The 60,948-nt window shown below is 28.9% G+C and overlaps 3 protein-coding genes across 5 annotated transcripts; 1 reads left to right on the plus strand and 2 right to left on the minus strand.

Annotated features, from left to right (window-relative positions):
• Positions 1-7,609: 7,609 nt before the first annotated feature.
• Positions 7,610-18,883, plus strand: LOC111291511 (zinc finger protein BRUTUS-like). 3 transcript variants are annotated; one of them, XM_089768078.1, is made up of 15 exons: positions 7,610-8,142; positions 9,670-9,879; positions 11,022-11,149; positions 11,451-11,645; positions 11,736-12,076; positions 12,779-13,007; positions 13,420-13,588; positions 13,692-14,921; positions 15,002-15,173; positions 15,324-15,545; positions 15,622-15,759; positions 17,091-17,325; positions 17,453-17,512; positions 18,075-18,146; positions 18,458-18,883. In XM_089768078.1, exons 4-15 carry the CDS (start codon positions 11,535-11,537, stop codon positions 18,599-18,601), a joined length of 3,123 nt encoding a protein of 1,040 aa, XP_089624204.1. In that variant the 5' UTR covers positions 7,610-8,142; positions 9,670-9,879; positions 11,022-11,149; positions 11,451-11,534; the 3' UTR covers positions 18,602-18,883. The 3 variants fall into 3 exon arrangements, with proteins under 3 accessions (XP_089624204.1, XP_022739087.2, XP_022739092.2); XM_022883352.2 differs by lacking the exon at positions 11,022-11,149; XM_022883357.2 differs by lacking the exons at positions 7,610-8,142; positions 9,670-9,879 and adding an exon at positions 9,948-10,939.
• A 7,446-nt stretch (positions 18,884-26,329) lies between these two features.
• LOC111290730 (uncharacterized) lies at positions 26,330-27,375 on the minus strand. The gene has a single exon (XM_022882176.2). It carries the CDS (start codon positions 27,248-27,250, stop codon positions 26,477-26,479), a length of 774 nt encoding a protein of 257 aa, XP_022737911.2. The 5' UTR covers positions 27,251-27,375; the 3' UTR covers positions 26,330-26,476.
• Positions 27,376-30,730: 3,355 nt separating this feature from the next.
• Positions 30,731-40,672, minus strand: LOC111289712 (AMSH-like ubiquitin thioesterase 1). The gene is made up of 14 exons (XM_022880967.2): positions 40,345-40,672; positions 39,077-39,141; positions 38,892-38,967; positions 38,603-38,755; positions 38,321-38,415; positions 35,887-35,992; positions 35,761-35,807; positions 35,152-35,491; positions 34,891-34,980; positions 34,748-34,810; positions 34,539-34,613; positions 33,018-33,080; positions 31,316-31,368; positions 30,731-31,227 (listed from the first exon to the last, which is right to left on the minus strand). Exons 1-14 carry the CDS (start codon positions 40,456-40,458, stop codon positions 31,053-31,055), a joined length of 1,515 nt encoding a protein of 504 aa, XP_022736702.2. The 5' UTR covers positions 40,459-40,672; the 3' UTR covers positions 30,731-31,052.
• Between the last annotated feature and the right edge of the window lie 20,276 nt (positions 40,673-60,948).

Consider the following 60,948-nt stretch of genomic DNA (forward strand, 5'->3'; position numbering starts at 1 on the left):
TAACTAAATTGTCAATGTAGTAATGATAAAAAAGCATAGTGAAAATAGAGAATTTGCATGAACTTTACTAACCTCAATAGAGCTTGTCCAAATGATAATTTTTTTTTTTATCCAACATAGATCCATTAGTAGATGATAGTGTCAAGCACGGCCTACTCAACTTTATGGACACCTACTCTGGCTATAATTAAATCAAATGCTAAAAAAATGAGGAAAAAATAACATTTATCATTAAAAAAAGCCTATACAATTATAAGGTCATGCCCTTTGGCTTGAAAAATGCTAGAATGACCCACCAAAAACTAATAACCAAGTCTTCAAAGATTAGATCATTTGAAATATGGAAGTATATGTGAACAACATAATTGTGAAAAACAAGAGATCAGATGAGCACTTATAAGATCTAAATGAGATCTTCAATACTCTTAGAAGGTATAACATAAAGCTCAATTGGAGCAAATGTGCCTTTTAAGTCATGTTGGAAAAATTTTTTTATTACATGATCAATAAAAGAGACATAAAGATAAACCCTAAAAAGGTTCAGACTATCTTTGACATGAAAGCATCGACTTCAATAAAAGAAGTGTAGAGGTTAACTAAGAGAATAATCACCTGAGTATATTTATGTCCAGATCATAAGATCGATACCTGTCATTCTTCAAAATCTTCAAGAACATTCCAAAATTTAGATTAACACCTCAGTGTCAAAACATATTTGAAAAGCTCAAAAAGTTCATTTCCTCTTCTTCTACTCTTTTTAAGTCGAGATCTGATGAAGTCTTATATCTGTGTATCTTTATTGTCAACCATACAATTAGTTCAGTACTGGTCAGGGAAGAATAAGGTAAGTAAAGGTTGGTATATTTTGTGAGCAAAGTTTTGACAGAGCCTGAAATAAACTACACTAGGATCGAGAAACTGGCTTATGTAGTTGTCACATTAGCCAAAAAGCTTAGGCCAATATTTCAAGTTCTCACAATCAATGTTCTAACTGACAAGCCACTTAGGCAAATCCTACAAAAACCAGAATTATTAAGAAGATTAAACAAATGGGCAATGAAACTCAGTGAAGTGAATAAGACTTGTATGTACTCCGTAGGTCAGCTTTGAAATCATAAATGCTAGCAAATTTTATTACCGAATGTCTTTGGCTCAGACTGACAAATAGCTTGGGGATATCGATAAGACTAAAAAAGAAAAAATGTGAAAACTTTTCGTTGATGGGTCAACTACTAGCTAAAGAAATAAAGCTAGCCTAATTTTAATCAGCCCAAAAATTTTATAATTTCAATATGTTCTAAAGTTTGGATTCAAAGCTTCGAATAATGAAACTAAATATGAAGCATTGATTGCTGGCTTGAAATTAGCAGCTGAGTTAATGTGAAAAATATTACGGTGTAAAGCAATTCCTAACTTGTGGTTGGCCAGACAAATAGAGAGTTTGGAGCTTAAGAAGAAAGAATAAAAAAATATTTAGACAAGGCATTGACATATTTAGCCACATTCATTAAGGCCTAGGTCAAAAAAATATTTAGGTCAAAAAATACCTTAACTATTTATTGTCTAAAATGGCATCTAGAATAGCAACTGACAACTTAGCTTAATGAACTAAACTTTGATTACTAAATTTATTAAAATTTTTAATTTTTATTAAAAAAATAACTTCATTGAATTTTCATAAATAAATATAAATGAATGAGTTTTATTTCTTTTTTTTTTTTACAAATCAAGAAAATTTTAATTATATATATCAAAATAATGACTTCATGTTACAATTTCCATATTATAAAAAATGCTCATAATATTTCATTAATTTTAATCTTATATACTGAAAGACATGAATCGTATTCACTAGAAGTTAGAAAGAATGAATGATTTCTTCACATCGAAGGCCTACTTATAAAGACTAAATTCGAAGAGAATCATATATTTATTCTCACTATCATTAGGATAAATTAGTCAAAAAAATAATATAAAAAATTATTTTATCATAGTGATAAAACTTTTACATGTTTTTGGATGGGCATTAGGTCACTCTCCATGACAATGATATTATCACCCCAATGATTTAATATCACTATTATATAAGATTTTTAAATTGCTACCAAATAAAATGATGTAATTACTGAATGCATATCACTTTGATTTTTAAACTAGTCACTCTATACTAAACACTTTCTAAAAGAAATTTGTTCTCTTCATAATAAAGCGTTATCTTTTAGATTTTTGGTTTTTGATGTTTTTATTCCTCGAGGATTTAGGCTTCATACTAATTCATATATTCGTATCATGTGAAACACAGTTAATTCATGTATTCATATCGTATTTTACATAAAAATTGTATGTCACAGTAGACATGAAAAACACAAAATATATATTTTTGTTAAAATTCATATATAATTTTTACTAAAATTTTAATTTGTATTATTTTTAGATTATTTTCGTATCGTATCATGTATTATATTTTAAATTTCGAACTCTCATCTAGGTTTGCTTATAATTTCTATGTGTATCAACAATTAATAAGCATTGGTTTTAGAGTAAGTTACTAAGAACCAATTATAGATTTGTGACATTTAAGTGGACATCACTATCATTAAAAAACAAGATATATAAAAGAATCCGTCAAGAGTTATGTGAGAAGAACAAGACTCAATTAACATTAATAGTAATTCCCACTACTTGTTTTTGGTAGATAGCAATCTTGGAGTGCACAGCACTTATTCAGGAGAGGATAAAGTTCTTAATAGTGGGAGAAAAGTGTGAAAAGAAATGGGCATGGTCTACATAAAATAATTAATGAAGCTTAAACATAACCTTTTAAAAGACTAAACATTGCAGCAATGGATAGAGAATCTCCTTTAGAAATGGAGATATTAAAAGTAAAAAGTTTTAGCTCTGAATCTTTAGTTGAACCATTTTATTTTTTATAGAGATAAAAGAAATAATTTAATAGAAAAATGTGTTCGGTACATATGCTCAGCACACGCACCAAAATAATGTAAATGCTGATCTTTACCCATTGATGATCATGTGACAAGAAAAGATTTTATTTAAATAATTTAATGCAATCACAAGTTTTATATGCATATGGTAAATGAGCACATGTATGATGTTAACAAAGGAGACAATTTTATTACGATCACGCTCATAGTTTTACGTACATTATAAAACAAAAATGATTTATAAGTGATCGCTGGGTATTTTTTTATTGTGAAAAGAAAAAAAGAAACATAGAAATATCAAATAAGAAAAGATTCTAAGATTCAATTATATAGAGGAATCACTTGAGTGAAGTTATCAATGGTCTTATAGTTTATTGATAGATTGTTATACTTTTAATTTAGATAATTTCAAATATAATAATAATAATTTTAATAATTAAGATTTAAATTTAGATAATTTCAAATATAATAATAATAATAATTTAAGTCAAGTTTTTAATCAAATTCTCCTCAGGTTTTTGTAAATCAAAATCAATAAATTACTGTAATTGGATTTGTTGAAACAATGTTCAATCATACTAGAGCTATCAAGAGTACCAGCTAATTTTAGACTTCCAACTAATAAAGTTTTTGGCGTGACCTTTATGTCCTTTATCCTGAAGCGGGTCATTCAGCTGAGATTCGATTATAAGGCATTGATTTGTAAATTCATTAAACAAAGAAGGATGATTGTATGAGTCTTTTTGTAACTGTAAAACAAATTGCTTAAAACATAAAAAATGTGGAATTGGAAATGCTAAGAACAACTAGAAATTAAGTACCAGTAAATCAATTGGAATTGAAATCAAATTAGAGTTAAGTTAAAGAAAAGCATAATGAATTGAAGCTCCCCGCCGTATCGAATTTGTGCGAACCTATGGTTAAAATGAAGTAAACTCTTTTTGGTCGAAAACTTTGAGTGTTTACAAAATAACCAAACTAAATATCTAAAGACTGACTACACAAAAGGCCCTCAGAGAGCTTCCATACAAAAATTAATTCAAAAAGGATTGAAGACAATTTGTCAATTTGAGAGAAATCCGAAGTTAATTGGAGCTGAGCTGCTAAATTATGTTGAGAGTCTCTTTCCTGATGGCGACTTCCCTTCTTTACTGTGTTTTTGCAATGGTTGCTCTTCAATTTTTTCAACTGACTCCCTTACCTTTAGCCCAAGCAACTGTTAGTGGAAGTCGTCTGCACAAAATCAACTTCCCTGTCTTCCTTTCTCTGATTTTTTGCTACGTTTTAGGGGTACATTGCTAGTTGCCTGTTCCTCCTGCAACCCAACCTGCGTAGTTCCTTCCTTATTTCCCGGTTGACTTAAATTAGATCCCTATTTAGTGGTTGATTTGGACTAAATCTTGCCACACGTAATCCGTTAATTGGCTCAAAAGCTCCTGAAGATGTAACTAAAATATCCATCTAATTAATTTATCTCTAAACAAAATTTACAATTACCAGGTCACGTGCATTTATTTGATTGGACAACCGATAGTTATCTCTTCTCATCATTAATTTTAATTTTAATTTTTTTATGTCGCTTTTGCCACATTTCTCTTCCTTATCGGCGGGTACATTTACAGTGTAAACAATATGAAAATCAATAAGTTATAAAAATTAATATTTATATAAATTAATAAATTAATGTTTGTTGAACCATGAAAATTATCATAAAGTTTAATAATAATATCTAAGTAAATAAAATATCAAAACTTATTTTAATAAACTTAAATTTTGTGTATTGGCATATATTATTTTGAATTTTTTATTTTACTTAATTAATTATATTTGATGAAAATTAAAGTTCATAAACTTAATTTTAAATATCCATAGAGATGAATTTAATTGATTAAATCTTTTTTTTTTATGAAAAGATTTTAAATTCGAATTCTATTTATATCACTTATTAAACTATTTTATTTTAATTTAAAAAATTAAAAAATTTATTTTTTTTTATTTTTTTCTTACCAAAACAAAAAATAATAATAATAACATAATAATAGAAAGGGAATGTGTTCTACAAATGACAACGTGAGCGTAACTCATGAGGGCGTGAGTGATTAATCCGCGACACACGTCTTCCTTGTGCTCTCTATATGCCACCTTCCTTAGCCCATGCACTTTATTACCTCTCCTTTTCTAATCACTTCGTTCAACCACATGAATATGACATTCACTCCATCGTTTTCCTTTGCCATTTCAAACATCTATATATATATATATATTACGATGGTTAAAAAAATAATAACATTAATTGATTAATTAAACAATCAAAGTTTGAATTAGCAGATATTATACCTTTCAAAAAAAAGTTTTCAATTAAAAATGTGACATTTTTCATTTATTTTTCTCCTTAATCAAACAATATATGTACAAGTGGAGATTACATACATTAGAATCAAAGAACACTATACATAAGGTTAACACTCTTTATGGAATTTTAAAATGTTACAAACGAAACTCAAGCTTAATTAGAATTTAATTGCTAAAACTCAAGTTTTAGGAAAAAATTTAGAATTCTCCTAGCTTAACAATTTTAAGATTATCAAAAGAAACTGTAAGTTTATTTTAATCTCCTATGGTTTTGGTAAATAAATCTTAGTCTTTCGCAATTACCTAAACTTTTTATTTAAAAACATGTATACTTTTTTTTAAATTATACTCATAATTAAATATTATATTTATTTAATTAATTATTATATCATTAAATAATCAATTAATAAATTATAATTTAACTAAATAATCAAATTCATGTATAATAAAATTTGAATCTAAAACTTCAAATTTCAAATTTCAAATTTCAAAATTTACCTCTTTACTACTAAATAAATAAAGGCCTGATTGGCATGCATACCTTCTCAATTTTTAGGAACCAACTATTAACTTGGCACAAATGACAATAACTACGTGAGCCGTCTTGCAAATTTATTCTGAAAAGTCCATTTTATGTTACTTTGTGATTTGTGAGGATGAGAATACTACGTATATCAGTTTCGTCTCCCTCTCTCTCCACATATAGTCAATATTAAACCATTTAAGATCTAATACTACATATTTTCAATGCAAATTGTCAATCCACAACTATAAAATATAACCATGTTTGATTAATTCAAAGTTTCATAATTATCTTTCTTTCCTTTGCCATTTTAATTTCTGAGTGGCATTAAATTTCATTTGAAGAAATTATTAAAAAAAAATTCATACTTTGAGTTTTTTTTTTTTTTTTTTTGTACTTACTTTCTTGAAGTATACATTTATATTTTTAAAATACTAACTTTTGTTGTTTCATGCAATATTACACGTGAATACTTTTTATTTATTTTTAAATAATAATTATATATATTTTGTAAAGATAATTGAAATTTATATACTAACAAAAACTTGCATTAACATGTATGTAAAATTTATATTGAACTAAAAATTTTATTTATAAATTGGATAAATTTTTTTAATCAAGTAAAATCATTTAATGAACAAAAATGACAACTAGAATTCTTATTTATAAACTAGATAATCTTATTAATCAGATAAATTCATTGTCTTTTAAGAAAAATTGAATTCTTATTAATTATAAAATGGATAAATCTTATTAATATTTATTTAATATAAAATATTTTAAATAAAAATTAAAAAAGATAATGAACAAAAATATTTATTTTTGTTGGTTCAAAAAAATTCTAACATCCTATGCTTTCATATTAATTTGTTAATATAAGTAATTTATTAATTTTAGTTATTTCAATTACAATATTCAACTTTATATTTAATATAAAATTATTATTTAAAAATAAATAAAAATATTTATGTTCAATATACGTGATAGCAAAAACTATTATTAAAAAAAGCAATTGAAACTAATACTCCCCTATTCCTTTTTTTTAGATGTCTCAAAATTATGTCATTTTTTTAATATATAAAATTTTTACTTTTTATATTTTAAAACTATATTTTATGATTTTTTTTTACTTTTTGATATAAAAATCATAAAACTTTAATTTTATAAAAAAATTGAATTTTAATATTAAATATATTAAAATTAAAACTTTTTTCTTAATCTTCATAACAATTAATATATAACAAATAATATGGGACAAAATGACTACAAATGATAAGAATTTGCATTTAAATTTTAATTATTTTAACTGAAAAAATTAATAACTTAATAAAATTACAAATTAAAAAAAAATAAAAGAAAACAAAACCAAATAAAAAAAAAAAACTAAACTAAACCAAACCAAACCAAACCGTTTAAATATGCCAATTCAAAGTGAATCTGGACTAATAGTGAAATTAAAATGTTTTGGGAAACTTGATTCCATTCCACCCAGTATCCAACACCTTTACATTTTTGGAAGTAGCTTTCTCTGCTTTTCATTCCTCAGTCCTAGCCTTATCCTCCTCAAGTGGTTTCACAAGAACAAGACAAACTTTTTGGTAACAAAAAATTAAAAAGAAAAAGAAAAACCAATATTGAAGCCTCTAGGTCTCATCATCAGCCTATCCTTACCTGCCACGTGGAAAACTCATGTAACACAACATAAGCCTCATGTAAGCGTCCTGCTGGCAAAATATGCCACGTGGTATCCACCAGAGTATAAAACGCCCCCACATTCCCCCACATTCTTATCACATCCCGGTCATAAACATGTAACACCCAGCCTCAAGCCTTCCCTTCCCTTCCCTTCTTCCTTTTCTCTTCCGTTGAACATCTCTACAAAACGAAACGAAACAAAACAAAACAGATAGTATAATCCAAAGAAGCGAAAAATAAATATAAAGAAAAACGCCAAAAGAGAAGAGAATTAGTACAACGGAGAAGATAAGAAAGAGCAAAAAAGCAGAGGAAAAAGTCAAAGGAGCTGAGAGTTTTGAAATGACGATTCCTTTACCCGAATTGCAGCGTAGAGAGGAGGCGTTGGTTGTGTCGATGAGCACGGTCAAGCCTCCGCTGTTTGGAGGTTTGTCTGAGGAGAGTGAAGAGAAATCTCCGATTTTGATATTCTTGCTTTTCCATAAGGCGGTGCGGAATGAGCTGGATGTGCTTCACCGATTAGCTTTGGCGTTTGCTACGGGAAACAGTGTAGATATTCAATCGCTTTTTCAACGGTACGGTTTTCTCAGATCGATTTATAAGCACCATTCCGTTGCCGAAGATGAGGTACTCCTTTTCTTCTGTTCTTTTTTTTTACTGTTTTCGAATTCTCTGGTTGTTTCGCTGAGAGAGTTCTAAAAATTTGAATAATTTGATTTTCTTTTATTTTTCAATTCTGTGAATTTTGAATAGTGTTTTTAATCCCTCAAATTTTTGTTTGTACGTGCTTAAGTATGTATTTGCACGACTGCCTGTTTGTATGCAGTTCCATATTAAGTTTTTTTCTTTTTAATTTTTCCTTTTTGTTTGCTTAATATTGGATTTTTTTTAATTTGTGATTAATAGATTTTTTTTTTTGGAATTGGAGTGCATTGATGGCATTTCAGTCTTTCTATTTTCTTTTTCTTTTACCAATTCTTTCTTTTTCTTCTTTTCTGACAGTGAAGGTGATGAGTACTACATAACTTTTTCCTCAGACCTTATTGATAGGAATCATGAATTTTTTGTTCTTCTTTTTGCTTTTGGGAATGAGAGAAAGAAAAAGATTATGTCTGATTTATAATCGGCAGTTTTTTATTTATATGAATTTTGACTGTCGGTTGGTTGTTGTATCTGCACACTCATTTATTCTTATTGATCTTTTTTTTTTTTCTATTCTGTATATGTCCCTAACATTTGCTTCTGCTTCACTTCAGAAGATTGTCCTTGTGGATAAATTAATGGAGAAAATTTAATGAAGTGCTATTTCACACTTTGTCTTGGAATGATGCGTAATTCCTTTTTTTTTTTTTTTAAGTTTAACAACTACGTTGAAGAATGTTGAAATTTTATTTTTCAAAAACTAGAAACATGGTTTTGTTGAAATTATGGTGATGTGTTGAAGTATGTGCAAAATGCTCCAATATATGATGATCTGAGTCAAACAGAAGTGAGCTTGTAAATTTTCTTTTTTATTTTGTAAAACAAGTTGCAATTGCCTCTTTTTCTTCTGGAAGGGCAACACATTATGGAAATATTACTCATTTTCCTTCTAAGGGCTTGTCATTTTGGAAGTTAGTGGCAAGCGCTTTTATTTTTTTAAGTTTACTGCATTGCAAAGATGTATTTGGTTGCAGTGATTAATTCATTTGAGTTTCTCCACCAGGATTTATTTTTTTAGATTTTTTTTTTTTTGTATGGACTAATGTTGGCATCATCATTAGATAAGTGTTTATCTATTACTGTCAAAAAGGAATAGTTAATGTCTGCTTTGTGTGAAATTTGATTGTTCCTGACTTCCTGCCTTTGGATTTTTTTTTTTTTTTTGGTGGGGTGACAACTAAAAATTTCTGAACTTGCAACATAATCTTTGAAACTTAAAATTTTGGTAACTGCTCTTTGTGTTTTTGAGAAAAGTGGGTAAGATGCTCTCCTGATATTGTCGGGCAATATGCATGAACGCAATTGTTTAATACCATCAACATTCAATTGTCGGCTGAATTTATAAGGTTTCAATTTTGATTCCTGGCAGCTGTCTTTAGTGACCTATATGTGTTTCCAAACCTTCTTTCTACTATAGCTGAAGGTCTGACAGCATCACGGCTTGAAATGCAGGTTATTTTTCCAGCTCTAGATATACGTGTAAAAAATGTGGCAAAAACGTACTCCCTTGAACACAAGGGTGAAAGTAATCTTTTTGATCATCTATTTGAGCTTTTAAATTCTTATGTGGAAAATGATGAGAACTTCCCGAGGGAGTTAGCTTCTTGTACAGGGGCCCTTCAGACATCAATTAGCCAGCATATGGCCAAAGAAGAAGAGCAGGTACGATCTCATTTAATGTTGCATTCCTATTTCAGAATTTAGGCAATTTATTGAACAAACTCTTTGCTATTGTCTGGGCATTCCAAGTATAACTAAGAAAAAAGATCCAGGTCTTTCTTTCCTGCCTGAAAACTGCTTTTCATTTGCTTCAATTTCATAAAGGTTATGTTGGTGATAGTCATTTTTAACCTACTAGGTTAGCTTCGGTTTATTGGCAGAGTGAATAGAGTGCCCAATATGAAATTTCACATATACTCTCAAGCATTTCATTTATCTTCCATGAACTGGTGCAGTTTTCTTATAAACAATATCATTCCTCTTCTCAATATCTGCATTCTAATTGGTATTTTACTTCATTAATTATCTTTAAGTTTTGTTTTCCATGTTTATTTAGTGATTTTCAAATTATTCACAACTTGAGGCTTGATTTGGCAAATTTATTGAAAGATGATCTTGTTTACGTAAAGAATCCACGTAATACAAAATGTAAATTATTTTACCATTTGTCTCCCTTGTGTACTTGATCTATGTTATATATGTTGTGAGATATCCAATAAGTTTGCACCAGTTGGTTAGGCTGTATTGATTTTATGTGTGCATGAGTTACCAATCCTTTTAGGATCATAGATGGGGACATCTACATGGTAATATATTGGAAAAAAAAAAAAAAGATGGGATCTATGTTACTTGGGCTCGGCTTCAAATTTTGGTTATGGATATGTGTCTGACCAAATGCATTTAACCCTTCATAACTTTTTCCATGTAATTGGAGTATTGCATCCTTGTACATGTATCCTCTTTAAAACGTCTATATGTCTTGCAAGGATATACTAGGAAAAAATGAAGAGCCTGAGCAGGGACATTTGATCACTTTGACAATTAGAAATAATGATCTGCCATAATTTTATGAAGAAATTAAACCTTTTCCTTTGCCTTTCTCATTGTTCTTTGATTGTTGGGAGACAAATGTACAATGTTCAAAATGGAGTTTACAGATGATGGCAGCTGTGCAAGATAGTGTTCACTGAAGACACTGATCTGAAATACCTGCAATACTCTTGTATGTGCAACATAGATAATATGATCTGCAAAGAAGAAATATAAACATCATTGAAATTGATCAGAAACATGGTTGATTTCAGAAAAGGATTCTAGGGATTTGATTGGAATGAGAAAAGAAATAGAAGGACAAAGACAAAATTAAAGAAGATCCATATTCTACTCAAAGAATTATTCAGCCTCATGCCTTTACTGTATCTGTCTTCAATTTGTAAGAAACTTAGTACTTTTGCAGCTGCACTATTGTTTTTGACATGTTAAATTCTCAAGCTTTGCAAACAAGATGTCAATTTGAGATTATAATTAGATAATATTCTTTTTGCTTTATACACATGAATGTTTAAACATATCCAAATCCACGCCAATAGCCATTCCTGTGTTATCTGAAACTAATCCAGTCAACATGACTTAGTGGTCTTCTCTCTTCAAAGCTTTAATCCTTCAATCCAGAAGACAATGTATAGTGGTGCTATATTTTCTGATTACATGGGTATTCTCTTTGACTATGACAGGTTTTTCCCTTGCTCATTGAAAAGTTTTCACTTGAAGAGCAAGCATCTCTAGTCTGGCAGTTTTTATGCAGCATTCCTGTGAATATGATGGCAGAGTTCCTTCCATGGCTTTCGTCCTTTTTTTCACCTGATGAATATCAGGATATGCAAAAGTGCTTAAGCAAAATAGTGCCAGAAGAAAAGCTTCTGCAGCAGGCGAGATCTCTATTGTCATTCAGCCCTTTGATTTATGTTGGACACTTTTGTTGTGTGCTTATAACTGACTACGGCTTGTACTTTTTGAAGGTTATCTTCACCTGGATGGAAAGGAGAAATGGTGGTGAAACATTAGGAAAATGTCATCTAGATTCTACTGATGGCGTAAGTCAGTCATTGGACAGCATAACATGTCCTTGCGAGTTGACCAAGACTGGAAAAAGAAAATATTTGGAGCCTAGCCATAATGTTTCAGAGATGGATGGTACACATCCAATGAATGAAATATTGCTTTGGCATAATGCTATTAAAAGAGAGTTGAATGAGATAGCTGAGGAGGCTAGGAAGATTCAACTTTCTGGGAACTTCAGTAATATATCAGTCTTTAATGAACGATTGCAATTTATTGCTGAGGTTTGCATCTTTCACAGGTATTTCCCTTTTTTTTTTTTTTACTTTTTCTTTCTTTACTTATAAATTCTACCTTCATAATCCACTGAATCTGAATTTCGCTAGTTTTGCCCTTGAGAAGTTTATCACAAGCATCCAACCTTTCGCACCTTGAAAATTATTATTGCATATATTTAATATTTCTTTGTAAATTAATTCATTTATCATTTTGATAAAAATGACATTTTAAATATAAATTTATTATTAAATAATTTCACACATTAGTATTAAAAGATATTAATATTATTAATATAAATTTAAATAAAGATTAATTTTAATGTCAGCTTTATATATATTCCCGGGGCAGGGCAATCACCATTTCCACATAGAAACACTCTTGATAGAGAAACCTGTAAACCATGGCAGAATTCATACTGACACTAATCTATGTTAGCATTTTGAATCGCCAAATTCTGTTTGTCTAGTTTTTCTTTTTCATGATTCAAGAATAAGGGTGGACTAATTAAAAAGAAGGTTTTTGTGTACCCCCTAGTGCTCATTCTGAATTAGGCTGTTAATTGCACAAGACGCTTGCTTATCGATTTTGAAATCTTCATTTGATACAGAGGTGATGTATATATTTTGATGTCATCACCTTCTAATTTTGTCTAGTTTTGCTGCATGCTTGTGTCTTTATATTTTAAGAAGGAAAACTAATAGCTGGATTCGCTACTATTATGCAGCATTGCGGAGGACAAGGTCATATTCCCTGCAGTTGATGGTGAACTGTCTTTCTTCCAGGAGCATGCTGAAGAAGAAAGCCAATTCAATGACTTTAGGTGTTTGATTGAAAGTATTCAAAGTGCAGGAGCAGTTTCTACTTCAGCTACCGAATTTTATTCCAAGTTATGTGAGCATGCAGATCAAATAATGGAAACTATAAGAACGCATTTCCACAATGAGGAAGTTCAGGTGTGCTTTCTTTTTGGGATGTTTGGTAGGTGCTTGGATGTTAGACATGAAGTTTTTGTAATCCTGAACTAACGCAGTTTATATATACTTATGCATAATTACATATACATATATTAGAACATATGTACATAGACTCATTATTTGGGAAAGGGGAGGGGAGAGAGAGAGAGAGAGAGAGAGAGAGAGAGAGAGAGGCGGTTGGGTCCTATGCTAATATGTGAAAGTGGTCGAGGATATTAGAAATGATTTAATACCCTATAATCCATTTTAAATATAGAAGATTGGACTAAGGTTCTATGTTTCCTCTTGCTGTGATTGATTTAAGTCACTTTGTGCATGACTAGAAACATATGCCACTAAATGTGCTCTTTCATTATGTGAATCTCTCTGCTAAGTTCTTATTCATTTCTAGGTTCTTCCTATTGTGAGAAAGAGCTTTAGCTTCAAAAGGCAGCGTGAACTTTTGTATCAAAGCTTGTGTTTGATGCCCTTGAGATTGATTGAGCGTGTCTTGCCATGGCTGGTTGGGTCATTAACCGACAATGAAGCCCGGAATTTCCTGAAAAACATGCAGCTGGCAGGTCTATATATTCATTCCCTATATAGTTATTTGCTTTGTGGATAATACAAATAAAACTTTTTCTGCTCATTCTAGCATTTCTAACTTGTATTTCTTCTATTCAGCTCCAGCAACAGATACTGCTTTGTTGACACTTTTTTCTGGTTGGGCTTGCAAGGGTCGTAACCCAGGCATGTGTTTGTCTCCTAATGGGAATGGTTGCTGTGTTAAAAGGTTCACTGACATTGAAGAAGATTTTGTTCGATCATGCTGTGCATGCACTTCTTCCATTAATGAAACCTGTTTATCAGTTCGTGGAGATGAAGTCAAAAGGCCAGTCAAAAGAAACACCTCTGTTTCATGTAAAAATGGCAATGCCTCTGACCAGTCAGTTGCTGCAGATTCTCATAAGCCACCTTGTAATGAAAGGTCTTGCTGTGTTCCAGGTTTAGGTGTAAATACTAATAATCTTGGGTTGAGTTCTCTTTCAACAGCCAAGTCTCTGAGATCTTTGTCTTTTAGCTCATCTGCTCCATCCCTTAATTCCAGCCTTTTTGTCTGGGAAACAGATAATAACTTGTCCGACATTAAGTCTGCTGCACGACCAATTGATACTATATTCAAATTTCATAAAGCCATCAGCAAAGACTTGGAATATCTGGATGTTGAATCTGGAAAGCTTAGTGACTGTGATGAGACATTCCTTCGGCAGTTTATTGGAAGATTTCATTTATTATGGGGTTTATACAGAGCTCATAGTAATGCTGAGGATGATATTGTTTTCCCAGCATTGGAATCTAAAGAGACACTTCATAATGTCAGTCACTCATATACGCTAGATCATAAGCAAGAGGAAAAATTATTTGAAGATATTAACAGTGTTCTTTCTGAACTTTCACACCTTCATGAAAGCATTTCCAGAAGTCATATTTCAGAAAAATTAACTGGTAGTAGCACTGAACTTTCTGGTTCCTATGATAGTGATTTTCTGAGAAAATATAATGAGCTGGCTACTAAGCTTCAAGGGATGTGCAAATCTGTCAGAGTTACCCTGGATCATCACATTTTCAGGGAAGAAATGGAACTTTGGCCATTATTTGGTCGATATTTCTCTGTGGAGGAGCAGGACAAACTGGTTGGCCGCATAATTGGAACCACAGGTGCAGAAGTGCTTCAGTCAATGCTGCCTTGGGTAACTTCAGCCCTTACTCAGGATGAGCAAAATAAAATGATGGACACATGGAAGCAAGCAACAAAAAACACAATGTTCAATGAGTGGCTTAATGAATGCTGGAAAAAACCTTCAGAATCATCCTTGCAGAATGAAATGGAAGAAACTGGCATTTCACCGAAAGGTATTTGGTAATGATATGCTTTTGATTTTTACTTTGTTGCACGAAACATTTTAATTTATTTCTCCAATATTCTGCTCTAGATAATAATTTTCAAGACAGCTTGGACCAATGCGATCAAATGTTTAAGCCTGGGTGGAAGGATATTTTTCGAATGAATCAAAATGAGCTTGAATCAGAGATCAGGAAGGTTTATCAAGACTCAACTCTTGATCCAAGGAGAAAAGCATATCTTGTTCAAAATCTTTTAACTAGGTTCGTTCCATGATAGTAAATTCCATACTATAATTAGCATTATATTTTGTGTTTCTTATCATCTCTTATTCTCTTTTGGGTTCAATATGATTTCTTTCTTAATTTTTTCCATGGGCCCTTGGTAATCAACTGGTAAATTGTTTGTTTTAGTCGATGGATAGCTGCTCAGCAAAAGTTGCCCCAAGCAGGATCTGGTGAAACTTCTAAGAGTGAAGAAGCTTTGGGATGCTCTCCATCATTTCGAGATCCAGAGAAACAAATATTTGGGTGTGAGCACTACAAAAGAAACTGCAAACTCCGTGCTGCTTGCTGTGGCAAGCTGTTTACCTGCAGGTTTTGCCATGACAAAGTGAGCGATCACTCAATGGATAGGTAAGTTCCTATATATTATTTCTTGCATTTGAGATTGGAGTTCTCCGCATATGATTTTTTTTCTCAACCATTTCAGGAAAGCAACCTTAGAGATGATGTGCATGGGCTGCCTCAAGATTCAGCCCGTTGGGCCAATATGCGTTACACCTTCCTGCAATGGATTTTCAATGTCAAAATATTATTGTAACATATGCAAGTTTTTTGATGATGAAAGGTTTGTGTTCTTCTTGGTAATTTTCATCTTGCAGCAACAACATAACCTCCATCTGAATTTAATTTTAATTTCTCTTTTTTTAAAAAAAATTATATAATGCATTTTTGGATACATAAGATTTTCTGAATATCAGTTCCAAGAACCGGTTTCAAGCCGTCATTTGTGAAGTTTGTATTTTTCTAGTGTATTTCCAAGAAAGCTTCATTTAAATTGTTGTACAACATGTGTATCCTATTTGAAGATATGCAAACTCTTTAACCCCTTGTTGAAGCTCTCAGAAAACCTGACTTATGAGTTTATGACATACCATTACCATACATTCTGATGATCTATAGCCAGCTTGTACTCATTATTGTTAGTGTATGCGTGTGTGTGACTTGGAATATTATGGGAATATTCCATGGGAGATAGTTTAGGAGGGATTAATTGGGAGCATTAATGTGTAATTTATGATTGATTCTCTTTCCTTAGTGTTGTCTATATAATAAAAGGCTAATCTAGGGGATTAGCAAGTTGTTCTCTAAAGCCTCAATTCTAACAATTGTAACAATTCTCAGTTGCTAATAAATGAAAGCCTGGGATTGATGTCAATATGTTCAATGACAGAAATTATAAAAAATACTACAATGGTTGGGACTGTTGTAGTGGCATTACAACCTTAAATAACTTTATATCTTTATAAGTCTTATATTTCAAACTGCTATTTACAACTTTTTTAGAGTTTGTAATTTATAAGCACTCTAAATTTTAGTTTTGCTTTGCTCTATGGTATGCTTTGCATATTTTTTTGGCTATTGTTTACATCCATTTGTGAGGTGGCACTTGCATGTCTTTTTGTGGCTCCTAAAGTACTCCCTCTATCCTTTCTCATTTCCAGATATTGACTTTTATCCATTTTAAAAAGTTAAAATAAGGTACAACTTTATGCGAAACTTAGGTTAAAATGTCTGTTTAGTGGCTCCATTGTTAATAGGTAATGCAAAAGTTTGAAGTTTTAGACATTTCAGTTGGGACAATTCAAATAGGAAAAGTGAAAATAAAAAGATCTTCAACTTACTTTTGATCATCCTTTTCAATTTTGCTTTAAATACTGTGAGATAGCTAAGCTAATATACAATAACAGAGACAACAATGACAAGAAAAATGGTAGGGAAAAAGGATAGGGAAGAAAGAAATTGGTTGGTTGAACTAGAAAAATAAAGTGCAGAAAACATATAGGAAAAAATGGAAGAATAAATCTGTTTATGACTCTTCCTTTTGCCTTATTATTTTGGAAATGCTAAAGACATGGTGCTTACCTTTGCTCTATCCTATTAAATTTTCTGCTTCAGGAATGTATATCATTGTCCATTTTGCAATTTATGCCGTGTTGGGAAGGGACTTGGCATTGATTATTTTCATTGCATGACATGCAACTGTTGCCTCGGGATAAAGTTAGTGAACCACAAGTGCCTGGAGAAAGGTTTAGAAACTAACTGCCCTATCTGTTGTGACTTTTTGTTCACATCAAGTGCAACAGTCAGAGCTCTACCTTGCGGTCATTACATGCATTCAGCTTGTTTTCAGGTTCTTGGCTTTCCTATGCTCATATCTCATTACCCATTTCCAGTTTGTATTTCTGTATGCATAATTAATTCTTTTAAGGAGCATTGGAGAATGGTTCTATGTAAACTCACATCTTCTGTTATGTTAGGCATATACTTGCAGTCATTACACATGTCCAATTTGCAGTAAATCCTTGGGAGATATGGCGGTAAGAGAACTTTCTTGCACCCTAGTTTTCTATTACTTAGAAAAGGTTCTATCTCTTCCTGTTTCTCATATGAGATAGTAATGAGGGATTCAGAAAAACAAGAAAGTGCAATAAGTTACATTTAATAGAAGGCTTAGGAATTTGGCCTTGATTTCTTGTGCAAAGATGTGGAGTCAATATAGTAATAAATGTTCAAAGAAACATTGACGAGAAATATAATTGGGGAATGAGAAGTGACTTCTTTGATCTGTTTTTTTAAATCCACATTTTTAGAGATGATAGTAGGAGATCATGGATTTGAGTGAATCATGCATCTTGAAGTGTTATGTTTTGAGTTCTACTCAGAGCAGTTACCTAAATCTAAAACCTAAAATCCAAATTCCTTGAGTTCCTTTTCTTTCTACTGAAAGGATCCAAACGCAATCCTAGTACTGCTTTGCACTGTTTCACACTGTACAGCTATTCTACGATAAGGGGAATGGTTGTCCTGTTATGATGAACTTCAAGTTTTGTATGTGTGAAGCATAATTATGTCATCATGTTTCGCTGTTAAATCTTTCAGGTTTACTTTGGCATGCTTGACGCATTGTTGGCTACTGAGGAGCTTCCAGAAGAATATAGGGAGCGGTGTCAGGTATATTTGCCTCTTACCTAAACCGACGAATTTTATCTGATTTAGGGGTGGAAGAGGAGCAGGGGTTTGTATCTGATGAATTACTAGTAAAACCTATTTGCAATCATTAATGTGGAAAGGTAATGGAAAAAGTTTAAAGTGAAAGTGGAGGTTTAAGTCTACTTTTCTGCGAACCCTCCCCTTCACCTTATGACATGTGCATTGCTTATAATCGTTTATAATTTAATGAACATAGTTTGGGGAATGGAGTGGATCTTACCAATGTTACATTCATAATTGCTCACATCAAGTGCATATATATGCCAATCCAGGATATTCTCTGCAATGATTGTGATCAAAAGGGCACAGCTCGCTTCCATTGGTTGTATCACAAGTGTGGATATTGTGGATCTTACAACACCCGTGTAATCAAGAGTGAGATGCCAACTTCAGAGTACAATACGAAACATCAATGAGAGGTTTCTCTTCTTTACCAAGATGTATAATGTTAGATTGGAAAAAACTTGTATAGGCAATTCTTTTTTAGCCTTAATAGGTGTCTAGTTCCCTCTACGACTGATATACACAAGCGTCCTTCCCTATGTTTTTCGACTTTTGGGCTCATCAAGAGCATAGAGACGCCTATAGAAGCTAAGGGCATTGAAAAGTTAGAGATGTATAGAATTTTTGCTTCTCTATAACATCTTACAAGTAAATAGAAAATAATACAATCTCATCTGCTTGAACTTTGAGTTAAACCTGAGTGCATATCGTCCTATTTTGCCATGTTTAGAATCAACTTGTGTCATTGATTGACTTCTTTCAACAAAGAAAATACTCTTTGGGCCAGAAAGAAGCAAAAATACCAGAAAAACTTTGTTCATTGTACCATTTTTCTCAACAATTTTCATGATGATAATTTGATCTTTCTTTCCTTGATCAATCTTAGATCAAATCCACTTTTTTAATATGAACAACATGACCTTTAAAAGTAAAACAACAAAAATATGCCAGTGCATTTTGAGTATTTAAATAAATGGTCAGAGTATATACATTTTCTTAAACAAATTGGGTTTGAATCTTTTTCCTCAAATCAAAAATTTATCCCAGCAGCCTCCTTTGGCCATCTATGATGGCATTTTAAGAGAAAAAAATTCGTAAAGTTTTTGAAGTGAAGTTCATAAAATTTTTTATTGTAATTGATTAAATAAAAATTAAATTTAAAATTTAAAATTAATAAATTGAAAAATTTTATTACATAGATTAAGTGTGTAAAAATATTTACATAGATTAAATAAAAAAAAATTTTATAAGCATTTTTAGTAAAATGTAAATATATAATTTTATTGTTGAATAAATATTGATTAAATTTTAATATAAAATATATTTTCAATAATAATTTTTACATATTATGGATCTTTTCATTAAATTTCATCTAGATTTTTTTATTATAATTCTTATTAAATCATTTTTAATAAAAAATTTCATAAACTATACCTGAATTTTCATATAAATTCTTCCTGTATTCTAAAAAGTCAAGCGTTGACTAACTGTGAAAACGTTGTGTACACGGATTCCGTCTTCCTTTTTCTAATGCAATAATTATTGTTACTAAAATTAGATTCGCACGTTGTTATAGGATAATTTTTTATTTTTTAAAAAATTATGTTTTAAATATGAGAGAAGTAAAATTTTTATGCTAAATTTAATGAATGACAACATATAGACAAATATATGTGTATTTATTTTTAATATAAATTATAATTTAATTATATACAAATATAGTTTTTTTATTAAATTAAAACATTAAATAATATATATAAATATAAATTAAATAAATAATAATATATATATTCTTTTATTTATCCCAATGAGGGTAAGGGCAAAGCATAATCCAATTCCAACTTGACCTAGATTGTTCAAAAAAATAAATTTAACCCAATTTTTATTTTTTTTTAAAAATGCACCAATTAGGTCATGGCAAATCAAAAAATTTTGTCATTCCACAAAAAATCAACTTTTTTTGTATAAAATTTATCTAAAAATAAAATTTTAAAAAATGACAAAAAAAATAAAATGAGATGACATGCAATTTTAATAAATTAAAGTATTAAACAATATTTTTAATAAAATATATATAAATATAAAATTAAATAAATAATAAGATATATATTTTATATATACAAAAGTTGAAGCATAATATCTAAAACTTTACTTCGAGCTTGATTTAAAATAAATTCAACCCAATTATATCAAATTAAAAGAAAATGCACCAATTGAATATGAACAATTAAAAATCCATTAGATAAGAGTTATTTTTTTCATCCTTATCTCAATTGATTTTTTTATTACAAAATTTATTAAATAAATGAGTAAAAAGATAAAAAAAAAACTTTAAAAAAATGAAAAAAATGAAAGAAAGATGCCATGTGGATGATAGAACATCTTAAATTCATTTCTAATCCGAACCATTTAGAAAAAAAAAAAAAAAAAAAAAAAAAAACTTGATCTAATCTTAATTAAAATAAAGCACTTATGTTGGATTCATGCAAATCAAAATTAATCAAATACAAATTATTTTATCATCTTTACTTCCATTAACTTTTTTTACAAAATTTATCTAATAAAAATAAAAAAAAATCAACAAATAAAAAAATATAAATATAAATTCAATAAAAAATAAAATAAAAACAAATAAAGAAGAAAAATAGAAAAGGGAGGAAGTGACGGGTGCCACTGGACATCCTTTCCTTCCCTCATTCTCTCCAAAATTAACCATATAGATTAGGGATACCCGCGTGATACTATGAGTCAAAATTTTTTATTTTGTCATTTTTATTTTTTAACAAAATTTATCTAATTAAAAAAGATAAAAGATAAAAAAAAAATGCCAATAAAAGTAACACGTGGATACTTAAATAGACTTACTATTCTCATAAAATATATCTAATGAAAAATAAACAAAAAAAAACAAAAAAATCGTAAAAAGTAAAAAGAATAAAAACAACAAATAATGAAAAATAAAAAATAAAAAGCTTATAGTGGGTGTCATATGAACACTCTCATTGAATTTAAAATATTAATTTCTTAAATTAAAATATCAAATAATAACTTTTTTATATAATACATATATATAATTAAATTAATAATAAAATATAAACTTATATATAAAAACAAAAAAAAAAGAAAAAAAAGCTTACAGTGGGTGCCATATGGGCATTTTTATTGAGTTTAAAATATTAATTTCTTAAATTAAAATATCAAATAATAACTTTATTCACATAATACATATATATAATTAAATTAATAATAAAATATAAATTTATATATATATATAAAAACAAAAAATTGAAAAATAAAAAAAAAAGCATGTAGTGGGTGCCATATAAACTTATATATATATATATATATATATATATATGTGTGTGTGTGTATATATATATACTAAAATTAGGTGGGACAAAATACTTTAAATACAATTCTGTCTTAATCTCGTATTTTATAAAAAAACTTGATTTATCCCAACTTGATCCCTATTTAAAATATTCATCTCCAATATGATTGAAACTAATCGAAACCATCGGATATAAATTATTTTGGCATATCTATTAATTGATACTTTTGTTATAAAAATTATCTTATTAAAAATACAAAAAAGGCAAAAAAAAAAAAAAAACCCCAAATGAGGATACCACTTGGACATCTTCATTAGTCAAATTTTTATAATAGAACTAATTTAATAAAAAGGCATAAAAATAAAAAGAAAAAAATTAAAAATTAAAAAAAGGAAAAAAGAAATAAAAGAAGAAAGTGGTCATTAGGGTATTAGGTGGATATATTAATTAAGTTTAAAATATATTTTTTAAAATTATGATATTAAATAGTAATTTTATTATTAAAAAATAAAAAGAAAAATTAAACAAAAAAGAGAAAAAAAATAAAAATGAGTTCATTGAGGTCCCATGTCAACATTTAAGTTAAGTTTAAAATATTAATATTTTAAATTAAGGTATAAAATAATAATTTTAGAAATATAATACATATATATAATTAAATAGATAATAAAATTATACTTTTATACATAACATGGAATGCCTTGAGTCAAAGCACCCTAAATTAGCTTTTAATCAAACCTTGCTTTTTATTAAAATATCAACCCAACTTGACTCAATACTAATTTTTGCAAAAAGGACTATAGCGAACTGAGATAGGTAAAAACCTTTCAAATATTGATTGTTTGGCCATCTTTATCAACTAGCTCATTTTATTGTAAAGCTAATCTAATTAAAAAAAATAAAAACAAAAAATACAGAAAGAAATAAATAAATAGGGATATTACATGGACACTTTTATAGATATTATTTTCTTATAAAATTTATCTAAACAAAAGGAATAAAAAAATAAAATTACCTTTATCAAATCGAGTCAAATAATAACCTATCGTATATGAATTGCTTTGTTATTCTCACTTATTAGTGCCTTTTTGTTGCAAAATTTATGAAGGAAAAATGAAAGGAAAAAAACAAATTAAATTTTTTTTAAAAAACCAAAATATTAAAATCTATCTTAAAAAAAATAAAATCTAATTTTAAAATTAAAAAAAAGAAAAATTCAAATAAAAAGATTAAGATAAAGATTGAAGAAAGATATGAGAGAAATGGATAAGAGGGGAAAGAGAGGGGAAAGAGAGGGGTACGAGAGGGGAAAAGAAAGATCGATCACTAATCAATTAATCCTAGGTAGATCATGGTTGATCCGTCTTGGAATGAGTAAACCGTTTCTAGTCTGGCATCTAATTTGCCATGTTTGGAGTAGACTAGCCTTGGTTTGCCCTAAGCCGGTTGATCGATGCTAACGACTCCCTTCCCCCTCTTCAAGGTGGACAATTTCATTTTGCAAGCTTTTAGAATTTTTAACTTAATATTTTGGTATTTGAATATTTTTATTTAGTTTATTCCAAATATAAAGTTTAAAATATGATTTAATTTAAATTATTTTATTATTCAAGTAATTCAAATTTTAATAAAATTAAATTCGATCATTTAAAAATTTTAAATTAATAAATTCAATTCAATTAATGAAAATAAAAGATCAAATTATGCTAGAAATCTTATATTCTATCAAAATTTTGAATTTAGTATATGTATTGTAATTCATATAAATTTAATCATCATATTATTTTAATTTGATAATTTTAGTCTAATCATTAACTCCATCAAATTTTTTTTATTAAAAATATTAACATAACCGTTAACTTGATGATATAGGTGTTGATTTTGTTGATGTGCCTTTGACTTTGCTAACAAGGCAACTTGGATAAATGAAATCATTTATCAAATTATGTAAATAGTCAATGTATTCACAAAAAATTTGAACTTTAGTCTCTCTAGTATAATTTATAAGAAATAGTCTCAACATTTACAAGAAATTTAAATTTTAGTACCTTTAGTATAATTTATAAAAATCTCATCCTCATACAAGTTGAATTTCATAATGTTGATCTAAGTTCTAAAAAAAATCATAATTTTTTTAATTTCCTAAAAATCATATTTTAGTTTTTAAAAAAGTAATATTTTGAATTTTTTAAAACTTTTCTATATTTTTAAAACATTAAATTTGATGTTTAAAAATCATAATTTTATTATTTTTAAATAAGGTTTTTTAAAAAATTAATATTTTATTTTTCATAAATTTTCTAGATTATTTTAAAACCATTAAATTTATTTTTTCAATATTTCAAAATTTTTAAATATATTTTTTTAAGTTTTGTATTTTTTTTTCAAATTTTAACATTTTATTTAATTAAAACATTTAATTTTATTAATTTTATCTTTTTTATTTTTTTAATTTTATTTTTAAAAATAGGTTCTAAATTTTAATAATTTTCTACATGCTTTTTGTGTTATTCAAGTGAATAATAAATCAAAATTAGAAACTTTTCGTACTTCATCATTCTTTGTTTTATCTTAAAGTTTTATGCACATCCACCCCATATATATCAAAACAGAACAAATTTTAATAACCCATGACCAATGTCTTCTTTATAATTGATTTATTTTTTCATTTAATACTAAAAATATCTTTAAAAAAATCTTAAAACATTAGAAAATTTCTATAAAAATCCAAAAAATGAAAAAAAATAAATATTTTGATTAAATGAAAATGTTAAAATTTGAAACAACAAAAAACTTTGGAAACAATGAATTTTATTTTAAAATTTAAATATTTAAAAAATAAATTTAATATTTTTAAAAAGTAAAAAATTTTGAAATATTAAATTTTGAAAAAATAAAATTTGATTTTAGAAAAAATAAAAAAATGATTTTAGCAAATATTAAAATATTTTTAAAAATATTAAATTTAATATTTTAAAGTATGAAAAATTCTAAAAAGTTGAAATATTGATTTTTTTAAAATAAAATCTGAATTTTTTCATAAAATATTACTTTTATTTGTAATTAAACCAACATTATTTAATTTATCTTGTATGATGATGAGATTTTTATAAATTATAATATAAGAATTAAAGTTTAAATTTCATGAAATATAGGGATCGTTTGTATAATTTGATAACTGATTTTATTTATCAAAGTTACAATATTAGTAAAGTTAGTGTCACATCAACAAAATTAATACCTACATATCAAGTCAATAGTTATATTAATATTTTTAACGGTAAAAATTTAATAGAGTTAATGATTACATTAAAATTAATAAATCAAAATAGTATGAGAATAAATTTTGTATAAATTATAACATAGAAACTAAATTTTAAAATTTAACAAATTACAAAAATTTTAGCATAATTTGACCAAAATAAAAATAATTTAATTTAATTAATTTGATTTCAAATAATATGATTCAAATTTAATCATATTAATAGAATAAACACCTTTTTTAGCCACTTTTAAAGCATAGGAAAAACATTCACGTGAACTACACTCTTATCATTTGATAATGACATGTATTTCATCTTTAATTGAAAATAAAATTTTCAATTTGTTGGATTTTGATATGAGGTAAAAGTAAAACATGTTTCGATATTTTCTTTTATATAATTCAAAACATTGACATGACAATTTTTTTATTTATTTTGCACTCGTTTTTGTTAATGTGATTTTCAATTACGCAATGAAAGAAAATCTAATCACCTGATTTACTTGTAGTGGTAAAACTGAGGTGGAATTTGAAAAGAAATTTCGATTTTAGTCATAGACCATGGTACTTCTTGTACAATTAAAAAAAAAAAAAATAGCCTTCTCTTACCAAAGAAAATTAATCCCTCGTATCCATATTTGAACAAATTAAAAATTCTAAAATGAAATCTTAAATTCTAATTCGACACAATTGGAATAGCGGTATCAGTTCTCATAAATAATAACATTTTAACTTTTGCTGTTAAAAGCTCTCCAAAACTTATTTTAGAAGGTTACAAAATGTGATTGACTGTTTCATAGATTTTTGCCTAAACATTTGCCTTTTTGCCTCTAAATGCCAATAATGTTCATCAAGCTCCTATTAAAGACATGTAATTCCAAACTAACTGTCAAATTACTATTTCAAATGTCACTCTGATTTCAACAAAAGCTATTCTCCAACATATTTACAATTTATATGTTATTTTCAGCTTCTGAACATAGAAGTAGAGTTTTTCCCAGATAAATAATTCTGTGATTCAACATGATGGAAGAGAAAGAGGGTTGTGCCCCCCAGCAAAGATATCATTACTGTATGGTAAAAAGCCTTTGTTCCTGAATCTTACAATTTGCCAAACAAATGCTTTCGGTGGAAGTTGCAGGCGGGCAAATCGCGGAGAGAAAAAGGGACAGGGGCCAAGGCACCCAACAAAAATGGTCCGTGATTAGATTTTAAGTATAGCTGAATCTAATACAAACAAGATAAACATTTGTTTTTGTTTAAAACCATTTGCATTCGTCTTAATTTCTCTCAAGGGAAAAACAAAACAAATCTTTCATAAAAGATAAACAACCAAATCACCTATTTATCAACATAAAGGCAAGGCTATGGCCAAAAGCTTCTTTTAAATAACCAAAAGAGACAGAGATGAATAGAATCCGACAAACCATGAGAGAATGGTACCTGTTTTTCTGTCTCCTATACTATGCTTGTGACATATTCAAGATGTGCATGAACATACATCCCAAAATCTTTACTCCAACCCTCTCTTTTTTATTTTTAATGATCATAAGATATGTCCTGTAAAACTAAGCTCTCTTTAGATAGATAATCGTCTGATAAAATCTACCAAGTCGTTTCACTCGCATGACTTGGATCAGCAAAGGAATCAACATTATCTCAATAATGATGATAGGAATTTATTGACTGAAAATTCATTTCCTGCTCTTCTTATCTTTCCCATTGCGTAAGAAAGAACCTAAACCGAAGATGTTTGCAGTTCCTTTAGATATGCAAGGAGTTGGCACGTTCAAGACAGGACTAATTCGAACACCATTACCATAAGCATTCCCATGGTTTTTCTTCAAAGGAGGCTTCTGTGGAAACTGATAAGCATTGCAACATGAAGATGATGATGATGATGGTGATGATGACTTTGTCATTGATATGGATGAAAACTTTTGTGAAATATGCTTGTTACTATCCTTTATTGATGAACGTTTAGGATTTAGAACTGAACCAGTTGAATTGCTTCTGGAAAGAAGTGGTAACGAGAAAATTAAGCTCTTTTTAATATCACAGTTGAGACTGCTACTTCTCTTGAAACCCCAAAAAGACTTGGACTGTGGCTTTTCTTCCAAACCAGCCTTCACAGGCATGATCTGCCTCGTGCTCTCTTTCTTCGAATCCTCAGCTGTTGATAATTTAGGACGGGGAGGAAATGAAACAAAAGCAGGGACTTCACATTTTTGGACTTGTCGCTTCTCATGATGCCGGACCGGAACTATCATTCCATTTGCAAATAACTCATCTGCTGAAGAAGATTCTTGCTCAAAGCTGCTGCTGCAAAAGTTGAACTCAAAATCAGAACATGACTCCAAAAGCATTGTATCCCTTCGCGATTCATTGAGTTCGATTGGTAAATCTGCTTCGCCTAGATCATGTGAAAATGATACCCGAGGACTTGTTTCCGAGCACATAATGATCATAACAATTTCTGTTTCACGTTCTCGATAAGAGATCAAACATATATATATATATATATATATGTAAATTGTTTATCAAGAGGATTTTGGAGGACTTGGAGCAATTGAAGAATGTGAATTATGGACAAGTTAAGGAGAAGAACTTAAGTCTTAAACATTGACACAGATTCATAGAACTACAAGAAGTCAAAAAGGGAACATTACTAGAATTTCGTGGCTTGCGAGGAATATAAAGGACGAAAGACCGGCAGCTTTTTCCCAAGATTTATGGATGCAAATATTCTAATAGAATTCGGTGATCAGAGACAGAATGTTCATATTCTCTGCAGAGGAAAACTTGTGTGGCTTTGTTAGAGAAAAGACAGAAAACAGGCAAACAAAGGCAAAGACTAAGAAAAGCGGCAGAGAGGCTTTCGAGAACAATAGGAGAAGAGAAAAATGAAAAGCCAGAAGTTTAACATGGGCAAAGAAAAAAACAGTGCAAAAGGATTTGAGAAAGAATTGTTTGACAAAAAGAAAATTACCCTTTGAAAGAAATCGTAACACGGCGCAGATGATGGGAACAGTGGGAGCGAATTTTGGACTTAAAAATAGGATTCATAAACATTGTCATGAAAATAGAAGAAAAAAGATAGCTGCCAATCCATCGCCATTTCAATTTTCTTTTTTTCTTGAGAATTTGAGAACATAATGCAACAAGTTATTCTCTTTTTCAATGGACTAAAAAACAAGAAAAGTGAATCTTTCTCAACATATACTTGACTTTTTGGGTTGGCTTCTCAACTACCAATGTAACCATTTCTTTCTTTATATAAATAAATTCTCTAAATAAATAAATAACATGGCTGAAGAACCATTCTTCCATGCCATGCCGTGTCTAATTTGAACAGTTGATCATGCCATCCACTTAAAACATTTGAAACTTTTAGGTAGCTGATCCTTTTTTAAATCAAAATTTTCACCTTTCGGTGCTGAATTTTAAGATTTGATTGTGTTTTTTCACCTCAATTCCTTCCAATGACACTGACGAATCCAAGACATCACATTTTGACATTGATCTTTTACCTTTGGCCTTGGGTTAAAGTTCAAGCTAAGGTAAAGAAAGAGGAACCAAATTTTCAACATATATATTTTGCCTATCTGGCTCACCATTTTTCATTTTAAACGAAGAGGTTAAGCTTCTGGATTTTCCTTGTAATAATTAGAGCAATGAATCCTATACATATATGGAGTTTGGAGCATATCAGTGTGGTCTAATACAAGATACTAATCATTTAATCATCCTAACCATTTTAGGAAGCGAATGAAAACAATTTGAGTATTAAAGAGAAAGGAAAAACAAAGATGTAATCAAGTTCATTGTGCTTGTGTTAAAGGATGAAGAATTCTCATAGGCGAGTGCTACAAAAATGTGGTATCCATCTAATCAATTTTCATAAAAACCTTGATGCTTTCACTTTGTACAAACAAGATTATTTTGATTTTTGTGTTATCCATCTAATTTTGTTTCTTTCAATTCATAGGTTAGGTTTCAAGATAAAAATTCATGCATGCTTTCTCATCCCTTGGCCACTCTACTTGGAGCCTAATTCCTCAATTTTCATTTGCCGTCGGTTTTCATCCCTAGAACTCGCCATAATAAAGTGACAGAAACAGCATAATGTCAAGCTTACTTGATTCATCAAATTAATGTGTCTTTGAGTCTAAAACTCTATCATTTCATCTTCATGATCTCTCTTTGGATACATTAATAGCAATTGTATGTCTGCCTTAAGAAATGAGAGTTACTGTGCTTTTGAGAGCTTGAAAGCCACTCCATTTGTCGAAAGTACATTCTGCAAATAAGTGATTTAGCTAAAAGAAAACGCCAAAAATAACATCCCAAATTAATAATTATCTTCATGATTAAAAAAAAAACTCAATCATTGAAGAACAGACATCGGCATAAAAATGTTGCATCAATCGAAAGAAACCACTCACCTACCGACTCAATCTACTGTGAATGAGCAGAAATTTACAAACACACCTTCCACTTGGCATGCAAGTCCACATATACTTAAAATCAATAATAATAATAATAATATGATACAAATCCGCTAATTTAATCATATTATTAAATTTGTTATAATTCATGCCAAATTCCAAATTCATTTCAGAATACTAAATGAAACAGCTCCAATTGATTTACTTCTTTGGGGTTATGGAGAACTGCTCAGTTGAACAAAGATCATTTGCAATATCTATATTAGATTTGATACAATTGAAGTATTAATTTAAGAGCACCAAATTGTCATAGGGTCCCTCTTTGTTGTTAAGAATTGATGAAAGATAAAATTGGGGTTAGTTGGAAAACACTTTTGACAAAGATGTTCGGTTTGCACTCGATTTTGAGGACATGCCATGCCATCCACCTTCTATCCTTGAATATTACTGGATAAATAAATCATTGAAATTCGGAATATTTTTTGAACATTTCCCCACTCTAACCCCAATATAATAACACTAAAGTGTCTGAGACGATGCCTTGTGCTTTCAAAAAGATGATCTGATTCTAGTGAAATATAGTTGGGCCCACTAACCTCGTGATATTCTCTACCAAGGAATAAAAAAGTGAATGAACTTGTTACTTGTTTGATCAGAACCAGAGAAGAACTGATTGATTTTTGTGTGATCGACGGTGTCAATTTGATGTTGGTTCTTCGGTGGGGATAAACTTAAAGCCCACCACCATCATCATTCCTATTTAAAGAGAGATCCCATAAGTTTGTGGGATGGTTCTTAGTGATACTGATAGTGCAAGCTTAAGATGCTTTGCTCCACCGTTGAAGGATGAGAGAGTTGGCAAAGGCAAGAAAAGAGGAGATATCTGATGGAAGTCTTTATTTGATTCAGTGGGAATCAAAGCGTGGCTTTTCTTATCTGCGGCAAAAGATGTTAATAAAGTGTTTTCCAAGTCTCCTGTAGAAAACTCAGAGAAGGGACCAATTCTACTTTCTTGCCATGCCCTGGAATCCAAAAAGATTATAGCCGCATGAGAAAAGCTAAACAAACGTATTTCCAAAGCACCACCAAACAAGGTTGACATCTTCTCACAGATGGTAGTTTTGCTTTTGATTTGCTTTTGCTTTTGCTTTTTTCCTTTGCAATTTGAGAAAACTTGGTACCTCATTTCAGTCTTGCTATTGTTTTTCATCTTTTTCGCTTGCCGGCACATACAGCTTTGCCTCCTTCCTTTCAGCTTCTCTCTTCAAAATTCCTTGGATAATAGCTTCTTGTTGTCAATTTTAAACACAAAACACGAAAACTAATACAAAAAGAACTATGCATACGATACAATTTAAAATTTGAACAAAATTCATATAAATTTGACTAAAACAAAAAATGTATTATGATGTTATAATTTCAATATTTTATATAAAACAAATATAATACAAATATAAGAATTGATAAATCTAGTCAGCAATAAAATTAGAAAAGTACATCCAAGGAAAAATTAGGGTTTCATACACTCCAATTCAACTTAAAATGAATCAGAACCTCTCTTGTTCAATACGTAAAGAATAGAATCCAAAGCCTCCTGATCTTTTTTTCCTTTTTTCAAATTCAAGTTTCTAGTTCCATAATTCCTAAACATACAAATAGTATTAGCATACAGTCTGTTTTTCAACAGTCCCTTTCCCCTTATACAAGCAGGAATTTTTTATACTTGGTGCAACTCTAATTGCAAATTTGGTTAACAATATGCGCATGGTAAAATCAAGCATTGCATTTCCAAAACATGTTCATCTAGATGCTATGATTGTGATCATCGAAGATCGATAACATCAAAGTTCAGATTGGGATTCATATACACATCTGTACAGGAATTGTAAATGGGGCCCCCATCAGGAGGTTGATCGTGTGGATGAAAGCCCCGTTGCTGGCACTGTCTGATGACAGACATGCCACCGGGAGTTGTCAATCGAAAAATGCCATGTTTTCTGCTCTCAGATGGGATGGAAAGGTAACAGTGATTAAATATATAGCAAGGAATCAAAAATTAATCAATCATTATAATATGCTTCTCACCTGGAAGTATCTCTTGGCGCCATTACTATTGCAACGGCTTCTGGCAACATAATCTAGATGCACAAATAATCATTTCAGTCGCGTTAAAGAACGATAGAAAAAAAACGCATAAACATATTGGCTTCTGTACTGCAAAGGGCAAAAATGTGGATCTAGAGTTACTAAGAGAAAGTAGAACACAAGAAAGCATGGGATTTTCAGATTAGCATGCTCGAAGTAACTCCTGCCAACATCTTACAACCCCAAATTGAGGAGTAATGTGGTTTTATAGAGTACTAGAGTCTCTTCCAATTTCACAAGCAGAATACCACAAGGAAACTAGGGATGAGGATAGATAGAATTGGATCGGATAGGTTATAAGGGAAAACCGCACAAAACCAAAATATTTTGGTTTTTTAGCTTTTGAATCCAAACCAATCCAAATTACAATAGAAACGGTTTGTTTTGACCTTCCAACAATGTAAATTATAAAATGAAAAAAAAATTATTCCTAAACTTTAAAAAGTGTATCATAAATAAGGAATCTCATCCTTTTAATTAGATTTTTCTCATGGGTTTAGATTGGAAAAAAACCAACTATGAATAAATAAAATGACTATGGAATTGAACCATACACAAAAAGAGACAAATGCAACTTCATCATTTATTTTGAGAAAAAATGATATAATGCAGGGATGTTGATTTTGGAGAGAAAAGAAGTTTAAAGTTAGAGCCTTAGAGGTAGTGATGCATATGATTAACTTTTCAAAGAAAACCTAAATTAAACAGTTTATACATATATTAGATAAAACTATTAATATATAAAAAAACTTATACCAATAAAATAATAAAATATTTATTTAAATATAAATATCATTACATTATTTATTTTTAATTGGTTTGGATTGGTTTCAAAATAATACAAAACCAAACTAAAACCAAAACTTTGATTCAGTTTGGTTTTGAAACCAGACTGAAATTTTTTAGCTTTCAAACTAAATGAGTCAGTTTGGGTTTTTTAGCTAAAGGGCAAAAAAAAAATCTCTCAAACAAAAATTAAATAATTATCCAAGTTTCTATCGTTTTATTGCAATCAATTAAGTTCTCAAACATCTATTTTCACCAATTGAGCCCTTATTAGACGAAAACTGGTTAACTGTCAACATCCATTTCCATATAATCAAGGGCTCAATTAGGGTAAAATAAATGTTTGAGGACTCAATTGGGTGAAAATAAAAGTTTAAGAGTTCAACTAATCCGAAATAGAAAATTCAGAGCTTGATTGATTGCAATAAAATGTCATAGGCTTAAATGATTATTAAAGTTTTATTTAAAGACTTTTTTTTACACTTTTTCTTTTTTTTTTTAACCAAATAATGCTCAGAAGGACAGATGTGCAGTTTTCAGTTCTAAAAAGAGATTGGGAAACCATGAAAAGAAGAATGTTAAAAGACAAGAACACAGAGATACCTAAAAGGAGGACATCATTTTCACCTTACTCTACCCAGCCAGTCCTATACACCTTACACTAATTACTTTCCATCCCTAACAGTTTCTTGTGCCAAACACTGTATACGTCCAGATAAATGCAAAATGACATTATTTAAATTAATGACCAAAATGACATTAGAAACAACCTAAATGAAATAACTAATAAAAATATTTACAAATCAATCAATCTCTAGCAGGCACTATTCTTATAATGATACAAAGAGGTACATACCTGGTATGAGTAGTGAGTATGAAGATCAATTGATGACATGAAACATGATTGCGTAGGATGCGTCTGGGAATTAAAACATAGTTAATTAGTTGGTCAAAATAAAGACTATGATACACCTATCCCCTCAAAGATTAAAAGGATATTATCAAAAAAATATGCTATTAGACTTGCAAATGTCAATTTAAAAAATGTAACAGATCTGACAACTACCTAGAGATATATGTTGCATGGTATTAGTGTCCTATACACCTATGACATAAGATCTTCATTAATAGACTTGGAAATAAAGATAGATTTCATTTGTTTACTCCCCCCTTCCCTCATACAATGGCAAACATGGAGAAGATATTTGTTCTGTTCATACACATATGACAGAGTAAGAAGACATAATGGAGCTATGTAAGCTCCTCTAATGTACCTAACACCCCTTTCTTCTTTTGGCTTCCACAGTACAAATGGAAGGATACCCAAAGTACGCCTCAGATGGTCGTGCACAAAACAGGCAAATATAGACTTAACTATTATCAGTTTTTGTGTCATTTTTCCTTTTTTAACAGTTGCATGAGCATTTAGAACTTGAACACTCCAAAGTGTCTATTTTGTAGTTGCCTTCCTATTTAAACATTCAGCTTAATACATTATTACCCTTTAAATATGAGATTGATTTCAGCTTCCCACAAACTTCTAACTGAAGCGTTGTTCCCACCCCAAATCCCCTGCGATATGCTGCCTTAAGCCCCATGCAAAGACTTCAATGCCACATAGGGTAGCAAATCAGTAACTTAGCATACAGGAACTAAATAGCAAATACCTCAATTGCGAGTGAAGGTTTCTTATACCAAAAATAAGGGTGCAAACATGCCAAGTTGAATGGGCAGTTCAGGAAAGCTGAGCCTTTTGTTGAGGCTTAGCTCAGCTAACTTTAATTGCACTTGAAAACATACAAAGCTCAATGTGAGCTTTAAAAACGTTGTTTCAGTTGGGCTTGGTTGACTTTATCTATTTCTACTTCTTGACTACGAATAAAGGGCTAGACTAAACCTTCTCTGCAGGCTTCAAATCACCATGGCTACAATGGCCCTTCACTTATGCAATCCTACACGTGCAGGATTGCTTCAATTCAAAGGAGAAAACACTAGGGGAGGGGCTTATTTATGGAGACTGGTCCTCCTTAAGTGCTCATTTATAGGCACATGAAAAATCTTTTTGCACAAATATATATTTTTTAAAATTACGCATGACTTTTAATCTATGCTACTCTTACTTTCACAAACATAAATATCTTCTGAAAATAGAGAACTTAGGGAAAAAAAAACAAGGTTTTATCAAGCCTTTTCTAAACAGGTTATCGTGTTCGTTCATGAACATAAATGTACTGCACTCACCTATATTCCAGCTCAACTTGTTTATTAAATGAGTTTGAAATTTTTGTTTAAGTTACCATTAAGGAAGGCAAAATAAATTTGTAACCGAGCAGAAGTTTAAGTATAAGGTCAAGAGAGCAGACCATAAAAAACTTACATGAATCCACCCCAGGGGGAAGAGAGATTTCTTATCCTGTACTTCAAATATTTCCTCCTCATTTGTCGTTTGGCACTAATAAAAAGAAAAAAATATAATAAAAGGAATCACATAACCCACTATAAGAGCAGTAAAACAAAAAAGAGAAATTTGATTGATGAAAGAGAATTAAAGTTAGATATGGTAAATCCACAATGAGACAGCCATACCGAGTCGGATGTTGACTCCTGCTTTGGGATAATAAGAGCTGTAACATAGAACTTTCTATTTTTCTGCAGAACAGTATCAAATTAAAACTTTAGTTTAGCATTGTGTCAAGACTAAGCAAAGACCTTAAGGCATCAGTACTTACAAGCGAACCTGCCAAGACACCACAAGTTTCTAAATTCTTATCAGTATTTGATTTAGCCAGCTTCATGAAGCTTTCCATCATTGTTGTTGCCTGGAACATACAAAAGCCAAGTCAAGACAATTAGCGGATCTTGAGGATAATAATCACTAAAAGATCTTTCATTAGAACAACCAAATTATTGCATTGTCAATTCCAAGAAGCTTGAATCTTGATGAAGACAACTCAAAATAAACATAAAAAGGAAAATGACAAGAAACTTACAATGTGCAACTGTAGAGGAGATTCAGAATGAACAAGACCATCTGCAGAGGGATTCTCTATTCTACAATCTGTCTCAGTGACCTGGGGAGACATAGCATGAATCAAATCCTGTACTTCTGCAAGTACAGGTGGAGGAGATGGCTGTCTGGTAATATTTATATGAACAGGGGTGGTTTCTGATTCTTCAAAAGAAATCATCGCACAAGGTTCATTCATGGGATACTTTTGACTGTTCTCACAATTATCAACAGTAAGAGTTGATTCCATGCTTGATGCTTCAGGTTCTGAGTTGCTATTATCATTCTTCCCTGGAAGTACATTTTCTCTAGGCTGCGGCAAACTGTTTACACAAAAATGCCATCAGATAGACACGTTATTCAAACCATAAACTTCTCCAAAACAATCAAAATAAATAAATAACTAAACAGACATTAGCATCATGCATGGATTACTTCAAAGTTTCAAAATTTACTTCTAAAGCAATATGTTTCTATAAGATAATCCTTTAATGCCTCCCAGAAATTATCTTATGTTCCTCTAACATCAACCAATGTAACTTGAGATCAACAAGAAGTAGGAACTAAGTCTTCCTGAAACCAAGGGGCTGACCTTGGGAATTCAACTGGAGTCATGTCAATGTCACTTGGATATTGTACCTGCAGTGAGAAAAAAATAAAATATATATAAGGGAAGTTTCTTAGCGAGGACCAGAGAATTAGGTAGACATCATCATACCCTTTTATCAGTCCTAGGTGGCTGCCACTGCCCAAAAAGCCCATTAGGACCCAAAATAGAATGTTTGGAGAGGGTTTCCTCCTTTGGACACAGCAGATTTAATGACCTAAAAGAAGAAAGAAAGCAAGGGTCATCAAACACACTTTTCCATTCCAACATGCACTGAAATCTGGAGGTAAACTTCAGATTCAATACCTAAAACACAAAAAAGGCAAAGCTAGCAAAATTTGAACAGTACAGACTACAACATTTGTGAAGCAAAACACAGCAAGCATCTCTGTAAGTTTAATATCAACTAAAAAATAGAATAAAATGCCAAAGGAAAAACTAATTACAAGGCATTAATGTGTTATTTACCCAAAACTTTCACCATAAAACAGACTATGTAATTAGTATGTCCCTTTCAAATTCAAAGCAATCTTTTATATTTCACACAATTATAAAAATGAGATTAATATGGCCCCTTCAAAGTCAAAGAAATCTTTATAATTCATACACATACCCTTTTTTCTAGATGCATGTGTGTTTTGTCTTTTTTTTTTTTTTTTAAGTTCAGAGCCTACTCCACAAACATAGATTTGGTTTAATGCTTACATAGATTAAGCACTGAAAAGACACAATTAGGTTCATACACAAGTAGGGGGGAATATACTACCTCTGGTTATATCTTTCATCCTTTAACATCCAGTTCACAACATTAGGCTTAGTTTGTTTTGTAGAAATTGATTTTCAGAAAATAATTTTTGCATTTTTTGAAGTTTGCTTGGGAAAAAATTGACTGGTTAATGAAAAATGACTTAGTAATCAACAAAAAATAAGGTCATTTTTTCTTTAAATTGTCATCCCCATTTTAAAATGAGTAGGACTATTGTCAAGCCATGAGCTTTATTCAACTAGAGCTAAACTTTGGACATGATTTTTTAGACCCAAGCTTAACTTGACATGATTGATAATATTATCATATTAATAAAATATTTTTATTTAATTTTAATTTACAATATTAATATATTAATATAAAAATTCTTTAAATATATTAAACATAAATTTTTTAATATGTAAATAATAAATAGTATTATATTAGTATTTTAATAATAAATAATCAATAGTAAATAATACTTTTATTATTTTAATAATGAATATTAATTAATATAACAATATTATTATTTTAATAATAAATTTTAATAATTTTGAATATTTGTACCATTTCTTAATATTTTTAATTTTAAAATATATTATTTTTAATATTTTAATGAAAAATGTTTTTAAATACTATTTTAATAATAAAATACAAATATATAATACTTTTATGTTTAAATAATAAATATTTTAAATATAAAATAATACTACTTTAATTGTATAAATATCTTTAACTATTTTTAACATTTTATATTAATGGAAATATTGTTTTAATAATATTATTTTAAAATATTAATATAACTAACATTTTAATAATAAATATTATTGTCATAAGTGTTTTAACATATATATAATATTTTGATAATTAATAATATTATTAAATATTACTTATTTTAAACGTTAATATATTAATAATAAATATTTTTAATATTTTAATAATAAACAATTTTTAACATTTTAATATTTATATCAATATTATTTGAAAAAAAAAAGTAAATTTTTCTAAAAAATAATCAAATAACAGAAAACTTTTTTAATTTACTCATCTAAATAACAGAAAATCTTTACTTTTTGAAAAATATCAGCATTTTTCAAAAACTATTCTCTAGAAACTAATTTTCATGAAACAAACATAGTCTTAAGCAAACATCATTTTCTTCATATTCGATGAGGCTTCAAGGAATCCTATTATCATAACTTCCTCATGTTCAAGTTTCCATTTGATGCATCTAGCATCAAACAATGCCATACATATCTGTGCATGTATACATATAGAATATCAGAACTACTACATTATTAAAAACGTAAGGAGAACCACATATAGACCTAGATAGCAAATACAAGCTTAGCAAACTTTCTATCATGAATAGAACAAAAATAGATTCAGCAAGAATCAACTAGTAAAAGCTTGTTTAAATTTGAGAATATGCATGTAACTTTTATCTTATAAATCGAAATTTTGTTAACAAGCATGTTGTCAATATTGTAACAGTTGCACCAAATAGAATAGCAGTAATACTTCTACATGAAAAATTAAAAGTATAAAAGGCATTAAACACAAGTTTTGTTAAGTTGCCCAGAACAAAAGAGTTCACATATTCAAAAGTATATGCTTGGTTAGTGTTGTCTATTGTAGCATCCAGATGCTAAACATTAAAAGGCTGGTGAGAAGATGGGGAATAGACAAAAAAAGACCAATGTACTTTGTACCCTATTGAGGAGCTGAAACAAATTTTTACTTATTTTGAACTCTATGCAACATTACTAGGAAACACTTAAAATTAAGAAAACAACTTACATTCCCCTGAATTGCTCCTCCACTGGTTTGTAATATGAAAATTGCTGAGGTCTTGAGCCATAATTACCAGATTCTCGTGCAGCTGGTCTAACTGACTGCAGATGAACAAAAAAACTCATTTAATCAAATTGATTCACGATAGTAAACGAATAAATCAGGAATTGTTTAGCTAGAATTCTAAAAGAACAGTAGCTCAGCCTATACTACATGATGATCAGAAGGCAGTCAAGCAAAAATAAAAGTAGCAGCTCATGAGCAGAAATTAAAATGCACAGACACTACCTTTGTCACACCATAATAAGTGAAACTTTGGTTTTTCATAGCAGGTTGCTGTAATGAATTACTTTGATAAGTATATCTTCTATTTAATTCACCAATCTTTTGTTGCACTGCTGGCTTCAAATCTTCTAGCTCATTCAAGGCATTCAGTAGTCTCTACAACAAGAATTAGAAATCAAATTTCATATCAAATCTTTAAAAGTTTAACAGATATGCATAAGACAGGGGAGAGAGAGAGAGAGAGAGAGAGAGAGAGAGAGAGAGAGAGAGAGAGAAGAAGAGAAGAATTTACCTTTTTCAAGTAGACCTTTTGGTTTTGTAGAGACACTCCATAATCTCGATGGCATGGTATTGTTTCAGAAATCAAACTAAAGGAGAAAAAGAGCCGGTGAGGTGAGGGTACAAGTAACTTTATATGCATTTTAATGGAATATCTAGAATTTCACGAGAATCTACAATGAAGTGTCCTTTTCTCACCTTGAAAACCTTAGAAGCATGATGTATAGATCTATAATATTCTTCTCAGCTCGAAAGATGTCAGCCTAGAGAGCATTGAGTATATTAGAAAAAGCCAGATCATTTATAGCAAGAAGCTAATAATTTACAATATTAAGAAAGAACATACAAACGTAGAGCAGTTAGAGAAACAGGATAAAATTAATACGCTCGGTATTAAAGCATGATTAGCCAAATAATTAACAAAATATAAGCAATTACCTTTAGTTGTTAACCCAAACAGTACTATTATGCATTAAACCCTAAAGAACAAACCACAATAAAACCTTCGACACTCCAAATCCAAAAAACAAACAATCCTTCAAGCAAGTTCAAAATAATTCATTTCTCAATTTCCAATATAATTTAACAGTTTTTGTCACACATAAAAAGCTTTGCTGCTTTCTCAAAACTCATTTCATTCCAGAGACTTCCTTGCCTGTTTTTTGCCAACAATAACCTACAAAAAGGATCTAACCTAGAGACTTTTCTTAGCTTTGAAATGACATGCCCAACATTTCATTATTAATAAATAATAACAACAAAAACTTGTCATGAAATATCTATTTCTCAGTTAAGCATCAAATTCACAACCAAATGAGAAGAAAATTCTTACTTGAGCTTTACTTTGAAAACCAGGGCTAATAGAATTTCACCAGATTAATTAGTTACATCAGCATCAATTGTATACAATGAACTAATATCATCTTACTATTATCTTTTAACAATGACAGAATTATAGATTTATGGTACTTCAAGTTTTCCATCGAATTGAAAATTACATCATATCTGAGCTTTCTACAATTTAACCCTTCGTATGGTTATTACTTTTGCTAATAGCCTTTTGCCTCCGCAAACAAAAAGCAAAAGATTCATTTGCATACAAAAGCAAATGCAAAACAAAAATGCAACAGCACCAGCCATAGGGAGCTTTCTAGAGAACACGATTTTACTAAAACAATTTCGTTAAGACTGTCGTTGCATTTTAGTTATTTGTTCTTTTAAATCATTTATGATTCTACTTTCCCGTATTTGCTTTTGATTTTTAGCAACTATTTAGGAAGCAAAAGCAAATAGCAAATATGCAAGTAACAAAAGCAGCATCCAAACAAGGTTTAAGTCGCTTTAATCAAATACGAAAATTTGGGATACAAAGAGCACAAAAATATAATATAATATATATATATATATATATATACACAACAAATTTAACGGGAAAATATAAAAATTTAATTTTTTTTAAAAAAAACCTGTTTGAGAATATTGTCGGCGATCCGGTAGTAATACCGGAGGGAGATCCGATTATCAACATCGAGTCTTTGCGCACTCGTCGCTATGTTTATCCTCTCCGTCGAAGACCTCATCCCTTCTTCTCCTTCAATTCTTCCCCTTTTTCTCTTACTTTTCTTCTCTGTTAGCAAAATAATGTTCGTCGGATCGGCTGATTCCAATCAGCTAATCAATTCGGAGATGCAGAACCTTTGAGAGGTGTCGTCAACGGCGGATCAGGTGAGGAAGGGACAGAGTACAAAGGAGAAAAGTCATTCTGCTATCTAGCAAGGGCAATTATGGAAACTCATATTTCGACATTTTTACAACATTTTATACTGTTTGGCTGCAGGGTTTCAGTACCCCTTGTCGACTTCTGAGTAACACCATATTTACTATTTGTCCATTGGACAAAAGATAAAGACATGGGGTCGAACTCATCCCTTAGGTCTTTTTCAAAGGTTTATTGTAATTTTTTATTTTGGTAAAATTTTTTGTAAATTGATTTTCTTCGATGCTACTTTTATTTTTTATTTTTTGTTATTTGTTTTATATTTTTTATTTTCTTACTAACAAAACAAAGAACAAAGTTAAATACACTAATAATGTTATCTAAATAATAATTATAAATATTTAATAATTTCACTTTTAAAACAAATAATTTGATAATTGAATTACAAAATGTTATAATTTGTTATTTGAAAGATATCAAAGTGTTAATTAAAGTGATCATTTGCTAATTCTTTATAATAGATAAAGGTAAAGTAACACTTGTGACCGATAAAATCATATCATATGTAATCCAAAATGATAAGATGAATAAAAACACATGATATATTACAAATATCAAGTGACAAGTAACTCAACAAATGTTCCTAAATCATTATCTTGATTTGATTTGTACCAAAAAAAAAGAGAGAAAAGAATTAGTTAAGCTTAACTCAAATTATGAGTTTTTTACTTAAATTTTTTTACATTTACAAACTTAATTCTAATATCAACTTATAAACAAATTTTATCATTTCCTAATTCAATTAAATATCAATTATTTCTAAATAAAAAATTATATAATAATAAACTTTAATAATCCTAACTACTTGTATTGATAAACATTTTTAAATCAATAATAACAAATAAAGATATAACTAAAGTAAAATATATATATATATATACATAACATTATTTCTCCTTAAATAATCTTTGTCCTCAAGAGTTAAATCTTGAAAATTACTATTCACTTGTCACAATACTCTTCTTCCTTCTTTCAAGAGTCATAATTTAAAAAGTATTATTTGTTTGTCCTTGTACTCTTCTTCTTTGTTTTGTTTCAAAATATGATGATAAGTGTTGCAAAAAAAAATAAATGTCACCAAACAAAAATTGCTTTTACATTTTTTCATTCTTTGAAGCAATTTTTTGAATATAAACTTAAGATGGTGGCAAGTTTTTGGATTCATTAAACCCAAGTTGAAAGTGTTGAACTCAATCTCAAAGTTGTTATGCATCAATTGCAATTGAGGTGGTACCAAAACTTTCTTAAACTTATCTATTGAATTATTGAAATTGTCCAACCTCAATTGAAGTTGTTTAATCTCAGCTGTAATTGACACGGTTCCAAGATTTCCTCTATCTTATCTGTGACATCTTCTACTTGATATGAAATCATTTGATCCAAGCAACATGTTGTGTTTATAGATAATTTTAAGAGTTTGTTCTTTCTTAACCTACTCTGATATCAAATGTTGTGTACTAGAAAAAAAAGAGAGACATGTGTTTATAGATAACACAAGAGTTTGTTTTTTTCTCAACCTATTCTGATATCAAATGTTGTAAGGAGAAAATGAGTTATTTAGAGAGAAATCCAATTATGAATTTTTTATTAAGACTTCTTCACACTTATAAACTTAATTCTAACATTAATTTATAGACTAATTTTATCTAGTTTCCTAATTCAATTAAATATTTATCATTTTAAAATGATAAACTAGATAATAATAAACTCAAAGAATCTTAACTATTTATACTAATAAACATATTTTTTATTGATAAATAAATTTTAAATAAATAATAACAAATATATATAACACGATTCATGACATCCTCCAAATCAATAATAATAATCAAAATAGTTGTGAAATAAATCTTTAAAATATCTATCAAATACTTAACTATAAAAAATGGACAAAATAATGAATCTTGTTAGATTTTTTTTACTTATGTTATGGAAGATTTGATGAGTTTTATAAATGTGAAATCAAGTGAGAGATACAAATGAAGTAAGAGAATAAGAAAAAAAGGAAGAGATTAAGAATAAATAAAAGGATAAGGAAAATTTTTGTTAATATCAATAATTTAAATGTGAATGTCTAGAATTCATTAATCTAATGTATATTTTAGTAAGGTTTGTATTTGATATCATTTTTAAGATTACCATGATAATGCAATCATTGAAGTGATTTTATTAATAAGGTAATCTTATTATTCTTGATTTAGTATCACTTTATTTTATAATTATTAATTATTAGAAATTAAAAATCGTATTTAGTATTATTAAAAATCAAATATTATTTTATTTAAAAATGCTAAAATAAATATACATATTTTACTACCACTATAAGAAAAATGTGTATTAGTGAGAATTTTAGCGATGGTTGTATGTTGATCTTCATTAAAAGCTTTTGTGTAGTAAAAAGAATATTTTTTAGTGAAAACTATGCCTTAACTCTCACTAAATATCATTCTATTGTGAGAATCATATATAACCTTCATTAATGTTATTTGTGAGTATCTAAGTTAACCCTCATTATTAATGTAAAATCTTATTATATATATAATTTATGTTTCTTTTAAAAATGCTAAAATTTTTTCTTTCTGTCACAAACTGTCAAAGTTAACCTTCTCGCTAGTTTTTTCATTTTTCCAATCCTTTTCTAAAAAAAAAAAATTATCTCAAAATTAGGGTTTATAACAAAGAATATAGTAAGCAATCATGAGCTTCTAAGATATGGAAGTTAAATGGACATTGGTGTGGGGGCAAAACCTAATTAACGGCAAGCAAGATGCCACCAAGTAATAGCTTCTGGCATTTTCCAAATCAACATTGTCATCTCCACCTTTCAGTTACTCGTCAATACCATTATGACTCCTAAGGCACACCTGAGCTCTAAGAAAAGTTGTGAGTTTTACCCAATTCAATTGCTTTGATTGCAATTTTAATTGATATTGTTGTTTTAATTATTGAATTTGTTTGTCTTCTTTCTTTGAGTTTATCGATCAATTGGCATACCTCTACCAATACAATCATCCATTGGAGTATGGTTTTAATTATCGAATCTATAAGCTTTCATTTTATATTTCCCTTCAATTTGAAAATTTAAATCCTAAAATTGATGCTTTTAATTTCATATTTTTTTGTTTGTAGTCTTATATAAAATTAATTTAATCAATGTTTCTAAAGCCATGTTCAATTAAGAAACCATTTGAAGTAATTTGATGTTTTTATCACTTGTCATTTCATATATCAGTGCACAATACTCTGTGTTGTTAGCTTTAGGTTCTAAATATGTATTCCCTTTTACAAGCACTTAATGAAACAAGAAGGAGAAACTCTCTTAATTTTGTCATATACAAGTAAGGTGACTATAAGCTAGAAAAGGTTTTATTTGTGCATTAGTTGAATGTTCATTGCTTTGATTGAAAATTATAGTTAACTGAACATACTTATTTCTAGACATAAGATATTACTCGTCTTTATAATGCTTCTAATATCAGGCACATCCATTTTTTATTGAGAGTATGTGGTTTGATTTCATTTTGAAATATAATTTAATAAAATATAATTTAATATGTTCTTCTTAATTTTAATAATCAATGACTGGATATGTAAGCATAACTGTTTATAATGGGCTTAATCCCATGTTATAAAAACAACTGCCTTAAAAATAGTTTTTCTTATAAAAATGTGGAACTGCCATGTGCATTAATATGAATTGCTGCCCATCATTATTTAAAAAATATAAAAATGGCATTCAACCATTAAAAAAAAAGAAAAAAAAAATCTCTTACGAGAAGAAAATAAGGAAAATAAAATAGAGTCAAGTAGGTATTTGAATAAATCTCAATGGGAAATTCTTGCAATCGGTGTGAAGGACATACGCTATGAAAACGAAAAATTTTCGTATTGTGATCTTGTTCAACAACCAGTAATTTAAGCCAGGTTTTTACTTTCGCTTAACAAGCAAATAGATATGATTATGTTCATGTGTGTGTGTATATATATATATCTTGTAAGTGAATTTATTTTACATTGTTATGAAAGCCAAGTTGGCTTATTTTTTGATTTGTTCATATGTTCTTCATAATCGAAAAACATGATATGTTCTTACATCCTTGTGAATATCCATCGAAGATGACATATTTTTTGTGTTCTTGATATAATTAATGTTGTTTATGATGATTCTTGGAATAAGAAATGCCATTGATGTTTTGCCATTTTTTTTTTTTTAGTTTTAAGTAAATTTTAAAAAGAAATTATTCTTACTGACTTTAGGATGTTGGATCACACAAGAATGATTGGTATGAGTCTTAATCATTTTTTGGACTTGTGTTGACTCATGAATTTATGATTTTTTATCATATGTTACAGAAAATCATGACTATTTTTTTGATGACTCTCATCGTTCTAAGGACATTAGTGTAATTTTTTGATAGTTATAAGATTAATGGTGGAATTGAGGCAATATCGAATAAATCCAAATGATAATATTGAGAGGCACATCATTAAGGTCAATGACATTATCCAAGAATTGATCTAGTGTGGCAGCACGTACATTGGGAATTACCAAATCAAATATGAAATGCTAATGGATACATTTTTTACTCCTAAAAAAAATATCTTCTTCAAGATATCTAGATGTTTTTAAGAAGTGATCCTAAGTATGAAACATTAATTAAAAGTTTTGTGAAGGAATAGTGAGAATGGTAATAAAGAGGAGTGTGGCCCTATCAGTTTACCTAAGTCTCCGTAATAAGAAACACAAAATTCTTGGAACTCCACGGATGGGCAATGTGAATGCAAAACTATCAAAGGAATTTTTAAAATATATCATTGTTTTTAGACAAGTCATTCGAAATTATTAGGAATATGTTTTGTTAACATTTAGTATGTATATATTTTTTATTATGAACATGTTTATAGATTTGAATTATGTTTTTATGAGACTTGCTTGTTTGAAGTCAATATATATATATATATATATATTATTGATTATATATTGGTAACCTTATGATTAATAGGAGTTCTAAGATAATTAATTTGTTCCATCCTAGAATGATTGATTTTGCTTAATGAAATAAATTTATGATAATTAAACTCATTTAAAAAATAAAATTTAATTGCGACCATAGTGACCTTGTGCTTTCATTTTTATGTGAATGATTGTAATTATTTTATTTTTGATATTATGGCAAAATTAGAAGTGTGCAATGCTAGGCATTAATTAGTACATATGTCTCTCGAATGTAAAATTATACTTTGAAATGGCTTCTACTTCTAACAACATTGTTGCTAAGTTAAACAAATGTAAGAAGCTAAATAGAAATAATTATGAGATTTGGAGTATAAAAATCTACTATGTACTTAAAAAATAAGAGGTTCTTAATGTTCTAAACAATGTCCTTGATGACATTGAGAAAAGTAATACATCCCAGCACATGAGGGACTGAGAGACTTATAAGGCCTAGAAAAAGAAAAACTCCGCTGCACACATTATTTTACTTAGTAAAATTGAAAAATGTGTGCAAGTTCTAGTCTCATGGAATAGCCAAAGAGATGTGAAATGCCCTGAAGTTTGGTGCAACTTCGGTTACCAAACTGAGATAGCTCACTATCAAGTTTAACACATACAAAAAGTGACCTAATCATAATATAAGATATAATATAAGAGAAATGTCAAACATGATAAGCAAGCTAAAGGAGGTTAGCCTTTCTCTGACAGATGAATAATAAATTCAAGCTATTATCCATTCTTTGCAACACAATTAGGAGTACATAAAAGTGTACCTTACTTACATTAAAATATTAGGACTTTTGAACATGTTTCCCATCATTTTCAACTAGAGATAGATCACATGGAAGTATCAAAGCTTGTTATTGATACTTTACGCATTATTCAATTCAAAAGAAGCTTTAGGCTTCAAACGTAGATCATACAGTGGGAACAAGGAAAAATCTCCCAAAAGGCTAAAAATGGCCAAACTGGCAAAAGACAAAGTCTCAAGGCTCATTCTAAGAAGAACAAACTGAGAGTCAAATGCTTTAACTGTAGCAAAAGGGGTCACTTTACTCGTAAATGTAACGAGCCAAAAAAGGTATAGACCTTTAAAGAATTTTTATATAATGCTAAAAGTACTATGTTTATTTATAGTATTGTTATAATGATTGAATCACATCCTTTATGGATTATGGACTCAAGGGCCATAGACCATATAAAACAAGGCAAGAATGCGTTCATGAATTTATTTCAAATTTCACCTGAAATAAAATGGATCTATGTAAGAAATAATTCACGGATTAAAGTAAAGGGAATTGGCACATGCAAGCTATACATGTATGGTGAAAAAACTTTTATCTTATATGATGTACTTTTTGCTTTCAATATTCGATGAAATATAGTTTTTGTCATTATTTTTCTTAGTTTAAGATTTATTTTAAATTTTAACAATATTGGATTGAATTTGTATTTGGATACAACTTATTATGGATCTAAATATTTATCAAATAATTTTATTATATTGGATATTATTTTGTACAATAATTTAAGTTTTCCTCTTATGATTGATTTTGATGCAAATATTGATATGAATATTTGGCATGCTAGACTTGGCTATATAGGTCAACAAATAATGGATAGATTAGCAAAAAAAAGATTACTAGGCCCTATTGAGAAAGCTAATTTACCATTATGTGAAAGTTGTCTAGCAAAAAAAAAAAAAATGATAAGAAAACCATTTGGTAAAGGAACTAGAGTTGAAGTTCCATTATAGTTAATACATTCTGACATTTTTGACTCAATGAATGTTAGGTCATAGAGAAGAGATCATTATTTTATCACATTCATCGATGATTTTACACACTTTGAGTTTGTTTATTTGATTTCTCACAAGTTTGAAATATTAGAGTGCTTTAGAAAGTATGTAACTTTGGCAGAGAATCAATTAGATAGGAACGTTAAGACATTAAGGACAAACTAAAAACATGAGTATTTATTCGATCAGTTCAAACAATTATGTGATGAAAAGAGTATTGATAGGCAATTGACCATTCCTAGGACTTCACAATAAAATGGTGTTATGAAGAGAAGATATAAGACTCTTCTACAAATGGTGAGGTCTACGATGGCTCAAGCAAATTTGCTAATCATCTTTTGGGGTGATGAATTGTTAACTGCTGCCTATATATTCAACAAAGTACCTTTTAAATCAATTACATCCACCATTTATGAATTATGGATTAGAAAAAAATCTGATCTTAGTAATTTGAGACCTTGGGTTTGTGCTGCTTATGTACATGAGACTGTTTATCCATATGGCAAGCTAGGTCCTCGAGGTAAAAAAGTATATTTGTAAGATACTCCAAGCATTCAAAGTGATACATGTTCATAGGTGAACGGTCAAGTGGGAGTGTAATTGAATTTGAATCTCAGGATGCCATTTTCAAAAAGTGAATTTCTAAAGAGATGTGAGATAAATCAGGAAATATCTCTTCATGAGATTAAGGAAGCAAATGATTTGTTAGTTCTAAATCAATTAATGCATGTTTCTGATCAAGAACCAACAATATCTCATCTAAGTGGAAACATGACTAAAGATTATGAATTTGGTGAATTAGTTCCTAAAAATCATAAGTCAAGTGAAATAATCATGAAAATATTCTTCGACATCGTCTTGACATAGAAGGGGAAGTATTCTTCATTACCCCAAAAGATGAAAAAGAGCCAAGAAATGTTAAAAATCTCTTTCATCTTTCACAAAAAAAAAATTGTTAGTTTTGAATTGATCCTTATTTTGAAATAACAAAACATTAAGTTAAACTTGATCAAGATTTTGAAAAAGATTTATTTAGTACATGTTCTTAAGTTCTATATTTTGGTATTAAATAAACAATATGATTTTCAAAGTTTAAACAAACCTCTTTTTTATGTTTTCTTATTTCTCAAATTAAAACTATCTTTAAATATTATTTATTTGAGCTTAAATGAAAGTCCAATTGTTGTTTTTAAAGTGAACTTATTTATTTTAGACTTAATACAATTTTGATAATATTGGTTTTGAGAAATAGATTAACTTAAGAAAATTGTTTTACAAAAACAAAGTTTTCTAAATTGAACTTGTTTTATTTTTTTGTATTAATTCACAAAGTTTTAATATTTGAATTTTATATGGTTAGAAACTTCTTTGAGTCTACTTTCTAATGGATTAAACAAAATCTAAATCTAAATTTTTTAAGAAAAAATTTTAAATTTTTACTAGATATTTTGTAGTTGTTTAAAAATTACACAAGGGATAGTTTTAAAAACTCACTATAGTTCGTATACTATGAATTAGGTAATAAATATTATATGGATAAAAAGCACTTTAAGTCTAGTTTCTAAATCTTTAAACGATTTTTTATTTGGATTTATATAACTCAAGATATTATCAAATTAGTGAGTAGAGTGTAAAATAGGACAACCATCTAGCTTTGACAAGATCAATCCTCTCGGAGAAGGGATTGATTGATTTTTTACCTAGAATATATCTTTGTGCTTCAGGTTGAAAAAGGTATCAATCACCATATGTAGGGGATTGATCACCCCCTTGATAAGATCGATCCCCTACATAAAAAGATTAATCGGGTCATGTTTTTCAAGTGCAAAATGGCCAGCAAAATGTGAACCAATCGATCCCCTTAGGTAAAGGATCAATTAAGTCTTCCTAGAATCACTCCAACAGCTAGTTTTTCATGCTTCTAATGGTCATTTCTTCTTCTAAACCATCTCGAATGGCTAGTTCTTTAATTTCTCTATATATTGGCCACTCCATCACACTAAAGAAGTTGATCAACAAAGAAAGCAATAACCAATAAGCTATATTTTCATTCTCTTAAAAAATCAAGAGTTGTTAGAGCTTAAAATCCATACCTTTTGTATTTGTTGTATCCAAGCTAGATTGTATTGTTTCATTCATCAAATTTTTTTATACTTTATTAGGTAATCACTTAACCTTTGAAAGGTGTTTTAAGTTTGTATTTTTATTAAGTGATTTTGTAATCAAGATGTGAGGTATCCTCTTAAATTTATGGATTGAAAGGTTGCTACTTAGCCTAAAAAGTAGAGAGTGTAAGGTTTTTATCTTAAGCCTTAGAGAAAAAAATAAGGTTATAATTTCAATTCAAGATTAATGGATTGAAGCCTTGGTGTAAACAATCAAAAAGAGAGGACGTAGGTACCTTGTGGAAAAAGATCAAATCTTTATAAATCATTGTGTTTGGTTTTTTTATTCTTATCTTTTACTTTGATTATAGTTTATATTTACTTCAAGTTCATCAATTTATTACCATTTGCATTATATTGTGATATTGATTTTAATTTTTCATTCAATTATTTTGAAATCATTGTTTGAAAAAAATTTGAAAAAATCTAATTCACCCCTCTTTTTGGATCACCATCTCACCTAAAAAGCTAACAATTGGTATCAAAGCTTTAGTCTCTTTTTGTAAGTTTAACCACCTTGAGTAAAAATCTTATGGCACAATTTAGGTTCTTAGATGATGAAGAAGTCCTTAAAGCTCCCATGATCGAACATTTTGAATTTTGTAAATGGAAAATGAAAATGTTCATCATGTCACAAAATTTTAGAGCTTGGTCAATGATAGGAAAAGGGCTTATAATTCCTTCAAATGATGCAAACTATATAAGACAAGTAATGAAGGACGTAAAGGCCAAGTGCTTACTCTATGGAGCTCTTGACTCCCATAACTTCAACTTGGTCTCAAATTGCTCTACTTCAAATGAGATATGGAGGAAGTTGGATGAGCTACATGAAAGATAAATTTTTAACCAAAATGCATCATGTCTCATGGCTCTTGAAGAGCCTAAGATAATCTCTAATTCTATTGATTCAAACTATTATACTTTTGATGAGTTACAAGATGCTTATAATGAGTTAGTAATTGAGTTTGAAAATATGTACTTAAAATATAAGAAAATGATTTCAAAATTGAATGTTGAAAATGATTTTTTGAAGAATGCAAAAAATGTTTTAGAAAAAGAAAATGAAATGGTGAAAATAGATTTAAAAACCTTTCAAAAGAGGTATAAAATCTTAGAAAAAGAAAATTTTGATATGAAAAAGAAATTTGATGTTTTGATGAATGAAAAACAAGAGTTTTTAGATAAGAGTTTAAGTGCTAAAATGATTAAATGCAATTATGGTCATACTATACATACTTGTCACATAAACAAAAAGCTCCATTTAGAATTAGGCAAGTATGGGTTCTAAAAGAAAAAAGAGATATTGTGACTAACTCTCAAGGACCCAAAGCAATTTTGGTACCAAAAATCAAATGAGATTGTCTTTTGTAGGTGTGCTAGAGCAAGTAGCTACAATATGATATTGATGATTGAACACTCTAGACACATAGTGAAGATGGGTAACCTTAAATTTTTATTTGAAGAGAATTTGAATTTGGTTACCTATTCTTGATAAAATTTGTGAATGCTTGATTAATTATGCAAATTTTGGTTGAAATTATTTACAAGACATATGTTGTATGATATGGAGAAAATATGAGCTTGAATTGAGTATGCATTTATTTTTTCTCTTGAATGTATGATTTTAATATATTCCTCATACTTGTTGATATTGTGTTTAATGCTTGAGATATATTTTATATATGCTTGATGTGATTAAGATATGTGCTTAATTATTTTTATATTTATGCATAAACTTAGAAGAAACACTTAAAACTTAATGATTTTGAAATTTTGTGTTTTGCTTTGAAAGTGATTTTGCTAGAATCAAGCCTTAAAATATGAAATTTTGTTTTAGAAAGCTTTTAATTGTAAAATGAATTTGAATATCATGAATTCATTGATTTAAACTTACTCAAATAAAGAAAACTTGATAACTTGCAATGGTTTTAATTTTTCATAAGCGTTACATGCAAGTTTTGAAGGCTTTTAGAGCTTAACATATCAAATCTTATTTTTTAATATATATGGGCATAAAAACCATTTAAACAATTTCAAATTGTGATATAAAACTTTTCTAAATGGTTTAAAGAACTTAAATGTGTGTTTAAACATATTTGCCCATCTTAATAGCCTTTTTTAAAGAAATATGAGATTAAAAGTTGATTTTTTGATTTCCTTATTTCTAATACCAAATGACCACTTGAACAAATTTGCTTTGCCATTTGAAACTTGTTGGAATGGTTCAAGATGGTTAAAAATGAGCTTAACTAGTTATAAGATTTATTAAGGTCTTTTTCAAATAAAAATGAGCTTCAAAATATCAAAAATAAAAATCTTAAAAATATTAAGCTTTGAATGATTTATCATATTGTATTTTACATAAATATATCTGTTTGAATGATTTTGGCATGATGAAACTCATTTTGTGATTTTTATACATATTGGGTTGTAATTATTAAACATGCTTATATGACTATGATGTTTAAAATTGCTTAATTTGTTTATAATGCTTGGATCTTGTGAATTCTTTAAACTTAATTGTGTTATACATAATTGTTTTAACTCTTGATTTATGATTTTAGAAATTGTTGATCATCTTGTACTTAAATCATAAATATTGATGTTTGATTGTTCATCTTTTGATTTTATTTTAAATAATCTTGAAATATGTTTTAATTCCTTATCCTTATTAATTTAAGATTTATTTCTTCTCTTGCGTTGATGAATTGATAAACTTTATGTGCTTAAGTAATATATATTGATTAATTTTTCATCTATTTTTGGTCAAGATATGTGCTCATATAATTATTAATTCAATTTGACCTTAATGCTTATGATTTGAAAATATTTAAATTTTTTTATTTCTTGATTTTTTAAAATATTTTTTAATATACTTGCTATTGTGCTAAACTAATTCATCAATTTTGTGAAATATTTTGGAACTTGTGTATAATTTACTTATCTTTTGAGATAAACTAATTATGTTTAATGATATGTGTTGTTAGTTCATCTATTGTTCTTGTCAAGTGTGTGCATATGTAATAAATATGATTTTTCTTGACTTGATAGGGTTGTAATATGAATTAAGTAAATGATTTTCTTATGATGCTCATTTTTAGCTTAAGTCATTTTTTATTATGACCTATAATTTGTATAGACATATTTATGTTTTTGTGCTAAAATTTTCTTGAATATGTTTTTGATGATAAATATGTCTTCCTTGAGTTTTTAGTTTTCATAGGGCCTAAAATTTATTTCGACTTATTCTTTGGTGATTTATTGAATACATATAAATATTGAATATGTTTATTTTGTGTTCATGAATGATCTAAAAGGTTTGATTTTTGTACATTACATGAGAACTTTAGCTTTAGTGCCAATATTATGATATTTGATGCTTAACTTGATATGTGGCTATTAGCTTAAGTTTATATATATATATATATATATATATATATATATCCTTTTTAATTGGAAAATTGAGCTTAGTGAACAAAATTTATTTTGTCTATAATGACTTAAAATATGAAATTCATTTCTAACAGTTGGTATAATTTTTGTCAATTGATTTTTTTGATGCTTCTAATAAAAATATTTTGTTAAGAAACTTTTCTAAATCTATGCTAAAAGAACTTGAAATGAGCATGAATGAACTAACATTTTTGGGATTTTAAGTGGAACAAGCAAAGCAAGTAATCTTCATCAATCAAGCCTAAATACCTTAAAGACTAGCTCAAATGGTGTGGAATGAAGGATTCAAAGCCTCACTCAACTACAATAAGCACAACAACATAGCTTGATATGGATAGAGATAAATGAATCAACTTTGTGATATGATGTATGAGTTTTGGATACATATACATGCTTGCTTTGATATGTGCAAATATATGATTTTGTGGTTGAACATATGAACATATTGTATAAATTAGTCACCAAGCTATTTGACAAAAATTGTCTTAATATTTTTTAAAGTTTGGATTGATTAATTCACCTTTATTAATATTCATGTCTAGTTCTTCACTGCTTTGATTAAAAGTTTTAATACATGAATATTTGGTCAATCCATGAATTTTTTAACATGGATATGAGTTAAATTGATTGATTTCTTTGAACATGTTCATCGATTAAGAATAGTGAAATAGCATATACCACATTATGTTTAAATTTTTGTTTTTTTATTAGTATATTACTATATGTGATTTGAAATATTTTTGTATATGCTTATATGATTTAATTGAAATATATATTAAGATACTTGCATATGTTTAGATTAAGTTTATTTTTATGCATTGAAATAATTTGAAATATATTTAAATAATTATATTTTTATTATTTCTTTGCTATAGCTTATATGTTCATCATGTTTGAAAAATACTTGAATAATCTTTGTTATGACATGATGATAATTAAACCTTATTGCTTATTAGCATTCATGCTTTATTAAATTCATATGAGATTTTGGTTCTTGTTTGGATATGATAGCTTATGAAAGATTACTATTATCATTTATGCATGTATTGAATGAATCTTTTATATGCTTGAGGTATATGTGCTCTATGAAAGTTGTTGAATAAAATTGTTAACAATTAGTATCAAAAGTGCTAAAGAATTTTTTTTTAACTTTCATTAGATACTTGTTTATGTGCTTGTCCTTGATATAGCTTGTATCTTTCATGCAAAATTGTGTGTACCTTAAATTGATTAATCTTTATTTTGAAAAGGAAGAGAAATCTTATAATACAATTTTGCTTGATTTATTATGTGATAACAATCGGTATGTTTTATGATAACATATCCTTAACAATTGTATCCATAACAATTGATATGAGCTTGTATGCATTTGTTTGAATTCATGCTAAATTTTTATTGATGTTTCAGGTTCTAAGTACATCTTATCCTAACATGATTTATGAGTAGATTGCATATCGTTCATTAAGTTTTGCTCATAAATTTCATGTAGTAAATTTGATGACTTATACTAAAATGCTAACATTGGATACACTTATACTTTTGTTCTTGAATATATGTATGTAAACTTCATTGTGTATATTATAATTGATTACATGCATTCAAAATACTCTTGATATTATTGGTATCGAGCATTTTGTCCCATACCTTGAATTGATCTCTCTTTCTTTTGAAATGACAAAAAGAGAAAGAAATATCATATAGACAAATTTGCTTATGCTTGACCTACATATGTTTGATTGTACTTATTTAATATATTTGACTAACATATGTCTGTTGAGTTGTGTTGGATTATGATGCATTAATTGAGGAGGAGTTTTGCCATGTATTGTTTAAGAGAGTTTTTTTCAAAATGTTTTTCAAATTCTTAAATGTCTTAAAGAAATTTTTTTTATCAAGCAAATTTATCTTTAAGTTTTATCATATCAAAAAGGAGGAGATTGTTAGTCTTGAATTGATTCTTATTTTGAAATGATAAAACATTAAGCTAAATAAGCTTGATCAAGATTTTAAAAATTTATTACATGTTTTTAAGTTCTATATTTTGGTATTAAATAAATAATATGATTTTCAAAGTTTAAACAAATCTTTCTTTATGTTTTTTTATTTCTCAAATCAAAATTATCTTTAAACATTATTTATTTGAGCTTAAATGAAAGTCCAATTGTTGTTTTTAAAGTGAACTTATTCATTTTGGACTAAAAACAATTTTGAAAATATTGGTTTTGAGAAATAGATTAACTTAAAAAGTTGTTTTATAAGAACAAAGTTTTCCAACATAGAACTTATTTTATTTTTTTGTATTAATTCACAAAGCTTTAATATTTGAATTTTTTATTGTTGGAAAGCTCTTTGAGTCTACTTTCTAATGGATCAAATAAAATCAAAATCCAAATTTTTTAAGAAAAGATTTTGAATTTTTACTAGACACTTTGCAGTTGTCTAAAAACTACACAAATGATAGATTTGAAAATTTACTATAATTTGTACATAATGAATTAGTGATAAATTTTGTATGGATAGAAAACCCTTTTTAAATCTTCAAACGGTTTTTGATTTAGATTTGTATAACTCAAGATATAATCAAATTAGTGAGTAAAATGCAAAATAGGAAACAACCATCTAGCTTTGACAAGATCGATCCCCTCAGAGAAGGGATCAATTGATTTTTTACCCAGAATCCATCTTTGTGCTCCAGGTTGAAAAGGGATCGATCACCCCTTTGACATGATCGATCCCATCACAAAAGGATTGATTAAGTCATGTTTTTCAAGTGTAAAATGGCCAACAAAATATGAACCAATCGATCCCCTCAATGAAGGGATCGATAGGGTCTTCCCAGAATCACTCTAACTGCTAATTTGTCATGCTTTCAATGGGTATTTTTTTTCAAACCATACTCAAAGGTTAATTCTTCAATCCTTCTATATATTGGCCACTTTAACACACCAAAGAGGTTGATGAACCAAGAGATCAATAATCAATAAGCTATATTTTCATTCTCTCAAAAAATCAAGAGTTATTAGAGCTTAAAATCCATATATTTTGTATTTGTTGTATCCAAGCTATATTGTGTTGTTTCATTCATCAAATTTCTTTATGCTTCATTCAGCAAACACTTAGCCTTTGGGAGGTGTTTTAAGTTTGTATTTTTATTAAGTGATTTTGTAATTAAGAGATGATGTATCCTCTTAAATTTATGAGATTGAGAGGTTGCTACTTAGCCTAGAAAGTAGAGAATGTAAGGTTTCTATCTTAAGCTTTAGGAGAAAAAGATAGGGTTGTAATTTTAATTTAAGATTAGTGGATTGAAGCCTTGATATGGACAACCAAGAAAAGAGGACGTAGGTGCCTTATGGAAAAAAAATCAAACTTCTATAAATCATTGTGTTTGATTTATCTATCCCTATCTCTTTATTTTAATTATAGTTCATATTTGCTTCAAGTTTATCAATTTGTTGTCATTTGCATTATATTGTGATATTGATTTTAGTTTTTCATTCAATTATTTTAAAATCATTGTTTAAGAAAAATTTAAAGAAATCTAATTCACCACGTTCTTGGATCACCATCTTACCTAAAAAGTTAATAAAGATGAAAGCAACAGAAAAAGAGATAGAGTCCATGAGATTAAACTATATTTGAGAATTGGTTGATCTTCTTAAATGACGTAAAGTGATTAAGAACAAATGGATTCTTAAGATTAAGCGTAAGTCATATAAGACAATTGAAAGATATAAAACTGTCTGGTAATGAATTGATATACTTTATAAAAAAGAATTCGTTATGAAAAAACTTTCTCTCTTGGTATAAGATTTACCTTAATACGCTTAATACTAGTCATTGTAGCCAATTTAAATTTAGAGTTACATTAAATGGATGTAAAAACTATCTTTCTAAATGAAGGACTAAAAGAGAAAATCTATATAGAACAACCAATAGGTTTCATTGACAAAGGTCAAGAGCATAAAATTTGTAGACCGTTAAAATCGATTTACAACCTTAAACAATCTTCTAGGCAATGATATATTAGATTTCAACAAGTAATAATTTCATATGATTTTATCATTATTGATAAGGACCACAATGTGTATGTTAAAAGAGACAAATAAATTTATGATTTTATCACTTTATGTAAATGACATTTTATTGGCAGGCAATGATAAAGAATATATCACTAAAGTGAAAACTTGGTTGTCTTTAAATTTTGAAATGAATGACATAAGCGAAACTGTTTACATATTTTGTGTAAAAATTATGAGAGATCATTTCAAGAAGTTGTCAGCTCTTTCACAAAAACAATACATTAATAAAGTTTTAGAATGATTCAATATACAAGACTGTAAGCTGATAGATACTCCTATAGTGAAAGATAAAGATTTAGCTAGAGAACGAGTCCAAGACTCCACAAGAAAATGAACAAATAACAAGAGTTTCTTACTCTAGTGCTATTAGAAGCCTTATATATGCTATGATGTGCATAAGGTCAGACATCTACTATACCGTGGGCATGGTAATTAGATATCAATCCAATCCAAGTTAATCTCATTAAAAAGCCATTAAAAGGATACTAAGATATCTAACAGGTATTGTGCATTATTCATTGTGCTACCAAAGAAGTGATTTGCATTTGATCAGCTATACGGATGTCGATAGGAAAAGAGATTTAGATGAAAGAAAATTCACCTCTAGCTACGTTTTCTTACTGAATAGTGGGGCTATTTCATGGAACAGTAAGAAATATACTTGTATAACACTATCCATAATGAAAGTTAAATTTGTAGTATTTTCAATGACAGTACAAGATACTATTTAGCTTAAAAGATTCTTGAATCATTTGAGATTTGAAAAGGATGAGTCCAACTCAATATTAGTGAATTGCAATAGTCAAGTCACAATCGTAATCACAAAGGATTCTAAATATCATTCTAAAAATAAACGTATATATTCTAAGTATAATTACGGGAGAGACATATTGCATAAAAGAAAGTCAACATGCAATACATTTTTACACATAAGATGATAGCAAATTCATTTACTAAGCTCATACCTAGAGATGTGTTTAATAGCTACATGAGATCTCTAGGATTGTGTAGATGTTAAAGCACATATACTAATTGAACAATTCTATACAAACAATGTATGATATTTTTTTCAGTTAAGTTTACTTATATTGAATACAATAAATGCCAGTAAAGTTTAGTACTTTGTTTTGATATGCATGCACCATGTATATGTATTTGTACATATATGATATGATTTAAAAAGTATGTCGAAATCAGTTTTAAAACAAGTAATCGCCTCAATGGTTTGGCATCATCGAGATTAGATTAGTTTTAAGCTATTGATTGAAAGCCCAAGCTTAAAACTGGATTACCTTGATAAAGGTTCAAGATGAGATCATTCGAAATTGAGATTTGTGACCGAAAGTGAATAAACCCACAATTCACTTTGTTTGTCTTAATATATCAAGTGAAAGTTTTGTTAATTATATGAAATCAAGTAGAGTTATGGACTCATGTTAGATACTGGGAGTATCTAAACTATCATTTGCATGGTATTAATATATAAATGATGAAAAACAGATGCTCCCCAAAAAAAAAAGAGTAATACCGTAACATGTATTTTATATTACATGTGCATTATTTGACCAATAAGGGTAACAAAAGAATAGATCTTTGTTTCTTGTTGTGTGAGACCCTTGTCTCATATTTAGTACCCTCAAAGACTTTCAACTATTTCTAAAAGTTTTAGTTCAATATTAGTTATCATGGATTGTTGCCAACGGTTATGGATGATTCGATCTAATAGAACATATCTTGATAATAGTTGAATTAAAATAAAAAGATTCTAAAATAAGGGAATATCATTTTGGTGTCACATTTGGTTGTATTCACAGGTTGACCAATTATGTTTGAAACGTCGAACATAATTGTGAATACACAAGTATATCATACAATATGATAAAAAAGAGATCATGAGAAACTTGAAATATGACTAAATGTATCTAGGGTTCTATATACTCTACTTGTACTTGAGAGTTATTATATATACCTAACAGTTGTATAAGTGACAATATGTGATTATAAACTGTTATATGCACCTAACAGTCGTATAGCAACTAAACTCTTGAAATATACTGGTTGCATGACTTATTTTCTTATATAAACCTGATGCAAAGAATAAAGGAAACATTCTCGAGATCACAAGAGTTTGGCTCCTATTCTATGCGAGTGAGAGATGTAAGCATAACCACCCATAATGGGCTTAATCCCACGTTATAAAACAACTATTTTTAAGCTGTTTTTCTTATGGGAATGTGAAACTACCATGAGTAATTAATATGAATTGTCACCCATCATTATTTAAAAAAACATAAAAAAAAATGGTATTTGGCCATGAAAAAAAGGAGAAAGTCGGGCAGGCATTTAAACAACTCTCATGAGAAGAAAAGAAAGAAAAGAAAGAAAATGAGAAAGTCTGACAGGCATTTAAACAACTCTCAATAAGGAATTCTTGCATTTGGTGTGAAGCATTAATGGAAACGAATAATTTTCATATTGTGATCTTATTCAATGACCAATGATTCAAGTTAAGTTTTCACTTATGCTTTCACGTAGCAAGTAAGTATATATAATTATGTTCGTGTATATATATATATATATATATATATATAAAATATATCTTACATGTGAATTTATCTTACAGGATATAATTACACAAAACCTCTCTTTCTTGAATAGTCTTGAAGGAAAGTAAGTGAGAATGGTAACAACACTAAGCTGAGTTGAAAAGGTGTGATTAGCTCTTCACTTTACTTCCTCATTTTAGATCTTACCTAAGGTCTCAACATCAACTCTTTTAGCATATTATTCCTTCTACAGGCTACTGTTATGAAACCTGCTGTAATGATTGGCACTGAGGACAGGATCATGAATCAGTGGGCACAGTTTGCAAAGAAGTATAGTTTTCTTCCACTCATTGGTGATGGATCTACCAAGAAATTTTGATTATAACCTGAACCTTTTGATTGAAATTTGTCGGGTCATTTTCTTTTGGAAGCTTTGTACATCTTTTGCTAACAATATATTCTTCATAGAATCCAGCCTGTGTATGTTGTTGATTTTACTTCTGCAATCGTTGCGACCTTGAAAGATGATGGCACCAGCATTGGAAGTTGATGAGCTAATATTACACTCGTAAGTGGTTGATGATGTTTTCATGTTATCAAGCAGGTTAAAAGAATTATGTTCTCCTTTATGGTTCTTTTTATTGGATTTATTACTATTGAAACTTTTTACATTGTTTGATCAGCCCAATGTAAATATAAGCTTGATTATACCTAAATTGTTAATCTACTAACTGTTAATTGTGATTTACAAAAGAACACTGTGATTATTTTGGATGTGTTCCTTGTGTTGCAATTATTTGATGATTTGGTCCTTCACCTTGATCTCTAAGAGTAAATCTTGTTAGGTCTTCTAATGCTTTATCAAATACTATAAATTTTTTTTTTTTTTGCCTTCTTTACTCTAATTATTACTTATTTATTTGCTTAAATGCATGTTTATTAGCAATTATCTCAAAATTTCCAACTTTGGAAGAAATTACGTTGGAGGTAAGTAATTGCTTGAATAGTTTATCTAACATATTTCCATCATACATAAGTGCTTACATATTGATGTTTTCCCCTTTTTCTGTATGTTCTTCGTACGGACTAACTCCATTTGAATAGTGGCAAGAAGCACATTGCTATTTTCTCTTCTCCATGGGCTATGGCAAGCTTTTATTGGTTTGACTTTCAAATTTGTGCTTGTTTTCGGATCCTTTATGTGTATCCAACTATGTTTATTTCCTTTGTGAAAACATATTGCATCTACTTTT

The sequence above is a fragment of the Durio zibethinus genome, chromosome 11 (assembly GCF_047325235.1).
Source record: "Durio zibethinus cultivar Kanyao isolate XHJ-2024 chromosome 11, ASM4732523v1, whole genome shotgun sequence".
In the NCBI taxonomy this organism is placed as follows: domain Eukaryota; kingdom Viridiplantae; phylum Streptophyta; class Magnoliopsida; order Malvales; family Malvaceae; genus Durio; species Durio zibethinus.

Bases quoted from the DNA above. Each gene is read 5' to 3' on its own strand.
- LOC111291511 (XM_022883352.2), top strand. From the start codon at position 7,858: ATGACGATTCCTTTACCCGAATTGCAGCGTAGAGAGGAGGCGTTGGTT. The intron at 17,326-17,452 runs GTTCTTGGCTTT...CTGTTATGTTAG, and splicing joins TGCATTCAGCTTGTTTTCAG to GCATATACTTGCAGTCATTA. The intron at 17,513-18,074 runs GTAAGAGAACTT...TAAATCTTTCAG, and splicing joins AATCCTTGGGAGATATGGCG to GTTTACTTTGGCATGCTTGA.
- LOC111290730 (XM_022882176.2), bottom strand. From the start codon at position 27,250: ATGATCATTATGTGCTCGGAAACAAGTCCTCGGGTATCATTTTCACAT.
- LOC111289712 (XM_022880967.2), bottom strand. From the start codon at position 40,458: ATGAGGTCTTCGACGGAGAGGATAAACATAGCGACGAGTGCGCAAAGA. The intron at 35,808-35,886 runs GTATGATGATGT...TTCTCACTGCAG, and splicing joins CACCTAGGACTGATAAAAGG to GTACAATATCCAAGTGACAT. The intron at 33,081-34,538 runs GTAAGTTTTTTA...TTTAATTCCCAG, and splicing joins TCCCCCTGGGGTGGATTCAT to ACGCATCCTACGCAATCATG.